At 41.2% G+C, this 71,599-nt stretch overlaps 5 protein-coding genes and 1 pseudogene across 10 annotated transcripts in view; 1 reads left to right on the forward strand and 5 right to left on the reverse strand.

The window, feature by feature from the left end:
• The window catches only part of LOC127150301 (uncharacterized), a 2,336-nt gene extending 2,234 nt beyond the window's left edge, over positions 1-102 (reverse strand). The window contains exon 1 of the mRNA XM_051087713.1: positions 28-102. Within this exon, the coding sequence (XP_050943670.1) occupies positions 28-102 (75 nt within the window). The remainder of the gene's footprint in view (positions 1-27) is intronic.
• Positions 103-16,020: 15,918 nt separating this feature from the next.
• LOC127150340 (cytochrome c oxidase subunit 2-like) lies at positions 16,021-16,686 on the reverse strand. The gene has a single exon (XM_051087983.1). It carries the CDS (start codon positions 16,684-16,686, stop codon positions 16,021-16,023), a length of 666 nt encoding a protein of 221 aa, XP_050943940.1.
• A 1,872-nt stretch (positions 16,687-18,558) lies between these two features.
• LOC127150302 (putative cytochrome c biosynthesis ccmC-like mitochondrial protein) lies at positions 18,559-20,725 on the reverse strand. The gene is made up of 2 exons (XM_051087715.1): positions 20,718-20,725; positions 18,559-19,369 (listed from the first exon to the last, which is right to left on the reverse strand). The coding sequence occupies exons 1-2, from the start codon at positions 20,723-20,725 to the stop codon at positions 18,559-18,561; spliced, it is 819 nt and encodes a 272-aa protein (XP_050943672.1).
• A 2,354-nt stretch (positions 20,726-23,079) lies between these two features.
• LOC103485349 (regulatory-associated protein of TOR 1-like) lies at positions 23,080-27,809 on the forward strand (annotated as a pseudogene).
• A 33,027-nt stretch (positions 27,810-60,836) lies between these two features.
• The window catches only part of LOC127150341 (uncharacterized), a 37,819-nt gene continuing 27,056 nt past the window's right edge, over positions 60,837-71,599 (reverse strand). The window contains exons 1-4 of one of the 6 annotated variants that reach the window (XR_007822652.1): positions 62,211-62,395; positions 62,025-62,124; positions 61,729-61,778; positions 60,837-60,924 (exon numbers count right to left, since the gene is read on the reverse strand). Coding sequence is in view for 1 of the 6 variants with exons in the window: in XM_051087986.1 (XP_050943943.1) it covers positions 60,886-60,924; positions 62,025-62,124; positions 62,211-62,308 (237 nt within the window). In the remaining 5 variants the exon portion in view is untranslated. The other 5 variants (XM_051087986.1, XR_007822650.1, XR_007822651.1 and 2 more) reach the window with 5 other exon arrangements.
• Positions 67,368-71,599, reverse strand: part of LOC127150339 (uncharacterized) — a 29,392-nt gene continuing 25,160 nt past the window's right edge. Inside the window, exon 2 of the mRNA XM_051087982.1 lies at positions 67,368-67,551. Coding sequence (XP_050943939.1) covers positions 67,527-67,551 — 25 coding nt within the window. The 3' untranslated portion in view covers positions 67,368-67,526. The remainder of the gene's footprint in view (positions 67,552-71,599) is intronic.

The following is a 71,599-nucleotide window of genomic DNA, read 5'->3' on the forward strand; positions in this document are numbered from 1 at the left end:
GCATTTCTCCAGCATATTTAACCAGACCTTGGTGTCAGCTGGATTCGTGGAACCCTCAAACACTGTGGCTCCTAATTTCTTCAACCGTTCAATCCCATACATCTTTTCCGGATCACTAGGCCTTGCTCTCTCTGGCCTACCGATCTCCTATGTAGATCTAGCAAATCGCTCACTCCCTACCTCATTCTGACCTCTCGGGGTACTAGATCCCCTTTCAGATTGACCTTGGGTAGGATACTGCATCCCGTCCTGATTTCGCCTGCGTCGTTTGCTGGTAGGTGGTGGCATGGTTCCTAAAACATACCAACACATTGGACATGCTATAGATACTTAACTCAGATATTTGATACTAAACTTGTAACCACATTCTAGTCCTGACTGGACTTCCTCTCAATAATACTCGGACCTTACTTTCTTAGTTCTACCTGAACTGACCCAACGTCTAACTATTTACTTCCTGTATTTTTCTTAGCACTAACTACCATGTCTCTTTTCCCATGGAGCTAACTGCTCTGATACCAAGTTTTCACACCCCCTCCGGGACCACCTGCTGTCTTAGCCCGAAAGACGGCGTGAAGCCAACAGACATCGTCTTCTCTAACGATCCCTGCTTACCCTACTGAACGTTAAGCCCGATAAACATACCAATCTTAGATATAGAATATTCAACGTGGAACACCACACAGAGGCAACCACGAAAACCTTCCCAACATACATAAGATGCAGCCCTGACATCACTTGGTTTGTAAAATAACCTGATATAAACATCACGACTAAAACCTATACAACTAGAGTTTTATGACCACGACCTCCAGGACAATATTATTTAAACCTTACAAAACATTTCAACATGAACAAACTCAACATACAACTCCAACCACGTACTAGAGTTTGATTCAGAACTTTCAGCAGACGTTGGCAGTGTATCAGGCACTGGGAGCTCAATCTCTACCTGAAAAGTGGGAAGCATTTTTAAAAGAATGAGCTACGAGGCCCAGTAAGTGACTAAATTTAAAACTCTAAATACGGATGTCGAAACATGTGATAAACATTTAGATGTATAAATATGTTCAAACAAAGCATTTAACATAAACGTGTAATAAATAAAGGTTTCTAAAATATCTTCCAAGTTCATCATAAAGAAAAAAAATCTGACAAAGCATAACAAGTACATCAAACATTTTAACTAACATGAACGATCTAAGTGGTGTAGGGCACGCCCAGTACAACCAACGTTTACTAGTCCTACGATGTAGTGGGGCCTGCCCAGCACTCCCATCGTCTTTGTCGTAGTAGGGGCCGCCCAGCACTCACGACAGCATCGTTGTCACGGAGTACACTCAACGTCGACAACGGAAATATAACTTGTGTGCACACAGTACCATATAGCCTCAGGCTCAATATCTCAGTCATGTAATCAATGGAAAGCTTCGTGAAGTCACATGAAAACATTTAAACATGCCTGTTTATCGTTATCTTTTGTGAAACTCAAGTTTATTTAGTTTGCTCATGAAAAACTTAAAATCATTATACAATATTTGCTAACACATGCTTTACTTTAAAAGATACCGTTTCAACTACTTTTCATTAAGCCATTAGCCACGTGCTCGAATATAACCCTCATTAGAAAATCTAAGCTCAAAACTCATTTTTGAAACCATTCACAAAAACATGTATCATTCATAGAAAAACATGTAAAACATGTAATTATGAACAACTGTTTAATAACATTTTAGAAATTATTTTGTCATTCATCGTCTTATCTAGATCCCCGGTTTTTAGACTCGGCCTATTTCCTTTTGGCCTGTCAACAACCAAAACTGAGCATTAGAATCATAGATAGGTTTTGTCCTTCCATGCTCATGAATTTCTAAACAATTAGATTAAGAATCACATTACAACCCACATTTTCAGTTTTTCCAGATTCGATATCCTAACTTCCAACACCCATAACTTCCTCAAAACGTAACCCAAATTAATGAAATATAAATAAAAATCTTTATTTGCGAACACTCTACGACTTACCTGAAGAAATGAAAACGAGATTCTCAACCAATTCGTCAAGAATTGTCCCGAACACAGACAATACAGAATTCGAGGTTCTCTACCACTCCTTATCTATCTCCTACAATTAACCCCACTTAAAGTCATTTTTGGCTCACAAAATCTTCATGCAAGTTGTAGGATATTGAATAAGCTTTCTAACCATACCAAATAGAGCTTCTGATTCGACTTGTGGACTTCCAGAATACTCAAAGAATCAGAGAACACCAGAAATCCTCCTGGTTTGCTCGAAAATCCGCTGCTCTGTGTTCCATTTCAAAAACCATTAACTTCTCATACTATTCAGCTCAAGCTTCCTTCATGAAATTTGTTGGAAAATGAACTAAATTTCAAGAAAATCAAACCTCACCTCTTAGTTCCTTCTAGATAGCTCAAATTGAATAAAACAACCAGAGGTTGACAGTTGCACCCAGATGCTGCAATGGCTGGCTTTGCATGAACTTTTTCCTATCTTCTTCAACCTCAAATCACGAAATTCTTCTTCTTATTCTTTCTTCACTCTCTCCTCAAAGTTATCTGAAAGGTTGGATGGAAAATGATGGAGGAAAGAAATGAATTTGGGCTGAAAAACAAATGGGCTCGCGGTGGTGGGCTTGCTGTCCAATTCCACTTCCTTTCTTTTCTCTCTCTTTTTTTTTTCTTCTTTTAGCTTAGTAATCCCAACTATGATGACAAGAGAAAATGATCCTAGGGAAATCTCGGGTTTACAGGAACAAATGCCCAAAGGCTCTACCGATCGATCATACGAGGGTCAACAAAAGGCATGAATAAAGGATAAGAGGCCATCTGTAGCTTAGGAGTTGAGTTAGGCTCTACCTTGACTTTACGATTTCAGTTCTTGTTGTTCGGTATGAAGAAAGATCATGCCTTATTGTACGTGGGGAAAGATCTTTTGGAGTGTGATCCCTCTCTTCCATTCTAATATCTTTCATTCAAGTTTGACGCTAAAAAATAGTCCATCACATGAAAGTAAGGACGCGGGGTTTCTCCATAGACTCTACGATAGGAGGTTAGATATCTTGCCGAATTCCCCAAATTCAAGCTTTTCTAGCTGTCTTCAGTTTCATATATATTCATATGGATTTCTGAGTCAAAAAGCTCAAATTCAAATAGAGGTTCAAAGAATTTTCAATTGATAAAGAGAGGTCTCGACTAAAAGGAGAGGAGGAGGTCTCGACTGAATCAATGAATAAAGGCTAAAAAACAGATTTTCCACTCATAATTAAACTACTGAGGCCTAATGAAATATGAGTTTGTTCGTTCTTTCGTTTAATCCACTAAAGAAAAGATGGAACTCAAACTTTTGTCCGACTATCCACTGAAGAGAGTCAAAGAAATTGAGTTCTTCTTTCATTCTCAATTCATTCACTCTTTGTCCTCTATTCATTGATTCCTTCTTCTAACCTTTCTTTTTCTCTGAAAAAGAGATCTGACCTTTTCTCAAATTCTTTGAGCCTCCCGCTACGTGTGAAGTTGATGTCAAAAGAAGCAGGAAAACCATGAAAGAGGGATGGGAGGATTTGAACCTCCTAGCTTTAGTGGCCTGACCATGCCCCTCCTCTCCTTCCTAACCTCACTCGAGTGGCTTTCGCACCTCTCCTTCGTTGGTTAGCATATTGTGTCGAGACTAATCACCTTTGGTGTGTCCTATTTCGGTTCCACTTATTTCATCTATTTCTTCTTACTTCTTCATAGAGGAAAGATCAGAATTTCCATAAAGCAACTTCCCCACCTCTACCGCTACGTGGGCGAGACTGAGGCTTTTGAAGAGAAAGCAGAATCTGTTTTTACAGTAGGGGAAGGATAGGAATGGGATCGACCAAGACGATATGGATCTCAGCGGCTTACATACAAATAAGACGATCCGTGTGAACCCTATCTTTGAACTGGTAACTGTATCGACCTACAACTGAAAGAGGAAGTCGATTGAATTAGAGAGAGTCGAGTGGCCCGCTCAAGAGTGACGGGTCTAGGATGTAGGATTACTCGTTATTCTGGTATTTTGACGAAGCCCACTACTAGGTATTATAGTATATCAGAAATAGGGTAGATTTCTTTCCCAAGACACAGAATAGGTTACCGCTCGACAATAAGAGTCAGAACCATCCGTACTTTTTTCTATTAGTCTTAGGACAGGGGAGAATAGGGCGACTTAGGTCCGTTGCTGGATAAGTTGTGGGCCTCATCTCTCACGTCTAATTGTAGGACTTAAAATCAAGAGAGAATTTAGTGGAACCTGGACCGCTCCGAAGGAGTCTGAAATCCATATGAACCTGTGGTCTCATTGATAAGGACATATTCATATTCCACTTCGGACCTGTGGAATTAACAAGTGAAAGTGAAAGTGGAACCGCCATAAAAGATAGGGGGGACCGGGAACATGAAAGTGAAAATGGAATTCAGAATAGGCTCAAATCTATGGTTTTGGTCTATAGGTTCAAAGAATTTGAGAACATCCATAAATCAAGCCTAGGAAAGAGAAAGTTCAGTCATAATTGAATTATTATGCCGATACTTTCAGTGGATAGGTCGGACAGAAGTTTGAATTCCATGAATGAGTCCAAGCGGATATAAAGGTTAGGACTCTGAAAGCGAAGGACTCATGAATTCCACTCAAACGAGTCTAGAGGACGTCCTTCGGAGTATATAGCGTAGGAGGCTCAAAGATCAAGGTTAATATGGATAGTCCTTCGGACATGTTCATATTCCATTGAATGACGACTGTAGGACGGAGGGAGGACTCCCATAAGGAAGAAGAAAGTACGGATCATGAATTCCACTAAATGGGGTCTTCTTCTTGTCTTTGAAGCTCTTGTACTACTTGACTGCTAATAAAAAGCTTACGTAAAAAGGGGAAGACTGAAGTATGTAAGGTAACCCTCTCTTACGCTACTGGGGGACTCTTGCACAGAAAGGCCGAGAGAAGCAAGGTTTCTTAGCGCGCTTTTCAAGTGCTTAGCTTCTGCTAGCTAAGGGCGGCCATCAATTTCAATTGAAAGTCTAAGCCAAGAAGGTACGAACGAAGGGCCCTTTGAGCTCTTTATGAAATGGGTAGGAGCTTGATTTTGATAGTAATTTCTTTCATCTCTCATTTTCTCTTAGCGTGTATATTACCGACTTTGTACTTGATCTCTATTGAGAAGTTTCACGCTGGCCTAAATTCTGATATCCGAAGACTATTTATGTTAGTGTATAACCAATTCTTTAGTGGACGGACCGAAAGGGCGGGATAAGACAAGAAGGCGGTGGAGGTTGGTTGAAGATGATCTTACGCGGCGTTCAGAACCAGCCTTGAAGTTCATTCATTTGAAAGAAGGAAGAAGTAAGGAAATGAGACGACTCTTTCTTTCACTATATCATAAACAAATCTTCCCCTCCACACCAATCACGAGTTTTTCTCCATTCCTCTCGTATATCGTCGTCACGCCCTTAATGCTAGGTTTTGAAAAAGACTTTTCATGTCATTCCCATTTAGGTCCGATTCGGATCCCTCCGTTGTTTCCTTTTCCTCCCGCACCTTTTCCTCGAAATGAGAAAGAAGATGGTACACTCGAATTGTATTATTTAAGTGCTTATTGCTTGCCAAAGATCCTACTTCTACAATTGGTAGGTCACTGGGTTATTCAAATAAGTTGTCTTTTTTGTGGTTTTCCCATGTTCAAACTTCTATACCAATTCGGTCGATCCAGAATGGATCGGGTAAACATTCTATTAGGGAGCCTGGTCTTGACTCTTCAGTGTGATATTCATTCTCATTTGGCTCTTGGAATCACATCCAGCCGGGGTTGGAACAGCTCGCAAAATCCAACCACTTCCTTACTTCATTGCCCTCAACCCTTTCTCGTACCTCTATTGAAAGAGAATGGTTTCATGTTCCTTCATCGATTGGTTATTCCTCCCCGTTCATATCTCTCTTTCCAATTTCGGTCTCTCTGAGTTTACAAGATTGAATGGCTAATTTTGAACCCTCGATTCGATTTTTTCCAAGGATGTTAAGCCAGGTATGTAAGCCGTGTATCTGGGAGGAAGTGAAAAGAAGGGCTTTCGCTTTAATAAAATCATTAGAATGATAAGACTTGGGGACGACTTCTCCTATTGAAAGGAGGACGAAAGAAAGAGAGTCAAAGGCATAATCCCATCACTCTCTCTTTGTCTAACTTCTTCAGAAGAAAAGAAAGAAAAGAAAGAAAAGAAGGATATACCATTTTTTAGAATAGAAGGACTACGAAGGAGCGGAGCCAAGTTCGGAACTAATGGAGTGGAGAAAAGGAAAACTTTCAGTCGCTTCTCTCTTTATTCAATGATCGTCTAGTTCCATCTTTGACTTAGTGGATAAATGAGCTAGCTAATTTCATGTGACTTCTTCCCTCTCCTTTCAGTCGAGCCTTTGTTTTTTAATAGCTGAGTCCTTCCTCTCCTTTCAGTTGAGACCTCTTATGAATATGTCCTTATCAATGAGACCACTAAAAGCTTAGAACTGATTTTTGAACATTCTTTGAGCTCGTAGTTAGGATCATAATTAAGCTACTGAGGCTCAAAGAATTTGCGAAGAGAAACGACTGAAAGTTCACCTTTTATCATCTGGAGCTTTATTTTAGCTTTCCACTAAAAGACTCCTTCGGACCGGTGCTCAGTCCTCATTCATTCCACTAAAAGGAGAGTCAGAAAGCAGACAGAAGGGCATTGGATTCCCACTCCACGGTCCCAGCTCTTCCAGTTGCAGTGGGTCCAGTTCTTGCTTATCTATGCTCGATCGCCGCATATTTCCTCTTTTCATTTTTTTGTCTCAATGCTTAGCCTGGGACTTGAATGAGATGATTGAATACGGGATGAATCAATCCCTCAGTCGTAGAGGACGAGGCATCGATCATGGCTTTCCACGAAGCCATTTCTTTTTATCCAAGAAGGCCAGGGAGATAAGGAAAACAATAAATGGGTGCCCTTTCTAATCAGTCTTGAATTGGAAGGTGAAGGCTCAAAATCCCTTTTCAAGGAAAGATCCTTGGACATCAACGGATGAAACTCCCAATGCCCGACCCATGGAACGGTAAATCCGGGAGAGAGCCTACTACCTCTTCCCTAGCTGACTCATGAAGCAGTTTATCTTGAATTAGATGTAGATGTTGAGTAAAGCGCTATCAAATGAAAGAGAATTGGGGTAAAGACATAGAGGCTAGGCCAGTTTATAGGCGCTAAAGGCGCCATCTTCTTTATTCCAAGGTCGGGATTGAATCCAGACATAGCTCAAAGATCTAAACCCCGAAAACCGGTGCAAGCACTTCCTTAAGAGAAAGAAAAGAGTGAGGTTACGAACGAGAGGAGGTCTTCGTGTCCAAGGTCAGGCTTTCCTCGTGTTGAGTTCTTTTAGTCTTCGATTGATCCTCGTTCATATAAAAAAAAAGAATCTTAGCTTTGGAAGAAGCGACTTCCTAAACTCTTTCCACTTCCATTTCCATATCTGCCTATTCCCGCTTCTTCATTAACGGAATAATAAGGGTTTGATCCATCTTCCATCATTATGGAGGATTCTCCCTGCAGCTCAGCTCGATCAGTTAGAAAGGAAGCCACCTAGAAGAGGCCTATTGGTTCGGATTGGGAAGATCCTCCCTCCACACCTTGTCAGTCTGATCATGGGACTTGAATGTTCTTGGACTTTAGGCTTTCCTTCCAAATCGACTAAAAAGAGAAAGCCTAAGAACTAAAACCAAAGGTCCAGATTAGCTTAATTAGTCGAGGATGCTCCCCATAAATCAGAGGTTAGGAGCCCCTGTTCATTGACTTTATTCCGCTCCTCCGAAAGAAAGGATAGGATAAATATCCAGTAGTTGACGGTTGTCCGCTACGCGTAGCTAGGCTTCAGCTCATGAGAAAGAAATGAGAAAAATACGGTAGATTAGGTATCAATCCAGAGAGTACTATCACAGAAATATGCAATCAAAAGCAGGACGATGAATGAATATGAAAAGAAAGAAGAAAAAGAACTAAAGAAAGCCACATCCTCAGGTCGAAAAACCTCCACGGGTACTGGGTCCCCTCCCCTCGTGCACTCGTGTGCCAATTGAAGTAATGAACTACCACATCCCAATGCCCCATTAAATTAAGAGTTTGCTGGAACCATCGTATAGATAGGGATCCCATCCAAACTTCTTGAATTACGAAAGAGAGATCGAACCTATCGATCCAATCCCATTGGAAGAGGAGTCTGAAGATTCTATCTAATGGCTAGTTCAAACCTATCCCTTGCACTGACCCTCTCTGGCTCGAGCTCTCTAACCTCGTTTTGGTTGATCTAAGCTCTCATCCTCCGACCCTCTTACAAAGACCGAGGTAGCGGTTCATTGAGGGAGGGGGAGAATGAAGTCGTCAAAAACCTATTGAATCTTCCCAGACAGTAGAGGTCCTTGCTATTCCTATATCGAGTCAACTCAGCACTTCGCTGCAATATAGGTACTTGCTTCTGATTCCTCTACACGCTCCTTTAGTCTCAGATTTCATCCTCTTGACTTGAGGCCTAGTCTCCCTCTGCCTTGGGTGCTCGAACCTTGCTATTCCGATGCACAGCCATAGTGATAGCGGGGGAGAAGGATCAGGATAGGGAATTGCATCATCATGATGCGCTACTCAATGAAACTGCCTCCCGACATAATACAAGAACCCGAATAAGAGAGGTCTTCCATGAGTGGGAGGGAAGAGAATGCGGTGTAACCTTTCATAAAGGGTGGAGTACCCTCTGCGACTATGTCATTAAAGAGAATAAAAAGCCTTGAGTATGGGGGAAATTCAGCCTGAGCGAGATTGGAAGGGGATGCTTGTAGAAAGCACAGAGGGTCGAGTACCATGATGATGGTCCTCAAGCTAGAGCGCACCAAAAGAATCTTCAGGAAGATCGATGCTCGTGATGATTTCCTTCATCTAAGAAAGGATCCGGAGATAGCGCAACTACTGCTAACCAGACATACTACGATAAAAAACCTATGGGAGGACTCACAGCGCATGAAGATGCGAGGAATATCAGCGATGAAGCTACTAGTGGACTTTCTAGAAAAGAGAGGAAGGCCAAAGGAGTACACTTTCGAGACCTAAAAACAAAGGCGCAAAGAATTTGCGAATTCACTTTTTCTCGATTGGCTGGAAACGAACTTTTTGGTCGGCCAATGAAAAGGAGTCTTCGTCTATGGTGAAGCGAGCATGCAGAAAACGTTGATGATCAGTATGTTGAAAAAGAGTGGTTTCAGAATTTCTTCGGTTGGACAAAGAAAAAACAACTATGCGGGAGCCCCTGATTTCTTCGATCTTTGGGTGATTGATGAGTTCATGGAAGATAATTTGCAAAGCTTATACGAGACAGAGCAGTGCAGCGCATACATGAAGGCGATACTCACTCTACTTGATGGCCAGGAATCTAGGTTGGATGGAAAGTACGAAAGAAGGTTTCTAAAGAAGGCAAATGTACCGATCATTTTGATGATTCCATCTGCCTTTACAAATCTTTCCACTCCCTGGTGGAGTAAGCGAATCATGCCCTTGAGGTTCTACTCCAAAGGAATTGGAAGGAGAAAGGGTTGCAGCTACTATGTATGGATGCATGTGTAGAAGAGCCGACTATGAGTGCATCCTGAGAAATCCCAACCTGAAAGACTCTTCTCTCAAAGGGGTAGAAATCAGGGTGAGCGACCCCGAGGGAAGCATTTATTCTCTCCTCGAGATTGAGGGTGGGAAGGAAAGCCTCTTGCTTGACTCGCGGGGAAGGATTTCCCACGGAGTTCAAAAAGAAAGAATTAAGGAAGAAAAAGAAGAAAAGACGAGAGAGGAGTGGGGAGTGCAGAGGCAAGGAAGAAAATCAAAGCCCGTTCTTCGTAGCCTCAGAGAGTTAAGAAAGAAAGGTCAGACTCCTTCTACGCGGCTGGGCTGGGTTCTTTGACTGATTTTTGTCTATCTCGCCTAGGCCCATCATCAAATTCTTTCTTTCCCCTAAGAAAGCGAAGATTCCAACTTTCACATAGGCCTCATTCTTCATTTTTCACATCCCACATTCAAAGAAGAATCGGGTTCAGAGTTCATACGATCGGATAGTATGAAATATCTTTAGCACAATCCATCTGCCAAGCCTAGTCACGAGACCGTGAGGAAGAGGAGGTAGGATCGATCTTGAATCAGAGTGAAGAGCTAGCGAAGGCTTTGGAACTCCTTCTACCACCCCTAGGTATTCTTTCTTTCATTATGAAGGTGCAAAGCTGCGAGAGCTAAAGGCAAGAGGTTAGACTCAGCTCTATCTCCGCAGAAAGAGTAGCTGCTCGACTTGAAAGGATGATTGGGCTTGATTCTTCTTATCGTATCTGAGTTAAGTATCTAAAATCGACTTGAAAGGAAGTCTATTCTGTATCGGACCGAGAATCGAGTGACTCATTATCTCTCTTATTCAGTAATGGAATTCAGAACTATTTAGTGGATAAGTCACCTGGACCTTTCTTTTTGCTTCGGACTAGAAATCCATTATTTTGAACTTCTTCCTATGGATTTTCCCTTTTTCTTAGACTCTTCTACTGATTTGACCAAGAAGATTCCCGATAAGTAAATCAGAATACCTCTTCTAGCTCTAATGTGAACTAAACTTCCCGTGGAACTCTCCTTCTTCGATCTTGTGGAAGGGAGATTGGAAACTCAATTCCCGAGGTGGAATTATAAAGTGAAAGTAATGCTCCATCATAGAAGAAGAGAAAAAGAAGATAACCTACTAAGAAGAGATAAATAAAGAGTTAAGGAGAAACCTATTGTAGGATTTAGATAGACTATTCAAGCGGACATGCCCTAGGAATGAAGCTGAACCTTCGCTTCGATAATTCTTTGAGCAAGGCATCCTTAATCTTGGTCAGACACCTTTGAATCCCACTCCGCGGTAAAGGTAGCTCTTTCCTTCCGTTCGAAGGAGGCTTTCCTTCCTATAAACAAGTCAAAAGGTCTCATTCAAAGTCTAATCTTTCTTTTTTGCACTCCCGTAGTTAGAGGCAAAGAATTTGCGAAGGACTCGTTTTCTCTTCTTAGATAAATGCGCTTCGCTTCAGGCCTTCGTAGCTTAATATGGTAGAGTGCACTTTGAAAGACTAATTAAACTACCACGGACCGGGAAGAACTGGATATTGTTTGCGTGAGTTGCGTGAGAAAGAATTTGAGAAAGAGGGAGAGAAGCAGATAAGCCAATCTTGCACAAATAAGCGGATGAGCTTCTTCCCCGATAAAAACTAGTACACTAGTACCAGGGTTCTTAGAAGAGCTTTTTCCTTGCTCCGGGTTCTCTCTAGATTGCGAGAAGGTTCTATAACCATTTAAAGAGAAGACACTGATTTTCTTTCCTATGCCTTCTATGGTGGCTTCGCCCTGAATATTTGCTGACTTCTTTTCCACAAATTCTTTGCGCCTCATACTGACTTGTTCTTTCTGACTTGCCTCTTCTGTAGGGCTTCGCCCCTTTATACTTCCTATTCCTTAGACTTTCTTACCTCTTCTCAAATTCTTTGCCCCTCAAACTTGTAGTTTCTTTCCTTCCTCTTCTGTAGGGCTTCGCCCCTCACACTTTTCCTTTCTTTCCTGACTGACCAGTACTCTGAACTCTGACCTGTACTGTAGGGCTTCGCCCCCTTATACCGACTGACTTCCTCTTCCTTATCTCTTCCTTAGACTTACGGACTTCCTTATGTTCTTAGTGTTGGGGTGTCGTCAAATTCTTTGCCCCCTTCCTTATACTGATTGACTTCCTTATACTGACTTAGACTGATCTCTTCCTTATACTTCCTTATACTGACCTCTGACCTCTTCCTTAGCTTACCTCTTCTTCTTCTTCTTGACCCTAGTTCTTCTTCTTCTTGACCACCATACTTATTCTTCTTGCTGTCGTGAAATTCTTTGCCCCTTATAAAGACTTCCTTCCTTATACAGACTGACCTCTTGTACTGACTGACTTTCTTATACTGATTGACCTCTTCTCAACTCCTACTCTGCCTCACCTCACACTTGTAGTTTCTTTCATTCCTCTCACCTAAGACAGACTTGTAGTTTCCCTAACACAGACCTGTTCTGTTCTTTCTTTCCTGCCTGTTCTGTAGGCCTTCGCCCCTCACACTTTTCCTTTCTTTCCTGTTCTTGCTCTTGGGCAGAGCCCATCATATTTTCTGAGCTGACTTCTTGCAATATTCTTTGCACCTGCCTCTTCTACTTCTTCTTTCTTTCCTTCCTCACACCTAAGACAGACTTGGACTTTCTTTCTTTCCTTCCTCTTCCACTTGGACTTTCTTTCCTGCCTCTTCTTCTTGTTGTTGTGGTGCCTTCTCGCCCTCGGATCGGAACATGTTCACGCTTTTTGTATGGTACCCACTCGCTCCCAAAATACGCTCGGGCTAGCTTCTACAAAGCGCAAGATTCTCTTCCTCAAAGATTCACCACATTCCTCAGTGAATTCATTAAGTGAGAAGTTCTGTCTATGTATTATCGCTCTTGCAACTTCCTTCCCTTGACTCGTGAAACCTATTCTTTCATTCTTGTAAAAAGAAAAAAGAAAGGCTCAAAGAATATTGAGGTACAGACGGATGTACCGAATCGCTAGATCTTAAGATAAAGAGAATGAGCCCACTAAACCCAGAGAATGAAAGAATCCACAGGTTAATATCTTTTCTTATCAATGATCTTTGCTCCGAAGGAGGAGCGTAGCGGACAGCCTGTAAGCACTTTCTCCTGTCTTTCTCAGAGCAATATTCTTTGCGCCTGTCTTTCTCACTCGGGAGCGGAAGCGTAGCTACGCGTAGCGGACAACCGTCAACTACTTTCGTTTTATCCTATCCTTTCTTTCTTTTACTGAATCCACTGGCATCACAAGACCTGAAACAAGGTCACCTTCCACACTTCAGCTTGAAATTCGCTAATCTAAGGAATCAAGATGGATGTCTATGCTTTCACCGTTTGGCTTGGGAAATCCTGTAAGCAAGTGGATGACTTGGGAATTTTATTTTCAGTGAAGCAAGACTTGCATTGTGCGCTACCACGGGACATTCTGGTAAGTCGGGTGTTGGTGGCCTTAGAATGTAAAGGAACATTCAGTAGCGGAGTCGTCTTATTCCAGTAGGTTTAGTAGGTTTGGACAAAGCCTACACTTTCGCTTTCTTTTCTTTCGTCCCCTCTTCCTATGGTCGAGCTACTTCTGTCTCTCCTTCGGAGTAGTTTGAAAACCTTTGTGGCTCTTAAGAGATTGAACTTTCAGTGGTTAGAAGGTCGGATATAGGTATAGCCATTTAGGTATGGGGGGATGCCTTATTTATATAGTAGGAAGCTCAAATAAAGTAGGCCATCTCTATCGAGCCCACTACGCGGAAGACGGAGCGGTGCTTGCCCTTGATTGGAAAGTTTTTCCTTATAGCGATGAGCCTTAACGCCCCGGGACGGGAGTGGGGGCCCAAATTCCTCAACCTGGACTGGCTCGCTAGCAAGATGAAGATGCTCATACTAGCTCCAAGAGCTCAAGCAACTCTATCAATGGACGGTGCCCTACATCTCCCTATCCTACTTATCTCGCTTCTCCTATTATCAAGAAAGTAGGTCTACGAAAGCAAGCGCAAGAGTAGATCGATCTATCCTCAACGCAAGGGGAATTGTTTCCTTTCCTTTTCCATCTCCATTCAGAAGGTGAATTCGGTGATCTCTCTATAGAACCTTTCTCACTTCGACTTAGGAAAAGAGGCCAGGTTCGGTATATGCCCTCCAAGTCTATTCGCTTGAAAGCCTGAGGAGCCTCAAAAGCCTTGACTAAAAAACGCTTGTGGCTGTGGTTGTCATAACTTCTGTCTGTCTGCTGTGAATTTCATCAGTCCTAAGGGTAGTCAAAAATTAAACTACCACGGACCAGGATTCACAAGTCGTATTAGTTTTTTTAGTTGTCCGAGGGAAAGGAGTCAGTATTGGCTGTTGGCATGTCCGAGCCTCGATCGGTTGAGGCGGGTAAAGACGGTTGCCTAGTGGTAAAGGACTCCTTTTGTTTCGCGGTCATGGATCGATTCTAGGTGGTTCACTTTTTTACCCCTATTCTTAGAGTGAACGTTTTGATCTAGAAAATCGACCTTTCAGATGAGTTCCATAGTTTTGGACAGGACAAGGTGGAGGTCAAGCTTTTCTTAAAGCAATTAGGCAAATGCGTGTATACTAGCTTACTAGCTTGTGTAGCTCGACAGCTAAGGAACCAAAACCTTGATTTTGGTTGCTAAGTCTATGTAGAAGCTATAGGAAAGGCTCAGGCTTTCGCGCCTTGCTGTTCAAAAAGGTGGAAGCTAGCTACTTGCTTGTGAAAGGTGCTTGCCCGCGGCTATTCGTGGATCTAAAGTTCTATAGCTGATTGTGCTACTTTCAATCCTTAGTAGCGGGTATTAGGTGAGAGGGTGCCTATCTCATAGCTGTGACTGTGCTTTCTGGATACCTTTCCATGCTTTCAGATAGGGGACGACGGCGGGGAACTGAAGTGAAACAAACTAGTCATCTAATCTTAGGCTTTGCTACCTGACTTATCAGCCTGCAAGTAAACTACCCTAACCCCACAAACAATATCAGTAAGGAGTTCAATTCAGGCTAGGACTTGAACCAAGGTCGATATTTCAGACTTAGATTTAGTAGTTCCCAAGTATGATATAGGAAGGTAGAGAGTCAAGGCCTTGTCTGACTCTAATAGAAGTAAGTAGCTAATGCAACTTTCATCCTCTTCAGTCTGTGAATTTGAGAAGCAAGAGTTTGGCCAGAGGAGCTAGTCCTATAACTGCGGGCAGTTCTAGTTCTTTACAAGATAGATGGGAACTGTAGCTAACAAGTGTGCAATGAGTGGAATCCTACAACTACTCTTTCTACTATATTGGCAGGACGGGTGCCAAGTTATTAGTAGCTAGGCAGCTAAGCCAGTAGTAGTTCAGTTCAGGCGCTGTTCTCAAATCTAGCTGACAAAGATTACTACCACGAACCGGTACGGGATAGGGAAAATGGTACACTTAGCACAAAGAAATTGGATAGACATATGTTGAGAGGATTGGTTCGACAACTATCACTGAATCTACTATCAGTAGTGATTTATAGAAGTTGACTCGCTTAAACGAAGAGAGTGAACAAAGCATGGCGGAGTGAAGAGAGAATGAATTAGATAGCTCTCTCGATGTCCTTGTTATCTTTCCTAGGTAGATTGTGACTTATTCATTCTTTCTCGTTGACTCTGCTTTCCCCGCCGTGGATCCTTTCTCGGTTAGGGCCTCCCCTATCCTCATTCATTGATCGCTCTCTTTGCTGCGAATCTCCCTCTCCTTTCAGTCGAGCCTTCGCCTCGCAAATTCTTTGGTCCTCCTTAGCTTAATTAGGGCTTGATTGGTACATCAAGCATATCGGCATCTTACTTCTTTGGTATGGTACACATATCTATCAATGAAAAGAAAGTAATAAAATTCATTCCCACTGTCCCAGTACGCGGTGAAGAATTGCCATTTGATGAGCTTGTCAGACCCAGAAGAAGTTCAGAAAAAAGCCTAGGGCAAAAAGAGGGTAGGCGGGCTATAAGTAGGCTGTTTGCTATTGCTATAAGGACTGCTCGCCTTTATACGGCTTGGCTTCACTATCGCTCATGACTTGTATTGTGGTCGGCCTAAAAAGTAGTATAGTCTTCTTTATTCCTACCATAAAAAAATGCCTATTATCTAGTTCGTTAAGCTTCACCAAAAGCAAGATGAGGGCGCTCTGCTTCGTAGACATAGCTCGTCTAGTACTTGACTTACGAGTTCGTGTAGGACTCCCCCCTCTCTCTAAAGAGGCTTATGCATGGAACTCCTTGTCTACTAAAGAAGCGTTAGAGCGAGCGAGCTCAGCCTGAAATTGAGTGGTCTCCCTCCTTTTCCCTCACTAAGATATTCTTTCTTTCATTTCCACTTAAACTTCCCCAGGGATTAATTAATTGGATACCCGAGAACCATAATCTTTCCTAGGAACTGCTTCTACGACAATAGGCGTAAAGGCATGATTAGTTTCACAAATCTCACTGCACTGACCATAGTAAACTCCTTCACGTTGTACCAAAATGGAGATCTGATTTAAACGACCAGGTATAACATCACATTTGACACCTGAGGAAGGTACAGCCCAACTATGATGTACATCAGCAGGTGTTACAATAATACGTAGATGAGTTTTGGCTAGTAGAACCACTCTATTGTCCACTTCTAATAAACGTGATTGACCCAATTCTAGATCATCTTCTAGAATCGTATAACTGTCAAAAGTGAGTGACTGTTCACCGGAACTGTTATAGTCAGAATACTCATAAGTCCGATACCATTGATGTCCAATAGCTTTGATTGTCATGGCTGGATCTACTACTACCTCGTTCATTGAGTATAAGAGAGCAAAGGATGGTATAGCAATGAACATCGGAATGATAATAGGAAAAATGGTCCAAAGAATCTCGATAGTAGTTCCATGAACAATCCTTTGCGGTATTTTCTTTTTTGAATAATGGAAATGCCATAAAGCGCGAACCAAGATTCGTGATACAAAAACAAAAATCAGAATGAGGAAGAAAAAGATATCGTGATGTAAGTCTATTATTCCTTGCATCATAGGTGTTGCTGCGTCTTGAGATCCTAATTGCCATGGTTCCGCTACATCACAAGGAGCAATTGTGAGGAATAGCCATTTGAGAACAATCGTTTTCTTTGCTTTCTTCTTTGACTGCTCTGCTCCCCCCCCCCCCCCCCCCCCAAAGAAAAGAGAGACTTGTTATTGCTCTCCCAATGAAGGAAGACGGAAATCGCCGGTTGGGTTGGTCCAACCAAGAAAGGCATGGGATGGGCATTGCTTGGGCCGAGTGAAGTATGGTGTGGCTACCTATTACTCCTCACTACACACTTGAAATCTCTCTTGAGACTCCCCCCTCTTTCTTACAACTAGTTGCTGCATGCTATGGGATCTCGAGAAATGGGAGGTTTCAATTGAGAATCCACACTCTCATTACATTACATTTTGATGGAGATGAAAAGGAAGAATCTCAAATAGAATAGACCAAGATCCAATTTCGGGTCATTTCTTGGTGAACATGATCTGCCATAATCTCTTCGAACCCTTCTTGTTCGGAAGAGCCAATAACATCGATCATGAATAGTCGCTTCTCTCTTCTCCCCTCTTTGTTCATTGATTCAGTCTCGTCTTCTAGTTCCATCTTTAACTTAGTGGATCAAATTGAATATGGAAACTCCTCCGGTTTCTGTACTTGCGCTCCTAAAAAGGAGCAAAGAATTTTGCAACTCCTCGCAACCCTTGTTCATTGACTTCTTCTTAGTCGAGCTGCTTCGTACCTTTCAATCGAGCTATTTGAGTTGGGAATTTCATGACTCCTTCGGAGCGGTCAAAGAATTTGAGAGACGTCTGAACGTCTTTCATTTCGAGCCCTCAGTCTCTAGGTCAATGTTTCAATTATCAAGCGCAAAGAATTTGCGTGAGATGAACCTCGAATTCACTAATTTTTGAATATGGATTTCGATCATTCTTTGATAAGGAGTTCGCAAATTCTTTGCTCCTCTTCTTACATTTTGAGTCAAGTTATTTCAAAAAAGAAAGGGCGATAAATAAGGGATAATTCCTTAACTTTCAGTCGCTTCGATCATTCTTTGAGCCTTATCATTTTGAGTCGAGTTATTTCAAAAAAGAAAGGGCGATAAATATAATGACTTTCACTCTCAAATTCTGAGATAATTCTTTGATCCTTCAATTTTGAGTCGAGTTATTGAAAAACCTCCGGACCGGTCGGATCACGAACGAGAAGGCTAGGCGTAATTGAGTGTGTTTACGAGTCAATGGAATTAGAGTTGAATTCGATCTTCATTCTCCCACGTAGCTCTCTCATTCTTGTCTTGTATTATCTTGTAGAAGGAGAGAGAGAGGGAGAGGGGTGAATAAGCGATAGGCACAAAGTAGCTCATCCGGTCGAAAAGAATGAATCACAGTAGGGGTTAAGGCTGAAGGGAAAGAGGAAGCGTCAGCGGTTTGTTCATCAAGGGACCGGTGTGAATAAGGAAAGAGAGTTTCTTCGTTCTTTCTGTTTGAGATCCCTATAATGGATCTCGAAGGAATAACCTCTACAAAAGAAAGGGGACATCCAGGTGAAAGAGATAAGTCTGAGGCTGTGTAAAAGATCTTGTGCTGCCATTATCATCATCAATCGACACAGAAAGACTACTAAAGAGAAAGCAGTATGGGAAGCAAGGTCAGAGATTCTTGCTTAGTAATTAGTTAGTAAGCAGCACAGGGGAATCGACATCAAAGGAGAGGATAAAAAGAACTAGCGAGGATGAGGTTGCCGAACGAGAGGGTTCACAGACACCCAAGAGTGGTTTTTTCCTAATAGGGTCTTGACTTAGGAGGTAACTGAGAGTAGGACATGTGCCCTAGCAGAACGATTTGAACTATTAGGTACGGGGAGTGGAAGGGGTGGCTTTACCGCTCCATGGGATTCTTTGAGTCTACTGATGTCATTTTAGCATAAAAAGCTGAGGTTTCTTCCGTGAAATGAGATTCGAGAAAAAATGGAATAGGAAGACGTGTTTCCAAAACGAAGAAGATACGGGTTGCTAAAGGAAAGTTAGCAAAGTTGGACAAGATTGGAATGGGCATAGGAACATGTATTGATGTACCAGATCCGCTAATGCTCCCAGGTTGATGCAATGTATTCCACCAGTTGACTGAAAACTTGATTATTGGTATATCGATCGATCCAAGACAGATTGAAATAATAGCCGGTTCGACAGGAAGCTTTTGAAAACGTAGTGCACCCAGGTAAATAAGGAACGAGATGAATACAGAGGTTAAACGAGCATCCCACACCCAAAAGGTGCCCCACATAGGTCTTCCCCGAAACCCCCCAGTCACTAAAGTCAACAAGGTAAAAAAAGCACCCATTTCTGTACCGGTTCTGGAAGAGCGAAGAAAAAGGGGATGTTTTGTTAATAGGAAGAAGAAAGTGTTGATAGTCGTAGCGATATAAAGAAGAATACTCATCCAAGCCGCAGGAACATGTACATATAGAATACGAGAATTTCCACCTTGTTGAAGATCTAGTGGTGCTACCCGAAGACTTAAATCAATAGCCATCGCTGTTAAGGCATGGGTATTTAGAGTCACGGGCCAAGGTTCTGAGAGGACCTGGAGGGCGAAGGAATCCTCCGAAGAAGAAGGATTATCAAAATAAGTCGAAGAAGAAGGATTATCAAAATAAGTGATAAGAAAGCCCCCACACAAAAGACTATAACTATAAAAAAGAGTAGAAAAATGGAGACGTAGCAGGTAGAGGAAGAGCGAGATGAAAGAAAGAATTAGGAAATAAAGACAAAGAAAAAGGGAAAAATATCTTTTTTTCAAATCTTTTACATAAAGATGAAAGATCCGAATAAAGAGAACAAGAAAAAAAAAACTCAGTCCGAGAATCCCCCACCCCCCTATACCAATGATGAAATCTTTGCCTTTAGGTCCCAAAAAGAAACGATAATTGTTGGAAAAATGGATAGAATCCTCTGCCTTAACTTTAACATCGAAATCTAAAAATATTATCTTGTCCAACTCCCCTCTGTCTTTTTCTTCTTCACTCACGCGATATTTTATTTCAAAGTCAGATTTTTTGAATGATTAGGCCTGGTAGAACCTAGTGAACCAGGCGTACTATTTCCCAACTCCTAACGGAGCCTTGCTTTTCGTATGATAAAAGCTCTTTTTTTCTTGTTAGGGGATTAATCTCTTTCCTTTATCGATTTGATCTTTCTTTCTTAAGAGAATTATCTTAATCGATTATCTTGATCGATCTGTCTTAATCGATTTGATCTATCTTTCTTACGAAAATCTATCTCTTTTCTCTTTCTTTCTTAAGAGAATTATCTTAATTGATTTTCTCTCTCTTTCTTACGAGAAAATCTATCTCTTTTCTTTAGCGATTTCTTTCTTTCATCCCTCTTCATCTCTTTTCTTTCTCGATTTCATCCCACATCTGGATCTCTTTTCTTGTTTATCTTTCGTAATCGATTTGATCTCTCTTTCTTACCAGAAAATCTAAATCTGTCTCTTTTCTTGTTTATATATGATAATCTCGATATCTTTGATATCTTGTATTAATCTATTTCCTTTAGAGATTTTCTCTTTCTTTCAAAAGAGATTTGATAGCTTAATCGATTTGATAGCTCTTAAGCGTAGCGACTGAATCTGCTCTTGAAACTGAATATGCTTTCCTTTCCCTATGCGTAGCTACTGAATCTGCCCGAAGCCAGAGGGAGCGGAGCGACTTCCTTCATCTGCTTGGATTGCCCTGGAGCGTAGCTACTGTATCTGCTTGGATCTTCTTAGAGCGAAAGCTACCCCGTAGCGGAGCGACTGAATCATATAGTTTGAGATGAGAGCCCGCAAATTCTTTGCGCCTTGTTACGCTGAAAATGTAAAGGGCGAAGCCACCGATCCGCTACGCTTTCGATGTCCGTTCCCCTCTGTTGGTGGGAATATATCCCCTCGTTGGTGGAAATAAGGTTCCGGTGTCCGCTCCCTCTGCTGGAAAGGGAAAGCTGGAAAGGGAAAGTTGCTCCATAAGGCGCAAAGCGAAGTGACTGAAAGTTTACCTTTTCATGATCATTGAATAAAGAGAAGAAGAATGAAAGGTAAAGGAAGACTACGAAGGAGCGGAGCATAAGTTTGTGTGGTCCTACGTCCCTCTTACTATGGTCGAGCTATTTCCATCCCTCCTTCAAACTTTTTTGAGTGGAAAATCAGGCTCCGTAGGAGGAGGCGACTGAATTGGGAGTCATGAAATTCCATATGAACCTGTGGAATGAATGAGTCCTTCGCTGCATTCTAATGGATTCCTTGTTCATTGAGGACCTTTGTTTTTGGAGCGGAGTATGAAGACCTCCTGAACTCATTCCATTCTGAGTTGACTTTATTCAATGACTTGTTCATTGATTCGTTTTGAGTCTCCCTTGTTCATTGACTCCTTCTTAGTCAAGCTGCTTCGCACCTTATTTAGTAGCTCAACTTGCACACCTTCTAATTGGAAGAATAAGGAATGAGCTTGAAAATTCTTCAATAATTCTTCTCACCTCTCCTTCTTAGTCGAGCTGCTTCACACCTTTCAGATGAATATGGATTTCTGACTCGTCCGGAGGTTCATATGGAATTGACTGAGTTCCACCCCTAATAAGGGAGAATGGTTGAAAGGTGTAGTGGATCATTGACTTCATCTTCTCATGAACCTCTTTTTGAACCAAAGAAAATCAAAGAATTTGCGAAGGACTCTCTCTACTAACAAGAAAAAAAGAGCGAATATCATACAAAAGCAATGCAGAGAAGGAGCAAAGAATTAGCGAAGGAGCTCGACTGTCAGAGAGTTTAAAGAATTTGAGAAGCATCTCTTTTCTTATTAGTTTTGGGATAGGCTTTCCTCTGACTTTCATCTTTAAGCCCACTACGCGATAAATCTGGGAGAGCTGCTCCTTCTTGGGCAAGCTTATATCGAACCTACGGATACATCTACCCTTATGGATGAGCTACTAATAACCTATTCTTGGCCTACCTTGGTCCCCCTTCCCTTCATCTTCTCGGTAAAGCAGAGAGTCTCCCACGGGGCATGAGTGGGGGATAACTTCTCCGAACCCTATTAAACTAAATACAGAAGCTTCTACTCTTGATCGATCCGACGAGAACTGTTCCGAGATGGATTCCTTTCAGTCGTTCTAGCTGATTCGAAAGACCCTAGGCTCCCTAGGACTATAGGCTTATCGTACTTATTCCTATGAAAGAGAATACTCGTATTCATACCGGTCTGTGGTAGTTTAATTGTGGGTTAAAGGCTCTTCCACTGGTTGGAAAATTAGTTATCTCTCTTTCTAGACTGGGATCTATATCTTTTGATACTGCCTCTGGCCTTGCGAATAACCCCGCCTTAGCCTCAATGTTGCCTAAGATTCACACCCGTAGCTTTCTTCTTGTTGTAATGCACTAGTCAAAGAGAGTCAAGGTAAGACCTAATTCAAATTACTTACTCAATTTTTTTCGTTCAATGAATGAATGTCTCTTCTCTTTTGGCTGCTCCCACAACAAGTTTGTTTCGGTATTTACATAATGAAACTTATCGTAGTGGCACTCTTCGGTCTTACCGGAGAGTCTGGTAATGCATAATCTAGCAAGTATCGTATACCAAGAAAGATCCTCCTCGTATTAGACTTGATAGAAGGCTAGCTTACTCGACTATACATAGTATTGTGTAGGCAACGTATGCGCTATCCTTACCTCACTAGAACAAATCTGGCCTTTAATGTCGGTTGGAAAAAATGAAAAAAGAGCTTTAATGTCGTTTTTGAAAATGCGGATGTTTAATGTCGGTTTTAAGCCGACATTAAAGCTGGAGCTTTAATGTCGGTTTAAAACCGACATTAAACATCCTTGTTTTGAAAAGCGACATTAAAGCTCCTTTTTAATTTTAATTTTAATTTTTTATTTTATAAAAAATGACTTTCTCTCTCTTACTTTACTCTTTCTCAATCACCCACACGATTTCATCCTTCCAATTTCTTCTTCACTCCTCATTCTCATCTAACAATCTTCCCTTTCTTCTCCGAAGAGTCACTGGCACCACCACCACCATCGTCCCTCGTGCCCAGCTCGTGCCCGCCACCACCGCCGTCACTCCTCACTTTCTTCAAACACTGATGTTGCTTTGGGGTTTTTTGCTTTGGGGTTGTCGACGAAAAGAATGGTAAGTTTGAATTGGGAATTTTGCTGTTGGTGGCTGATAGAATAAATTCATTTGTTAGGCCTTGTCCGTTGGAATATTCCCGTATGTTCTAAAGCTTCTGCAGACGACAACGCCGGAGCTGCGACAAATTCTGGTTTTTATATGGACAAAGATTCTGGCCTTAGATAAGGTATATAATATAATTAGGTTATTCTTTTGCAACTGTGGCTTTGAACAATGACTGGTTTTTGATGGGAGAACTTGCTTTGTTTTCCAAGTTAGTTTTATTGATTTGTCTTGGAGCTCCTTGGTCAAGGAGTTTTGAGCTTATTTTCGTTTTTGGGTGCCATACTGCAAGCATATTTGCAATTGCGGTTGTTTTTTTTTTTAGGGTACTCTAATCGTAGCTTCCATCTGTGATTTTGTATGTAGTTTTTCGACTCTTTCCTTTGAATGTGTCATGAAGAGAGTTTTGTTTCCTGTGAATGGTCTCTATTTTCTTTTTTATTTTATTGGTTCTCATATCTAATGCTTATGTTTCTGGATAGAATTACTAATATTTAATTATTCGATCTGTATATTTTTTCTTGTTCTTACTGTGATCAATCTTACGTGTCTTGGTTTATGTTTAAAGTTGAACACTACCCGAAGTTTCCATTGTCCATCATAATCATATTTATAGACAAAACTCCTAAACAGTTAAAACCTTAAGTTGAAGGATTAATGGTAGGAGTTCCAAAACATTTATGATCAAAGTTACTTACGGAATATTCATAGTGGTTTCGAAAACCAGTCAACAGGAGCACTTTTGAAACAACAATGTAGTGTCTGATTCTTTTGAAAATCAAGTAATTTTAGAGGGCATAGACGATAATTATAATATAAGTAATTGTTCTTCAGGTTGTCGATTTTCTGTTCCTTAGTACTCTTAGTGTTGATCTTTCTCTGAAGAATGTGGAAGATTTTTTTTTTCTCCGACATCCCTGTTTCATATTGAGAACTTGGTCTACTGGGGACTTTTTTAGCTGTTATTTCATTCAGAAAGTTCTTTCATGTCGCCAACCACATGAACTCTCTCTAGATGCATTTTATTTTTCTTCACCATTCTTGTGGGCAAATGATTTACAAACCTTTGTGTGGTGACCATGATTCTTCTGGAATGACAGTCTTGCCAGGTTGATTTAGTAAAGGATGTTGGGCATACATATTTCATCCGCTTTCTTGATAGCCTGGAAGCTTTCCCAGAACAGCGGGCAATGGCTGCATTTGTTTTAGCGGTAATTGTTGATGGGCACAGGCGAGGCCAGGAAGCATGCATCGAAGCTAATTTAATCCACGTCTGTTTAAAGCATCTCCAGAGTTCAACACCAAATGATGGACAAACTGAGCCGCTATTTCTTCAATGGCTTTGTCTTTGTCTTGGAAAACTGTGGGAAGACTACATAGATGCTCAAATCATAGGATTGCAGGCTGATGCCCCTGCTGTGTTTAGTTCTTTATTGGCTGAGCCTCAACCAGAGGTTCATAATTTACTTCCTTCATTCTATATTTTACATGGATGTGCAAGTCTGTCTACACTTAAGCCTCAAGTGTATGTCTCAAACGTAGATTTCTGTTTCAGGTTAGGGCGTCAGCAATTTTTGCACTGGGTACTCTACTTGATGTAGGGAGTGACTCGTCTAGAGATGGTGTTGTCGATGATGATTGTGATGATGATGAAAAAATTAGGGCTGAAACCAGTATTGTTGGAAGTCTCTTAAGTGTTGTTTCGGATGGAAGTCCACTTGTTAGGGCTGAGGTTGCTGTTGGTATGATTCTCTATTCCCCTTGTTTTCTGCTTATACTTGCTGTCTTCGCGTGGTTAGTTATAACTTTATTACTAGTATTGGCCAGTTTTCTTTCCCTCTGATTTGTAAATGTATCTTGAAAAAATCTTGTTTATTGGAATAAAGAAAAGTGGGTTGAACTAATTGAAAGAATCTGCCACTATTCATTGTTGTATACACCTTTTGAAGTTTGGACTTGTTGAGTGATTGGTGTTTGTTTTTGTTTTGTTTTTTAGTGCGAGTAAGATATGATTGGAGGGTTAATTTGTGGTACTATAGATTTTAATACAATCTGATTTTGATGGTTTTATCTTTCCAGTATGTATTCAGTGGGATTTAACCTATGGGTTTCTGGTCTGAACTTTCATTGAGCATGTTTACTGTACTATCTAAAACTCCTGAATCTCAGCATTCAGATTCAGGAGTTTTACATGAAGATGCAGTGAGCAATGGGACCGTAAATCATTCGAGGCCCAAACCTCTAAATAATGCGTTGTATTCACAATGTGTTTTGACCATGTGCACTTTAGCCAATGACCCATCTCCTCGCATTGCAAGCCTCGGTAGGCGGGTGATTTGCCTTTAACTTTTTTTTTGTGGTACTATAGTAGCGGTCTCAAACCTACTGATGGGACAGCAGCATCTCAGCCTCCTACTTTTGCTGGACTTGCTCGTTCTTCTTCATGGTTTGATATGAATGGAGGTATGGCTATTCTTTTGGCTGTGCATTATTTACCATTGCTGTGCAATTTTGAGAAAAGTCATCAGTGGTTTGATTACTTTGAATGATCGTTATTTCTTGTGTTGCGGCTTCCCCTCTACTGAAAAAATAAATATAGCACAGGGTGCTTATATAATCTTAACTTTTTCTCTAATTTCTTCCTGATTATGAAAATTCGTTTCTGTATCAGGTCATTTGCCTTTAACTTTTCGAACACCTCCTGTCAGCCCTTTCAGACCAAGTTACTTGACAGGAATGCGAAGAGTTTGCTCATTAGAGTTCCGGCCTCAGCTAATGAATTCTCCAGACTCTGGGTTAGCTGATCCCTTATGGGGTTCCGGTGGAACTTCAGGAACATCTGAACGCAGTTTTCTTCCACAATCAACCATCTATAACTGGAGCTGTGGGCATTTTTCAAAGCCTCTCCTCACTGCTGCTGATGATGGTGAAGAAATATTTACTAGAAGAGAGGAGAGGGAGAAATTTGCTCTGAAACGGATAGCCAAATGCCAACATTCTCGTAAGCCTCTTGTTCAATTTTATTTGTATTCATGATTTTCTGGCTTCCCATCATTGAACTTGTTCTACTCTCTTCCTTATTTTCATTAGCTGTTAGTAAGCTGAACAACAACCCAATTGCTAGCTGGGATACAAAATTTGAAATGGGTACAAAAACATTATTGCTACAACCATTCTCTCCCATCGTTGTTGCTGCTGATGAGAATGAACGGATTAGGTATGGCGGATTTCTTTTATTTATTTGTTCAATTAAGTCTATTAAATCGTGCTGCGAATCAATGTAGGATTAGATGACAGTAGTTACATTTGGGAACTTAAGTCTCATGTAATGAAACCTGTAGTGTCTTCCTCTAGCATGTTTTTTTTTTTTTTTTTTTTTTTACTACCATTTGGTTTTTGGAGACTACTGCTTATTGGAAGTCAGTATTTGGTCAGTGTCATACCACCGTGCCCATATTGAAATGAGTATGATTCATTTGTTGTTCATTTCCCTAATCATTTTTCACCAGTTATTACCCTCTGAACTTTTTCGCCTTGTGTCTTCAAGGTCTGGAATTATGAAGAACCTGCCCTTCTCAACAGTTTTGATAACCATGATTTTCCTGAAAAAGGAATTTCGAAACTGTGTCTTGTGAACGAGCTTGATGACAGCTTGCTTTTGGCTGCTTCATGTAACTCTTACATCATTTTCGATTAATTTTCATGGTGGTGATGTTTGTAACACTAATAGTGTACCTGACTTCAAATTTTCCTGTATTTTTCAGGCGATGGAAATATCCGTATTTGGAAGGATTACACTCTAAAAGGAAAGCAGAAGCTTGTAACTGCTTTCTCGGCAATCCAGGGGCACAAACCTGGTGTTCGTAGTATAAATGCTGTTGTGGACTGGCAACAACAGTCTGGATATCTGGTATGTATTTAGTTTAGATGCTATCTCCTCATTTTCCTCAAAAACAAAAACACAGAAGAGAGAAGAAAAGGAAAGAAAACATTTATAGTTTCTTGCTGGTATATTACTGAAGCTTTTTTTGTCATGTGATATGCAGTATGCTTCTGGTGAGATATCGTCTATTATGCTATGGGACCTAGACAAGGAGCAGCTCGTTAAATCTATTCCTTCATCATCAGATTGCAGCATCTCAGCATTGGTGAGTACCTCTTCACAATAATTTAGGAAGTGGCAGGTTTCTCCTATTTTGGGTCAGCTGGAGCTGCTTAAAATTTAAAAATATGGTTCATCATCCTTTTTCTTATGCATTGCTTTGTGAATAACTGGGCCAACTTGAGTGTAGCTCACATGTGCAAAAATATGGTTCATCACCCTTCTCTGAACTTGTAGGCTTGTCTGCACAATGCGCCCACATGTGCAAAAAGTAGAAAAGGTTGTGGGGATTGGCTTTCAATCCGGACTTGATTCGTCGAAGGTGATAAAACTTCTTGGCTGTGATCAATGTATTTTCAGTATCCTATTAAAATGTATTTGTTAATTCTGCTTATCGTTTTCTTCTTCAGATTGTCAGTGCCTCTCAGGCTGGTGATATTCAATTTCTGGATATCAGAAATCAGAGGGATCGGTATCTAACCATCGATGCTCACAGAGGTTCACTTACAGCATTAGCCGTTCATAGACATGCTCCTATCTTAGCTAGCGGTTCAGCCAAACAGTTAATTAAGGTCTTCAGCCTAGATGGCGATCAACTAGGCACCATTAGATACCATCAACAAGCGTGTTTTCATTGTTGGTGGAATCAGACTTGAATAATATGGGATTTATGTGCTTTAAGATATGAATGGGATTTATTGTTGCTTTAAGATATGAATGGGATTTATGTGCAAGTGCTAATAGCATTTTCATTGTTGGTGGAATCAGACTTGAATAATATGGTTTCCTACGTAATGTGACTTGTAGTTTCAAGTTTGTAGTTAATTTCACTTGTTGGATTCAATGTTGGTTTATAAAAAATGGACAATAATACAAGAATTAAATAAATATAAATTTCTAAAAATGAACAAAAACAAGCCTTTGATGTCGGTTTTAAACTGACATTATTGGCCTCTTTAATGTCGGTTTTAAACCGACATTAAAGCCAAACCGACATTAAAGGGCTTCAATAACACTATCAAAGATGTCGGTTGAAAACCGACATTAAAGGCCTTTAATGTCGTTTTTAAACCGACATTAAAGAGGCCTTTAATGTCGTTTTTAAACCGACATTAAAGCCCAACCGACATTAAAGGCCTTTAATAACGCTCGCAAAGATGTCGGTTGCCAAGTGACATTAAAGGCCTTTAATGTCGGTTTTAAACCGACATTAAAGGCCAAAATTCTTGTAGTGCCTATCGGCTAGTCCATTGGCATGCACAGCTATAGTCAACTCTGTCTGTCTTGCAAGACGTAGCCAAGAGTGTGAAGCAAGCACATGAACGCTCTATCCCAAAAGGAGCTCAGGCATCCCTAGATCCAAGGCTTAGGACAGAGGAACATCGATCAGACGATCCGGCATCAGCCCTCCCACTCAGACGAGTAAGAGGCTTCCCTTAACGCTCAGAATCCCACACTCTGGCATAGGTACATTGCCATAAGGACTCACTAATCAAACAGACGCATCTCTACGCTCAGCTCTTTCAAGGTCTCAGTCATTTAAAAAATCTTTTCACAACCATAACAGCCATAGATCAAATTAGACTTCCTATATGCTCTATAGCCGTACTCTGGCTTGCCATCATCAGGCAATAGATGACTTATGGCAAGTCTCACCTCTGGTATGAGATCAAGATGTGAGGGTACCCTCTTGCTATGCTCGAGACTGATCCTCTCCCGTAGCCTAGTTCTTTCCCTATAGCTTAGTTGTGTTGTTAGGAGTCCCTCATGTCAAATGGAATGTTTTCGTGAAAGATTTGAGTCTGGCAAGCCGTGGGATGAAGATATAGCGGTTAGAAGTCTAGTAAGCTCTATCGGTTAGGCAACATATGCGCAATCCTTGCTTTGTCAGATAATCTGAATTTATGATACGATCTAATATCAGATAATCCATATGCACGACTCCTGATTAAGCTAAGGAGGACCAGCTCTTTCTTCAGTAGCTCTCGTTGTGGCAAAGTTTATATTCAAGAAGACTCTCTCATCTCATTTATGAAAATCCCGAACCTTTCTAACTCGACAAAGAGGGCGCGACCCAGTAATTGTGTCTTCCTTATTGCTTTCAAAATAGAAAGAAGTTGAAAACAAAGATAAGAGGTGTGAATATGCGAGACTGTAAAGGAGAGGTTTCATACGACCCCTAAAATAAAGAGAAAGGATCGGCCGAGTGGCTTCTTCTTGCTTGATGTTACTTACCCCACCAACAACTACTGCTTCGCTTCCTATTGAGGAGGTTACCTGTCTTTCTTAGAATTCCATCAATCTTCCGCTGATCTTTACAAATGATAATAGTGGTTTTTTGACTGCTCCGTTAGGAGATTCTTTGCCGTAGGTAGAGCTGCCAGCTATAGCCAAAAGTGACTAAACTGGCATCGCACATAGCGGTACTAAACTATATGAAATAAAGAAGATTGAAGAAAGCTAATATTTAAATAAGGGTCCGTCCGAAGGTTATGAAATAACGAGACTCCTACGGGGCGGTGAGAAGAATGATCAAAGAATTTGAGGCGAAAGGACTGAATTATCATAAAAGAAGGAGCGAAGGAGCGAAAGCAGCTCGACTTATAGGAGAGGAGCGAGATTTTGTTTGGAGGTTCGAAGAAACTCGACTGATAAAGAGAGGAGAGGAGCCCTTTCCCTTTATGAAATCCATATGAAAAAATTAGTCATTGATGAAGCTTGAATCTTAGACTCCTTTCACAAATTCTTTGCTCTAGATAAAAGGCGAACTTTCAGTCGCTTTTCACACTCTTTGAGCTATAGACCAAAACCATATATTTGAGCCTTGTTCATTGATGGACCGATGAGAATTACACTAAATCTTATGGCTCGCGTAGAAGGCGCGAAGCGACTGGAAGGTGCGAAGGACTATCCATTAGGGAATTTGAGTGCAAGTCATTCATTCTATTAAATAGGCGAGGAGAGGTGCAAAGAATGAGAATTTTCCACATTCCTTTTCCCTTAAGGACCTGTCAATCAATCAAGAAGATCCTTGCCTTTCTTTTCTTGCCCGGACCAGAAACTCAAACTATAATCAAAATATGTTAATTTCTTTTATAGGCCTTCTTCTTTCATTGCCTTTTCCCGTCTTTTTTCAAGCAAAATAGGATTTTTTTGAATCTTTCTATTTAACGAAAATAGAGAAAATATTCAAGATTTTGAATGATTTCTTGCTGCCAGCCATACCTAAAACCTAGCATTTTCTTGGATTTGACTCCGTCTTCAATCTAGCACAAAGATGCACATTTTGAATTCCCATTTTCTTTTCTTGACTTTATTTATTATCGTTAATGAGCTTCTTTTCTTTGATTGACTTTTCACAGGTGCCATAAGACAGGATAGAAGGCCTCACAGGTTAATATGGATAGTCCGAAGGACGGGGCGTAGGTGCAAAGAATATTGCGTTCTTGGATTTCAGATGCTTCATCTGTCGTCGCCATTCTGATTTAAGTTGTGGAAAGGACCAAACTCGACCCGGAAGATCTTTTGGCAGTCTAGTCATTCCAGAAAAAATGGGGATTCACCCTTTACTAGGGATAGGAATACGAGATAGACCCGTCCTCAGTCGCAAAGTTCATTGATTTTCGGACTCAAGATTCCATATTAACCTCTTCCTCCCTTGCCCGGTAAGGCTTCCCCCTAAGAAAGAGGAAAGACTCAACCAGAGAAAGGGTCTACCGACCAAAAGCTGTTGAGCATCAAGAATGCGGATCGATATGCGGAGAGATATGGTCATTCAAGGCTTCCTATTCTTATGCTCGTCTCTATGTTTTTGACCGTTTCATGAGCCAAGGCATCCTTATTTTTCACTTTTCATTCACATTCAAAGAAAACTCGGGTCTTATCGACTCGCTTACCTTACCGGGGGGAAATCTTAAAGAGACTTGGAAGGATCGGGATGAGTGGGACGCGTGCCTCAAGCTATTATGATTCGGATCATTTGCTAGACCCATCAGAGCAAGAAGAATTCGTCTCAGTTTAGGACGAGTCCGAGGTTGAAGAAGAAGAAGTTTCAGTTGAAGCAGTAGCTTAAGTTGCAGGATCTCTTGAGGAAGCACAGAAGTTTGAGTTTATATATATCAGTTTATCAGAGCTAAGCTCGACCCAAGGTGTGAAGCAACTTTTATGTTAAGGAGAAAGAAGTTTCAGTAGCCTTCGTTCGATGGTGAGATAGATTGTCAGATCGTAAGTCCTCATTCAAGGCGGATTTCCGTCTTTCTTGACTTTCTTATATCCCAACTAGTAATCTTCTCTATAAAGAACTCTTATTTGACGTTCAAAGGATTCCACGCTCGAACTTCTATTCTCATTCAAAGAGGTACGATCGCACTAAATGTCCTAGGGAGCACGAGACCAGAAAGAGTCCTTGGGCCGGGCGGGGCAGCTGAAGGAAGAGGATAAGAATAAGGCGCATCCCTCTGCCATCTTTCAAAAGCGATAACCCCGGTCCTTCTCATAATGGTTCCGACTGATTTCACAGAATAAGGAAAGGCCTTCTTTTTAAGACGTTTAAGACGGACAGAGAGAATGAAACCTATTCCTCGCTACTTTATCTTGATGGAGGCCAGATAAGAGCTTCCAAAATGGATGTTGAGACTGAAACTGCTCCTTTCCCCTATGGTCAAGCCGCTTTGCTCCTGATTCCGAGACAGATTCCCTGGCTTAGTCTAATGGCACAACGAGCCCCGCTGGCTCTTCCTTTACTTAAGTGACTCCTTCGACTGGAAGTCTCGGGCATTTCTCCTTTCCCTGTAGGTCAAGCGGCTTTATATAGCTCCTTTTCCGGTCCATGGTAGTTTAATTAAGCTGCTATGGAAAGGGTCATCTAGCCCTTGATTTTTGAGGTAGAGGTGGGGACTTTCTTAAGTCGCTCGTGAACTCGACCCCCCCTTGTCTCCTTAACTATTGAGTTCTATGGGGGCTGCTTCGCTGCTTCACTCTTCGATCATTCTTTGAGCCTCACTCAATCTATGAAAAAAGATATGAGGTCAATTAAAGGACAATGAAAAGAGGGTTCAAACTCGAATCACCCCAATAAGAATTTTCTCCGATCCTCTTCTTTCTGCTTAGGAACCGTAGCGCCAAGTGGATAAGGCATAAGTCTGCAAAGATATAAGGGAATCCTCGATCCGGAACTCTGACTGGAAGAACTTAGTGACCCCTCCCTCTTCTTCTGAGAATTACTAATAAGATGAAATAGCTGTAGGCACGTCCTCAGTCTCACATATGATACCGAATGGCCTACTTCCCGGATAGTCGAACTGATTTATGGATCTCTTGAAAGAAAGGTCCAGGTGACTCACGTACCAATGTAGAAAAGATTCCACTATCCCTATGACTATATCCCGATCGGTCTATTACAATATTATTGATAAGTGAATATACAAGACTCTATTTAGAATAAGATATATGTCTGCAAGAAGAACTTCTTCTTCAACCAGAACTGCTGAAAATGGACTCAAAGTTGAATGTCAAAACCCCCTATCTTTTATGGCGCTTTCGCCTGGAAGTTTGAACCGCTACGTGGGATCAGCCATTTTCGAAAAGAAAGAAAAGAACCAATGAACAAGGGTTGAGAAGCGACTGGAAAGGAGTGCAAGTCAGAACCCTTATAGATAGACAAATGTTCAAATAAACAAGGGTGAGGACTAGCTTAATTTTTCATTTCATTTTTTCGAGTGCTTCTTGAAAGGCGTAGTGGATCACTGACAGAATCTTCTCATGAACGCCAAATTCAACCAAAGAAAAGAATGATCAAAGCGACTGAAAGTTAAGGAATTCTCCCTTCTTATTCGATGAAGGAGTGCATTATGTTTATATGGATTTCTTAATTTGAAGGGCTCCTTCAAATATGATAATTCAGTCGTTTCGCCTCAAATTCTTTGACCCTCTCCTTACCATTTGGAGAGTTATTTCATAATGCACTCCTTTGATAATTAAGTCATTTTGCTTCTCCCCTCTCCTTACAGTCGAGTTATTTCATAACCTCCGGACGACTGGAAACAATAGGGTGCGAAGCAGAATAAAGCTACGAAGGACAAGCGGAAAGAATTTACGAGGAAAGGCACAAAGAATTTGTGGAATGAAAGCGAAAGGGCTGATCCCTTATTAGGAGTGGAACTCAATCAATGGAATGTTCTGAGCTTTGAACCTTGTGAAAAGAGGAGGTTCAGGTTGCTTTTGCCGAGTGCTTGGATCACTGAAAGAATCTTCTCATGAACCTCAATTTCAAAGAATGAAAACCAAAGAAAAGAAAAGAATGATCGAAGCCCTCAATCAAAAATAAGGACATATCCCTTATTAGGATCAAAGAATTTGAGAAATCCATATTCACTATCGACTTTGTCTTTTTTCCTTCTTTATTTATTTCATAAAGTAACTTATCGTCTTTCGAATCATATTAATCTTTGTTCTTTCTTTGAAAATCATCAAAACCAAAGGAGGGGGAGTGCAGGTTTGAATGGAATCAAAAATACAGGTAAAGAGGTCAATCAGGCTATTTAGAATGGAAGTTGGAACGTCTAATCTCTCTCCCTCTTGGTCTCGCTCCTTCGTACCTTTCTTTAGTGGAATCATAGAACCTGATCAACAGAGTTTGAAAATCAATGTCCTAACTACAGGATCCAGGATGAGGAGAAAGACCTGATCGATCTTTAAAGAAAAGAAACTACAATTGAAGAAAGAGCAAGGGATGCAAGGTGGTCACTAAGCGGAACTACACACCCGTATTGGAGGTACGGGATAGCTCAGGAGGAGGGACGTGCCCAGCGCCTTTCCTTTGATTTACCTCTTCTAATAATGAATATAGTGACGAAAGAAAACCACCCATAGAGACTCCTTCAAACCCGATTGATGAGTTTAGCATGCAATTCAAGAATACCGCTCGTTAACGAAGTAAGCTCGCCTCGTGGTGGCATGAATAAGAGGAAGTGAAAGCAGAGAGTCAATAAATAGTTCAATCAGGCTTTACAAAAAAGGATGAGGAGAAAGGATCGATGGAATTGAGGAGAGCCGTGGTAGCCCTTGTCCCTGCAAGTAGCCCACTCTTCGGTTTTGGAGTTGAAGAAGTGGGATAATGCATCATCCCTGATTCTTTATAAGCTATTATTCTCAATATGGTATGAACAAGTAAGAAGAAATGGATGAAATACGAGATTCTGTACAATCAGAGTGAGGGGACAAACTCCAAAAAGAGGCAAAATAAAGAGGATGGTCGTACAAGAGGGTACACCCACCAGCGCATCGGATGAAGTTAACGCCTACCCAAATCACTTTTTTTCTATTAAGTCGAAGGGAAGCCCCTTCTCGAGCCACGGGCAGTCGTAGTTTCTGCTTGTTCAGCTATCTCTATTGCCCAAGGCAAATGGATGAATGAAAGAATATTCTCAAAGAGTCCCGAACTCACTGCACAAGTTGAGAAGACGGACGCGCTATTCCCCCATCCATCCCACTCCACGGGGAAGTAGTTAGATTCCATTATCAGAGAGGGAACCTGGAATCAGTCTATGCATAAGTCCGCTGCTGTCCCGCTACGTAGGAGTCTACAGCTTGCTTCTTTCCCTCTTGATCTAGGGTACGGAGTGAACTAGCAGGAAGCTATCCTTCCATTGGGTATGAATAGCGAGAGTAGGGAGACAAATAAGGTTATAGAGGATGCCCGACAGCAAATTTTCATCTGTCACTGGGGAAGAAAGGCTATGATAGAAGAAATTGAGGTTCTAAAGTGGAATAGTAGGCGTAGTTCAGACTTCTCCTTTCTCGTCTTACCAAAAACACCTTTTTCCACTTTCGTAGTGAGTATAGTGGAAAACTGCGGAGAATCGTCTTCTCGTCTGATTCTCTGATTTTGACATATTCAATTTCTTCTTTTTCTTAGCTAAAATCCTAAATTTGCTAGGTTTTGACATAGGGAAGAAGCAACTTTTCATGAAAAATCTTTCATTTTTTCTCTATTTTCGTTAAATAGAAAGATGAGAAAAACTAAGAAAATGCAAGAAAAAAGCCGAGAAAAGGCAATGAATGAAAGGAAAAAAGGATCTTAGATCATTTGCTTAAGACATGAATTCAGAGATTGATCAAGATCAGAAGAAGAAAGATAGAAAAAGCTAGAACTACCGAGAAAGAATATCATCCCAATTCTTAGACAAAGAAAAGAAGGCACCCAATACTGAAAGAGGGTAGATGCCCAACTACAGCTAAGCGGAGAAAAACTTCTCTACTTTTGGGAGAGAATAGACCAGAGAGGAAGCATCACTTATCTCGAAAGAGAAAGGGACCATACGGACTACGGCAAGGGCTTCGACCTTTCCCTATAGGTGGTTTATCAATCTTCATTCTCATCAGTGAAGGAGAGTTAACGGCTAGAACAACTGATCTTAGTCGGAATCCACTAAGAAAAATTTGAAACCTAAATACAACAACAAAGGAGGAGGCATGGGTATGATTCTGGCATTCTGTGAAGATAGTGAAGTTAAACAAGAAATGGGAGAGAAAGAGCGAAATAGATCGACGGGCTGGACCCAAGCAGAGTGAGTTGCGGCTGGAGAGTCATCAGTTGGCCTTGAATTAGGCAGGAGGTTCAAAGAATATTGACCAAGAGAATCAAAACTCCCCACCATAATGCACCAGATCTAGAACGACGAAGCCAACCCCACTGTTGGAAGCGAATAAGCTGCTTGCTCGCTTTAATTAATAGAAGTACGAAAGCAGAATCAGAAGTGAACCCTACCTCTTTTCGGTCCCGTTGATGAATCGCATATGAAGTAAATTGTGTTTCAGTATCCTACCCTATGGTGCTCTTGAATCTGGAGTTCGAACCTTATATCATTAATAAGAAAGGATTCCCCGTACCAAACTCAAGAAAAAGAGTTTAAGACGTACTCACTCGCCCAAGGACTCAGTTTCTCGCCTTAATATAGGAAATAGGAGGAAGACGGTGTTAATAGAGTAGAAGAAAGCTAGGATCCCACGTAGCGGTTTTTTCATCGACAACTCGTACAAGACACCCAATCATAAATAAGAGGACTTAGGTGAGATGAGGCATCATCTGATCTATAACGAGAAAGGCTCACCGGTCCGTGGTAGTTTCATTTCCGGCTCACTATTAAGACTATCATTCAGAGATTGATTCGGGCGAGAATTCCTATCGCTCTTCCTTTTCGGATTGGGAAGGGGCACCGATGATCCGCTTGAACCTCGAGTCTTCTCTTCCTTTGGAAGTCGCTCCAAATCATGCCCGGAAAGAGAAATATTGTCTAAAATGGGACAATCAATCCCTTCTTGTTCCCGAGCCGAGTGGCTTACCTGTCTGCGTCCTCAACTCTAGCTTGTTTTTTCATGCCCAAATGTGGTTTAGTTTGCACGTAAAATAAAGGTCAAATAACAGCTCTTTCTACTAAGAAAGGAGTATTGACCTAAGCAAAGTCAAAGAAATTCAGATAAAAGAGGTGATTTTTCTTTTATACGTTTATACGATGGAACAAGTTAATATGGATTTCAGTTTTTTAGTGGTCCGGAGTCTGGAGGACTATTCATTGTCGTAAGTGAACGCCCCCCTCCGAAGGAGATTCCATTAATAGTCTGTAAATCATCAAAACCATAGGCTCATTTGGAGTTGCCTTGCCTTCTTTTTCTTTTCTTTATCGTCTTCTTTTCTTTGTCGTTTGGCTTCCATGCAAATCTTTTTCATGATCTTTACAACCATCAAGACAATTAGTGGAGTCCTGTCTTCTTTTTCTCTAACTTGTACTATTCCTTATAATCATCACAACCTTGCCTCTGCTCCGGTCCTTTTGACTCAAGGATTCCATATTACTAGAACCCAGAAGAGGATTCGTCTGCTCCTTTGGAGTTGTCTTTTCCTTGTCTTCTTCTTGTCAGGTTTTTAATGGTCCTCCGTCCTCCGTACATTCCTTACCCTAGGAAGCTCCTGACTTTTTTCTTCTTCCCTTATATAAGCTGGCTTCGCTCCGCGCCTTACCTCCTCCGGTCCTCCTACAGCTTCGCTTCGCACCTTCGGACAGGTCTCAAAGGGGAAAGCTAGCAGCTTCCTTCGTTGGTTTACGAGGGGGATTACTAAGCTTCTCGCTCGGCTCCTAATTTATGAAGAGAAGATAGGAGATGCAAAGAGAGTTGTCTGAGGTTAAGCTGCTTCAATTGGGTCCCGCCCCTTAAAGAATTTTTCGAGTTCATGCTTTCTTCCGATGATCCCGATTGGGAAACTTCTACCAGAAGGTAGAACCTGAATTCAACAACGGATTTTCAGCCGAAAGAAAGAGGGAAAGCGCTAATAGGTCGTCAACTCCTTCTCCGCCTCTCCCGACGGTCAAGTTACTTCGTCCCTCAACCTCCAGCTACTTTGTCCCTCTTGATATCGGGAGAGATATGATAACCTCTTGAAGAAAGTTTGAAAGTCAATGAACAAGGGAAAGATAGAGAAAAAGCAACCACTATCTAAAACTCAAATTGAGTGATGAAATTCTGAGATTTCTCAATATCGAATCAAAGAGAATGAGTTAATGAGTTGATTGAGTTCATTCTTTCTTCTTTGTATCATGATTCATGCTTTGTGAGTTAATTCATTGATTCCATTCTTCATCCTTGCTTTCTTCTGTTACAAGAGTTCCAAGATAGTGAATGTGCGAGTTCATGGGTTGGGAGTTCATTCATTTCATTAATTCATTGAGAATGAAAAGTCTTCTTTCTCTCTTTCTTCCATATTCACTTTCAGGATAGGACCGAAAGAAAAGAAAGTAGAATCCCGTGCTTTTGGGTGATTGCTCCACGCATGAAAATGCTACCTACGTGAATGCTAGTCGAATCCGTATGCCCAAAGCACATAAGATAAGCTAAGCAGCCTCATCGATTCCTAGTAGCGGATGAAGGAAAAACGAAAAGAGATGAATCTTCTATGAAGACATCCGCAGCGGATTCCCTGGCCTCGATTGACACATTCTTTACTTGAACAAGAAGACTTAGATAAATGGGCTTTCTCGGCAGCACTAATTAAGCTAGCACGGACCGGGACGAGGCCTCAAGTCAAGGGTCGAGGTTGCAGGTCTGGGGACGGTGGATATAGGGCAGGGTCGTGGCTTCTTTCATCTGCTTTCTTTCTGAAACTCCCATAGTGGATCGAGAATGAAAAGACTAGCCTGAAGAGGTAAATAGGGTTCGAAGAAGGGAAGTCATCCCCCCTTTCTGTTGAGTTGGCAGCTCTTCTTCTTCCTTCATTAGTCTGATTCTCCAATGAGTTTGGTATTGGTTTTGGAGATCGACGACTAGGACCTGGGATGAGAAGGGCCGAATCTCATTCACTTTCAAGGGCTCTTAATAGAGGTTTGCATTTGCTTGAGACATTCGTACCACTACTCTCAAAGAACCCATCTTTGAGGACTCCATTATGTATCGCGGAGTGGGGGCAGGAGATCTTCAATCCTTTCTTTCATCAGTGAAGGAAAAGGCTCGAGATCATGAGAGTAGAAGGCAAAAGGCATCCGTCCCAGAGGTCAACAAAGTCACGCGTGAGAGCAAGACGAGAGAATCCCAGTCGAGTGCTCGTGGCCTCAACTCTTCCAATTTCAGATGAGAATGGCACACTGAACCTCCTCCCTGAGAATGAATGCCGATTGAGGCTTGTCCTACTCTTTTTTCATATGGGTGAGGATTGATGTTCCCGATGGAGGTGGAGCATATTACTACCTATAGTCAGGGAATGACTCCGAATGAGGCTTCTTTCCTTCCCGTCTACTCATTGACCTTGAATCTCAATCCCGAATTGGACTCCTTTATATGTCATTCTTTCATTGATGAACCCTTCGCTATGTGCTGACTGGATGCGTACTCGCGTGATCGATGGACAGGGGAATTGCGTGAGAGAAAGAACTTTTCCCGATTAGTATGATGATAATAATCCGTGGGTTCGTAGTACAGTAGGACATGAGGACAAATTTCAGATAGTGATTGACTATTCATATGGCGAATCTTGATTGACTGAGACTAGGCGGGAAAGAGGATAGGAATCTATCTCGTCACCCAGTAGGCTGCTGAGGCAGTTGGCTCTTGTTTCACTAATGAAACTACAACGGACCATTTTCTCTTTTTCTTGCTTTAGCGGTGAAGCTCTTTGGACGTTGAGTATGCGTCAGGTCTGTAGAATCATGAAAGAGTCAAATCTCTCTTTTTCAGTATCTTTGTTTTGGAAAGTCTTGATAAAGCATTAATACGGATGGGATCCCAGTAATCAGCCAGTCAGAACCAAGATATTCTCATTCATAGCTGACGAAAGCCGATCAAGTGATCTAGTCTCTTGAAACCACTAAAGCCAGAGCAACAAGGATGGCTAAAACTCCTTCCTATCAATGGATGGCGCATCCTATCAAAAGCAAGAAGGAGGTAAGCAAGAAGGCTTGACTTTCTTTGTCTACTTTCTTAATTGAGTGTAACGGAGAAGATCAAGAGGAAGATGACTTCCTGCCAGTATGAGTGAAGCTAGAACTCCGAAGAAAAATGAAACTATCATGGACCGGGGGTTAGGCCTCACGACCCACCAGATTGATTGACTGACGAGGCATTTTAACTGATCCACGCACGCACGCAGATCTTTCTTTCTTAAGAGATTTGATAGCTTAAAAAGACGTCTTTCTCTCTTTCCTTTATCTGTTTCTCTTTCTTTCTTTCTTAATCTCTTTTCTTGTTTATATATGATAATCTTGATATCTTTACTCTCTTGTATTAATCTCTTTCCTTTATCTCTTTTCTCATTCTTTCTTTCTTAATCTCTTTTCTTGTTTATATATGATAATCTCTCTTTCCTTTATCTCTTTTCTCTTTCTTTCTTTCTTCATCTCTTTTCTTTCTCGATTTCATCCCACATCTGGATCTCTTTTCTTTATCGATCTTTCTTTCTTGATAGATCTGATAGCTCTTAAGCATAGCGACTGAATCTGCTTGGAAAGATAGCTACTACCCCGAGAGGGGACAGCCTGAAACTCTTTCAGCCGGTAGGTTTCAATATTCTTTGAACCGCAGAGTGGCTTTTCTGTTTTGAAGCACGCGTAGCGGAGCGGTGGCTCGCTCTTTTGACTTTGTAACGGTGGATTTCAAAAATCTTGTGAATTGACTTGGGTTACAGGTGTGGTTCTGGCTGTATTGACCGCATCGTTTGGTCTAACTGCTTATTCCTTACCTCGGGACTGGTTATTGGGCAGTCAAAATTGTCACAGGTGTATCGGAAGTTATTCCAGGAATAGGGTCGCCTTTGGTAGAGTTATTACACGGAAGTGCTAGTGTGGGACAATCTACCTTGACTCCTTTTTATAGTTTACACACTTTTGTATTACCTCTTCTGACTGTCGTATTTATGTTAATGCACTTCCCAATGATACGTAAGCAAGGCATTTTTGGTCCTTTATAGAGAATAGAAAGAATAGATTTTTCATTAGTTATTTATAATTACGAGGGTCCGGAGGCTCGACTGAAAGGAGAGCGAGACTGAATCAATGAATAAAGAGAAAGGATGAAAGCAATTAAACTACCACGGACCTCCGCACAATCAATGAACAAGGCTCTCAAAAGAATGGATTTCTAGTCCTTCGGACAGGTCCGAAACCTTCAGAATTATTAGTAAGCAAAAGCCCACTCCGCGGTGTGTGAACCAGCAAGACGAATTCACTTGCCAGCTAGCGAAAGTCAAATAAAAAGGGGATTGATGCCTTCGAGCTCCCCTCAGACGAGGATATGGTGTGAAGGTCCTTGGTCTCGTGTCAAATGAAGAAAAAGAAGGTTCATGGCTTCAACCAACCCCTTGAACCATCTGAAAATGGAAGAAGTTTGAGCCTTACCTATCGAAAAAACTCCCTTTCAAGAAATCCATAAATAAGAGGAAGAAGGGTATGAATGTTAGGGAATGAAGACATAAATTAGCGATTCAAGAACGATAGGCTTTCTTCCTTCAAGTAGGTTTCAGTAGGCTAGCTAATTTCATAAGTCGTTTCCAAAGAGAAAAGAGAAAGATTACCAAAGGCAAGGAAGAAAGTGAAAATGGAAGAAATCCGTCGAGTGAGCTTGAAAGTGAAGACCGATCGAGGCCTATTCCATCCACTGATGAGACTACTGCTTCGTGCTTTTCGTACTTCTTCCTATCCGGATCATAACCCTCCCACTCAGCGGCAAGGGGGCGGGCCCTCTTTTGTTCAATCTCGTGCTTTGACCTTCTTGTGGTGTGATATCTTCTCCCCTTTCCTACCCTAGGCTTCCTTCTTCTTCTTCTTCTCTTTCATGCCTTATTCCTAACGCGCGATTCTCTATTGATTACGTAAATCGTTAGATTACTGAGACAGATACATTCTTTATCTATTCAAGAGCGTGATGGATCCTATCCTTAAGGAGAAGTAGTCGCTCTTGGAGGAAAGCTTAGATTCTCATAATCTCATTAATGTTTTCCATATAGATTTGTGAAATGCAAAGATTGAACCTCACTCAGGATTTAAGGTCCGACCTTCCCCTTCTTGGATTCAAACTTGGGAAAAGAGTGCACGAGTCAAACCCCTCCTTTCTTAGTGGTCCTAAAATCAAGATCCAAATGAGGGGTCTGATCATGGAATAGATTCTTCTCGTCTTTTATTGGGTTCTCAGATCCACCTCTTGTGATGGGAATGGAGTAGCAGAGGGGCCTGCTCTCGCTAGACATTGAGACTGATTTCATTTACCACCGCATTCAAAGAAGAAATTGACGCTTGAAATTCAATTCCCACGATCAGCTTGACCCTTGCTTCTAGTAGAGATGATAGAGTTTCTGACTTGTACTGACCTTCTTTGCGAGATTAGCTAGACGCCACTTGGCCGACAAGCCTTTAGGATTGATAGCTTATGAAAAGGATTGATAGCCTATGAAAGGAGATCCGAGGCTAGCCCCATGCATGGACGAGGGAAAGGCCGGTCAGAGAAAACTCAGAGGTTTCTCGACTCGACCGTATCCCTTTCTGCTGCAGGAATCAGAGAGAGGGCAGAAGTAGAGGATGCACCATAAGCCGATGTTTACGCTGACTTAGGAGAAAGGAAAGGCCAAGAATAGGCTGACTTAGGTGGTAGAAGTTCGTCTTCTTCGCTTTCATGTTCGCACAAATAGCCTTCTTTCTTTGAATTTACATAACATTTAGTGGAATTCTCATCAGTCCAAGGAGCAAAGAAGGTTCATATTCCATTTCATGACTCCTAACGGAGCGGTCCGAAGGACTTCTTTATATTCATATTAGCTTTCTTTGAACAATGTAGATGTAGAAAAGATGGAACTCGGTCAAAGATGGAACTAATAAATAGGAGGGCTTCGTTCCTCCGGAGGTCCATTGACCTTTTGTTCCTTTCTATGAAAACTGCCTGAAATGAGAAATTCATGGATAGGGCTCTGAGGCCTCAATGAACAAGGGCTCCTTTTCTTTTGACCTCAATATTCCACCTAGGCCTTTCTTCCTTTCTTGCCTTTTCATGGTCTCGTTTACGATCCTTCGCCCCTCCATCTGTGGAAACTGGCGATGAGTCTAATCCTAGGGCATTAACCTTTTCGGGAAGCCGGCCCCTTTACATAGCCATATATAGGCTCTTTTTCGAAGTAGCTGCAATTTCATCGGCTGGTCTAGACTGCACATCCCTTTTTTCTATCAATTTCATTTCTTTTTTATGTCAACATGTCTGCTTTAAGAAGTCGGGGAATGAGCTTATAGCCGTGAAAGAATGGCTTTTGTTCAACCGCTGCTAGTACTATCGAATGAGTTGCTGCTTTGAATGGTCTTGGAGAAAGAGAAGTGGACAACCCACGGAGCGGGAAGCTCTCTCTCTTTGGCTGATCTATCTATCGTCACTCTAGATTAGAATAGAGAATCTAGGTTGGAGCCTCATACTAAGAAAGAGAGAGGACTGACCTTTTGTAAACCCGAGATTTCCATAGGATCATTTTCTCTTGTCATCATAGTTGGGATTACTAAGCTAAAAGAAGAAAAAAAAAGAGAGAAAAGAAACGAAGTGGAATTAGACAGCAAGCCCACCACCGCAAGCCCATTTGTTTTTCAGCCCAATTTCATTTCTTTTCTCCATCATTTTCCATCCAAACTTTCAGAGCACTTTGAAGAGAGAGCGAAGGAAGAAGAAGAAGAAGAATTTCGTGGTTTGAGGTTGAAGAAGATAGGAAAAAGTTCATGCAAAGCCAGCCATTGCAGAATCTGGGTGCAACTGTTAACCTCTGGTTGTTTTGTTCGGTTTGAGCTATCTAGAAGGAACTAAGAGGTGAGATTTGATTTTCTTGAAATTTAGCTCATTTTCCAACAAATTTCATGAAGGAAGCTTGAGCTGAATAGTATGAGAAGTTAATGGTTTTTGAAATGGAAAACAGAGCACAGGATTATCGAGCAAACCAGGAGGATTTCTGGTGTTCTCTAATGCTTTGAGTATTCTGGAAGTGCACAAGTCGAATCAGAAGCTCTATTTGGTATGGTTAGAAAGCTTATTCAATATCCTACAACTTTCATGAAGATTTTGTGAGCCAAAAATGACTTTAAGTGGGGTTAATTGCAGGAGATAGATAAGGAGTGGTAGAGAACCTCAAATTCTGTATTGTCTGTTTTCGGGGCAATTCTGGACGAATTGGTTGAGAATCTCGTTTTCATTTCTTCAGGTACGTTATAGAGTGTTCGAAAATGAATTTTTTTATGTGTATTTCATTAATTTCGGTTAAGTTTTGAGGAAGTTATGGGTGTTGGAAGTTAGGATATCGGATCTGGAAAATCTGGAAATGTGGGTTGTAATGTGATTCCTAATCTAATTGTTTAGAAATTCATGAGCATGGAAGGACAAAACCTATCTATGATTCTAATGCTCCGTTTTGGTTGTTGACAAGCCAAGAGGAAATAGGCCGAGTCTACAAACCGGGAAACTAGATAAGACAATGAGTGACAAAACAATTTCTAAAATGTTATTAAACAGTTGTTCATAATTACATGTTTTACATGTTTGTCTATGAATGATACATGTTTTTGTGAACGGTTTCAAACATGAGTTTTGAGCTTAGATTTTCTAATGAGGGTTATATTCGAGCACGTGGCTAATGGCTTAATGAAAAGTAGTTGAAACGACATCTTTTAAAGTAAAACATGTGTTAGCAAATATTGTATAATGATTTTAAGTTTTTCACGAGCAAACTGAATAAACTTGAGTTTTACAAAAGATAACGATAAACAAGCATGTTTAAATGTTTTCATGTGACTTCGTGGAGCTTTCCATTGATTACATGACTGAGATATTGAGCCTGAGGCTATATGGTATCGTGTGCACATAGGTTATATTTTCGTTGTCGACGTTGAGTGTACTACGTGACAACGATGCTGTCGTGAGTGTTGGACGGTCCCCACTACGACAAAGACGATGGGAGTTCCGGGTGGGCCCCACTATATCGTAGGACTAGTAAACGTTGGTTGTACTGGGCGTGCCCTACACCACGTAGATCGGTCATGTTAGTTAAAACGTTTGATGTACTTGTTATGCTTTGTTAGATTTTTTTTTTATGATGAACTTGGAGGATATTTTAGAAAGCCTTATTTATTACACATTTATGTTAAATGCTTTGTTTGAAAATATTTATACGTCTAAAGGTTTATCACATGTTTCGACGATCGTATTTAGAGTTTTAAATTTAGTCACTCACTGGGCCTCGTAGCTCATTCTTTTCAAAATGTTTCCCACTTTTCAGGTAGAGATTGAGCTCCCGGTGCCTGATACACTGCCAACGTCTGCTGAATGTTCCGAATCAAACTCCAATACGTGGTTGGAGTTGTATTTTAAGTCTGTTCATGTTGAAATGTTTTGTAAGGTTTAAATAATATCGTCCTTGAGGTCGTGGTCATAAAACTTTAGTTGTATAGGTTTTGGTCGTGATGTTTATATCAGGTTATTTTACAAACCAAGTGATGTCAGAGCTGCATCTTATGTATGTTGGGAAGGTTTTCGTGGTTTCCTCTGTGTGGTGTTCCATGTTGAATATTTTATATCTAAGATTGGTATGTTTATCGGGCTTAACGTTCAGTAGGGTCAGCAGGGATTGTTAGAGGAGACGATGTCTGTTGGCTTCACGCCGTCTTTCGGGCTAAGACAGCAGGTGGTTCGGGAGGGGGTGTGACACCTTTCGTCTACCCTGCGCTACTATCTTTGTTCTCCTACACGAATCCAAGTTCTCTTAGCAAAGAGGTAACCACCTTTTTTTCTAGAGGCACGATTCGTGGTCGGCCTCGTATAAGGCTAAAGGAGCTCTTGTTCTCGTCCCCTTTGCCTAAGATTAATTCAAAAGCCTGGGCTCACTTCCCCCGTGAAAGAAAACTGAAAGGACTCAGATCAGTCTATTACTACTGACTTTGATTTGATAAAGAGTTACTGGCTTTCTTCCCCTTCGAACTTCACTATCTGGCATGACAGCCTATATCTGACATGGTGCAAAGCTCTAAAGGAATGGCATTTTTCTATCCTTTTGGCTTCCCCTTCTACTGAATAAGGAAGTTGAGTCCCTTTGGACTTCCGTCACTCTCTAATTCTAATTTTGATTTTTGACCCGTCCTACAGTCCTTATGAAATTCCATATGAACCTATGCAGTAGGAGACTAGTATAGATAACTAGGAAAGAACTCGATCGGGGCTATCCTGTCTCTACCCTGGTCCAATGTCTACATCCATTTAGTGACTCCTGGACCCCAGAAGGGCATAATAGTTGGAGGATCAAAGCCTTTCCGGCAGAAAGAGTGGGAAGTTTCTCCTTCTTGCATGAGGAAAAGCAAAGCTCCTCTTATCCGGCTAGCTCATAAGTGAAGGCAGAATACTACACCCTACAGACTATCATTCGATTGTTTGGACGCACTTTCCTTGGTCGGGCGGGGATGACTGAAACTGATATGATATCTAGATATTCTATCTATCAAACCAATTTCCATGCCTAAAGACAACTTGCTAACCAAGAGTCTTGTCTCATATAACTCTGAAAGTTCTAATAACCCGACTTAGAAAGAGATGCACATTTTCTTTGGTTTAGGAATGGAAATAGAAGGAGTTCGACTCACAAGTCTAGGATCTATGATTTTTAGATCTTTGCTGGCATCAAAATAGATCAATGAATGAGGCTCCGTAGGAGTTGAGAGGAGTTGAATAGGCTTTCCTTCCATAGTTTGATAGAGGAAGAAAAGAAATGAAGAAGAATTAAACTACCACGTACCGGGGAAGAGGAATAATCGGAAGTTATAAGCACATAATATCTTTTAAAGAAGCGTAAAGGAAGACCTCAATGAACAAGGTTTTCTTCCTTAAGGACTTTGTATCATAAGAGGAAGTCTTCAAGAACATCAATCATTACTAGTCGCTTCTCAAAATTCTTTGTTTTAGCTTGAATCTTGGACTCCTTTCAATCGAGCCCTCAGTTGTCTGAAATCCATATGAACCTGTGTCCTTATTCAATGAGCTTCGATCATTCTTTGACTTTATTCATTGATTCAGTCGAGACGTCCGAACGTCTTTCATTTCAAGCCCTCACACATTTCTCATCTCCTCAGTCCCAAGCGGATTCAGTCGCTACGCTCCTAATAAGGGAGAAAGGTTGAAAGGTGTAGTGGATCACTGACTTCATCTTCTCATGAACCTCAAATGCAAATCATGCAAAGAAAAGAAAAGAATTTGCGAAGGACTCTCTCCACTAACAATAACAAGAAAAAAAGAGCTTTTATCTTGAATAAGAAAAGCAAGGCGGAGTAGGTTATTTCATAACCTCCGAACGACTCTAAATGATAAATAGAGGTTCGAAGAAAGTCGACTGATAAGGAGAGGAGATGGTCAAAGATGAATAAAGAAAGCGAAAGGATTGAATTATCATAAAAGAAGGAGCCCTTTATTTTCAGAAAAAACTCTCCAAATAATAAGGTTCGAAGAAAGTCGACTGATAAGGAGTCAATGAACAAGGAATTGAATAAAGAAAGCGAAAGGACCGAATTATCATAAAAGAAGAAGCGAAGTAGAATAAAGCGTAGAAGGACAGGAGCCCTTTCTTTTTTGAAATAACTCGACTAATTAAACTACCACAGATCGGTGAGAAGAATGATCTTTGAATTTGAGGCAAAACTCCTTCTTCTGTTTTGGAGTGCATTATGAAATAACTCGACTAATTAAGCTACCACGGACCGGTGAGAAGAATGATCTTTGAATTTGAGGCGAAAGGACTGTGAAGGAGCCCTTTTAATTACAAGACGCTCAAAGAATGATCTCAGGACTCAGCTAAAAAAAAACAAAGGCGCAAAGAATTTGCGGGGGCATCTGGACCCCTCTGTTAGGAGCAAAGAATTTGCGAAAGTCTTATTCCACTAAAAAACTGATTTTCCACACTAAAAGGTTTCAGAGGCGAAATAGACTGATTGTAGAGCCGCTTTGCTCCGTAACCGCTACGTAGGTTCTTCGCCCCTCTCGGATCGGACCCCTATGAAAGTCGAGCTTACGAGAAAATGAGGGATTGAATGGTAATGAAATAGGGCATCCTTTCGTAAAGCACAGCACTGAGTCGCATCGCGGAGTGGGAGTGGAGATCCTTCAACCTCTGAGCCTTACGCATGAAAAGGTCACTTAATAGAAAGAAAAAATCTAAGAATCCCTGTCGATTGGAGTTGGCTGAGCTTGCTTGACCATATAAGGAGCGAAGTCTGCCCTCAGAGGGTTCAGGTCTTCCTTCAGTCAGGTGTGCGCATAGGTTGGCTTTGACGGCGCTATAGGGCTAATAGCCTATCTATTTCCTTTTCTTTACGTGTCAATGCTTCCTCATCTCAGTACCCTTTCTTTCTATTTGCCTTAGAACTCGGATCCTCATATTCAAGATCAAAAGCCTATCTCCTCCTGGGACCTCCGCCTATGGAACTGATCTTGATTAATGAGGTGGTGGGGTTGAATAATGTATTCTCTCATTGGGATGCTTTCATCTAAATCCCAGGAAAGGGAGGGAGCTCGCTCCTCCTCTACACGGGGAAGAAGTCAAAGTACTACTAAGAAGACAGAGAAAGAATCAAAAAGGTCACAGGGACGGACCAAGTCCTCCTCGGACGGGGAAGTTGGAAACGAAAAATCCCCACTTTCCCACTATCTTTAGCAACTCTTATTGACTGGAGAATTGGAAATGAATTCAGCCTCTGCACATGAAATAATCAGATATCAGTCTATTTAAGTCCTTTATCAACTTGCCTTCTCTTCCCTCTCCAACTGGCACCTTTCTTATCTTATTATAACTCTTTAGTCTCATTCTTTCATTCTCAGTCATAAATTTCTCTCTTTCATTCTTTTGATAAGGGATTCTTTCCCTAGTCCTATCTAGTCTCGATCGAATCTACTGCCTAATTGCTTTACTTGATCGAAGCCTTAAGTTCGGCTTGTTTAGCATTTTCTAGGAGTGGATAAGAGCGGGAAAAGGATATGAAGTATTAGCGTGAGAGAGCAAAGAATGAGACTAAAGAAAAGGGAAACTGAAAGGCATCACGAGTATTTCTTATTATACTCACCCCAAGCATCACTAAGTAATATCTTTGCTCGAATAAGAGAAGTATTCCACAGGGGACCCATGTAAAAGCGGCAACCAGATATTACCAAAGGCAGGTCTGCACCAGTATGGGTGCACGGTATTTAGGCTCCTCGTACGCCACTGCTTAGGTAAGAAAGAAAGCTATTATTATCAAGGTTGAGACTAGAAGAACCGGCTAAGATTTAGCTGGATTCGCCCTACACTCGAGTCACGAGATTCCATTGCGGTTTCTGAGGCCCAGAAGGTAGGAAGTATATGGAATGATCATATCTGTCACCTGGACCCCGTAGCTAGGAGCAAAGAATTTGCGAAAAAGCACACAAAGACTAGTCCTTCGGACGGTCCTCCAGATTTGAGAGTCCTTTGGACTAATTAAGCTAGGTATAAGCAAAAACAAAGGTCCAGATCTTCAAAGTAGAGAGAGAAACTGAAAGTCTCTTCTTTTTTCATTTGGGTATGGAGCCACCCTCGCTTTTGTCAACGTGCCATTAGAACCAGGTCTCCACCCAGTTAATGGCGGTAGGCTGAGACACAGTTTTCCGACAGCCACCCAGGACCTCGATCTCTGGGCTGACGAAACAACCTACCGATTGATGCCCGTTTACAATGATGTCCCTAGTCGCGATCTTTCCGTTTCGGGCATACACCGTTTTCATCATTCAATATATGATAAAAGCAAACCTTCCTTCATTGGCCGGAGCGTAGCGACTAAATCTACTGCTTTAAAATTTAGAAAGATAGAGCTACCAATTTTCCCCTTGGAGCGTAACGACTGAATTCGCTGCTTGGAAAGAGATAGCTACCCCGGAAAGATCCCCTTTGAGCGTAGCGACTTCAGGAGCGTAGCTACTTCAGTAGCAGTTCCCCTTCCTTCTTGCTTGTGTTTCTGGTGGAGGCGCAAAGAATTAGTGGGGGGACCCTCTTTCGAAGATGGAAACATACCATGGAGCGAAGCGGAAAAAGTCTTTAAATGTTCACGATAGCGACCCCAGAGCGTAACTACTGAATCTGCTTTCCCAGATCTTTCTTCTTCTTTCTTTTATTAGAACTTGGATACTGCTTTGGAGGCGCCCGCTTTTCTCAAGTATGAATTCATATTGAATAAATACACAATCAAAGTAGAAGAAGAGATACGGTCTTCGCTGCAACGGGTAGGTAGAGTTTCTTTCTTTCCCGTGCACCCTTGGAAACCTAGACTCTCTGACTCTAGGCTTTCTTGTGGCCCTAGAGAGACTGATTTTGACCGGTCAGTATGGTATAAACTATCCCAAGCCTATTCCTCACTGAAACTGGCCTTCCTTCGTCTGAGACGGATGGATATGAGTCTTCAGCCTCTACTAAACTAAATGAGTTCGCGCGGACTCTGATGAACCAGAGACTGGATCCCTATTATTAGGAAAGCTTCTTGCCAAAAGAGTTCAGGAAAGAAACCCACTACGTGGGCTCAGTAGTGGAATTCCCGTTATTATCTACTTTTTTGCTTCACTGAATATATCATATTAGATTATCAAGAGATAATGAAAGAGAGAGAGTGAGAAGGTTCCTGGGCATCCCACTCAATCCGGGCGAGCCTCAACTCCTACGGAGCCTTAGACTCCTTCTGACGATTGGTCTTGCGGGCAATAAAAGGATGAAGAGAAGAAGGCAAGCCTCTTGGGTCATAGCCTGAGAATGAATAAGGAATGAAATGCCCTACCCATTTCACCTCTCTATTCCATTGAATTCTTATGGGACTTGTTTATGGAAGGGATCGAAGAATGAATTTCTTAAGCAAAAAAAGATGAAAATTCATCTAAAAAAAGAAGCAAGAGAAGACAAGACTCCGTAGCTACTTTCATCCGGCTATATTCCCACGGGGCGGTCGGAGAATTCCACTAAAAAGTCATCCTTCAGTTTCTTCCTTTACCTTTCATTCCTTGGACTAATTTGAGATTTCTCTGATCTTATATTCGAATACTATTGATCTTAGATTCAAGCCTATCATGTTCCCAGTCCCACTCCTATTTAGTCGCTTCACTTCGTCAATATTCTTTGAACCTTCGGTTCCACATAGAAAGGACCTCTTTACTTCACCGCCATAAGAAATGGTTTTCTTCTTCCTTTCTTTTTAATAATTCTTTTTCAATAAATAAGACAAGTTAGGCTCCATAAGGAGTTGACCACTACAGCGAGAATCAAAGAAAGAACGACTGAAGAAAGAGAAAGACCAAGAACTTAGAGAGCTACAGCCCTTTCCGCGGATGCCCCCCTGTACGAGCCTTTCACTCCTCTGACCCAGAATTGAGCCTCACATCCTCTCCTTCGTAAACTCACTAACTCACTCTCTCCAATTCTTTGAACCTCTCATTCTCTTTCTTCCAAACAATTATGCGCGCAAAAAGACATCTTTTCTAACTGGTACTTATGGGGAAGAGTTACGTAAAGAGCCACGATTTGACATCTTTGCCCAGGGTGAATAGACAATGAATAAGGCTTTGGCACTTATAGTAGAAGTTTTGTGGTCAAATCTCTCTCCTGATGAGCTCCTTCTATCCTTGTCTTTAGTGGAATCACAAAATAGTCCTTGTCCCGGATCCAAGATGAAAAGAAAGAAGCAAGCCTCTGGTCATAGCCTTATCATTCATAAGTAAAGTAAGCAAGATCCGAGATGATAGAATGAAATACCTATGAACAAAAGGGAGGATTATCTTGGTTCCGATCCAACTCTTGATAGCGGCTTCCTAAGCGGATAATGCTACCGCCCCGTGGGTAGGTTCTTCTGGAATCAGAGTTCAGATATTCTACCTTCCCCCTACTGTGATTGCTTGAGCTGTCTTTGACCTCTGTCGACTAAAAAAGAGACAGATATTCCATTGTAGAAGCTTGCCTTAGTACATAGGTGTAATCAAGAACATCGATCAGTCGCTTCTCAAAATTCTTTGTCAACTCCTTACGGAGCCTCTCTTCTTCTTCTCAATATTCTTTGATTGCACTCCTATTATTGTTTGTTCTCAAATTCCTAGGCAATTATAAGGGGTCCAGATGCGTAGAAGGAGTCAGAAATCCATATTCACCTGTACTCCGGCTCGAAGCGAAAGGACTGTGAAGGAGTGCATTATGAAATAACTCGACTCCAAATGATAAATAGAGGTTCGAAGAAAGTCGACTGATAAGAAGAGGAGAGGGTCAAAGATGAATAAAGAAAGCAAAAGGACTAAATTATCATAAAAGAAGGAGCAAAGCAGCTCGACTAAGAAGGAGAGGAGCCCTTCCTTATATTATGAAATGAAACAACTCAACTCAAAATAGAGGTTTCGTAGGAGTTGAGAAGAATTTGAAAGCTCATTCCTTATTCTGCCAATGTTAAGGAATGCAAGTTGAGCTACTAAATAAGGAGTTGAGAAGGACTTGAATTGCTCTCTCCTTTCTGATGATATGAACAAGATATAATCAGATAAGAAAGCTAATCCTCTCTTCTTTTCTTTCTGCCTCTTTCTCGCTTCGTACCTATTCTTTTTTATCTTTTTATTGAATAACCTTTCCGGTCTCGCTGCTTTGCTCCTGTCCTTTCTAATGGGAACTCTCATTCATGATTCATGCATGATGGATCTAGCTAAGACGCCCTCTTATAGACATCTCTCACTCATTCGGATTGAGATTCATCCAAGTCTAAGGTAAGGGCTGCCAATCCCTCCCTATATCACTCTTTGAAGGGTGGGAGAGTAGTGAAAGGAAAGTGTATTGCACTAAGATCTATCCTTCGCTTTATTCATTCCCGAACCCCAACTATCCTCTCTTATATCGAGTGTATTAGTCATAACCTCTCCCTCTTGCTTCCCTAACGAGGAGAATTTCATAGTGAGTTTCATGTTCTTAAGCGAATGCGGTTGAAGCGAGGAAGCAGTTGAAAGCATTCCCTTCAATCAAAGGAGCTATTTGGGTCTTTGTCCTAGGCTTCCTCCTTCTAGTTCTATTCTAGTGGCAATCCCATCTACTTGATGTACTAAGCCCATGGTAGCAGCTAGTTTTTCCTATCTAATAGAAGGAGGGCTATATATATCCATTTCCCTTCTCCTTCGATTCCACACCGGATTCACTATCCTTCTTCATCATGTCCTTTCTGATCCTGGGACTCCTCAGAAGACAAAGCAGCGGAAGCTAAGAAAGAAGAAGCCCTATTGCGCGGATACCACCCTTTGGTAAGGGCCTGCCATAAGCAAACAGGAAAGAAAAGAAGGCAACCAGGATCAGGAGCTCAGCTTTGTAGGCAAGGCGGCTCGCTCAGTGCTTACGAACGAAAAAGTCTTTGTCGATTAGGTACGGGATACCGGTCTGTGGTAGTTTAATCAAGGGCCACAGACATAGTTTTTGACTTTCTCACTAACCTCGGCATTGCCCTTTCTTGTTCTGTTATTGACGTATTTTGCTGCGCTGGACCATGGACTCTTGCTTGGCCTAATTAGGTCCTTCTTCAATAAATCACCCACTTATTCCTGATTCAACCTTCTTTGATCTTCGAGCATGGGATCTAAACTCATCATTTAGTGCAGATGCTTTTTTTCGTCAAAACCCTTGGGATAAGGTAGCCGAAGTCTTTCCCACGTTCCAAAAAGCCAAAGGGAAGAGACCGTTTTTTCAAAACTCTCGCTATTCTATTTTTTCCTTAAGACGAGGAACCGCGTAGTGGGTAGAAGTGTGGTCCTCGGTAATTCTTAGCCTTGGGATTTGGCCTTGATGCTGGATATCATAGCATCGATGGTCTCCTTTTCTTGTCCGAGTTGCCAGATCCTCCGGTGGTGGGGAAAGGAATTCGATGAAGACTCTCCGGCCTTTCATTCTTCCCTCCTTTTCTTTAGACTAAGAGTAAAGATGAACAAGTTTACTCTACTTGCACGTGAGCTTGAAGCCTTTTTTCATCCTAAAGTAGCATGAAAAAATCCACAAAGATAGAAGAAAGCCCAAGGGAATTCCCAATCAATGGGAGAGCATGCGCCCAGAGAAGATAAGGGCTTAAGTTAAGCAAAGAAGGTTGACTTGGAAGTTTCTCAGTTAGAGAGAGGACGCCCCAAGCCTTTTCCGAAAGAGACCTTCGGTCCCTCGTCTTGTAGTTACATGGTATGGCTAAGGCTCTTTAGAGGACAGATAAGCTTCCCTAGGCGAGAGCACCCGGGCTCTATGAATAGCTCCGGATCTTGGTCGTAAAGGGAGTGAGTGCAAGCCCCGTGGTTCTTAGTCCCATAGGTCTAGAGCACGATCACGACAAGAAGAAGATAGCTCCGATTGATTCACTTGTCTGATTCGGTATGTAGGCATAGAGAAAGTGTTCCTACTTGAGCCGAGAGAGGCCCACCCTCTATGTACATCCACAACTTCTTAGCTCTTTCACTGCAACTCACCACCCAAGAACAGCCACCCTCACTAGGTGTCAGATAATAGGGCTTGACTGATGGATCAGAGTTCTTTCAATAAAAAGCCCTCGTCGATCGAGAAAGTATATAGATCTGCAACCCCAACCGCGTAGTGGGGTCAAAACCGTCCGAAGGCTCCGTAGGAGTTACAAAAAGAAAAGAAAATGAGCTCAGGTTAATATGGATATAAACAAGTCCTGAGGATGTCCGAAGGACTAAATAGTCCGAAAACTCCTCCCAACTCCTCGCCTTTCAGTCGAGCCTAAGTCCTCTTCAATCTACCATATTCACGAGCCTCTTCTTGGAAAGAAATCCCTTGATTCCGCCCAAGCCCAAGCTAAGTCGAGCCTGCCTCCTTGACCGAAAGGGATCTCTGTCAGCTTAGTCTGTACGCGCGCGTCCGAGTTCGAGATGATAGAAGTCTCCTCTCGTCTGAGTATTTTTATCTTGAAGGATGCGAAAGATCAATAGAAAGAAGCTTGGGACAGATAGTAATCTCCTCGGATCGATCAGAATTTGACCAACCACAGAGATTTGGTTACTGACTCTGTAACCTTTATTAGCGGAACCTAGCCGAATTTCACTCTTTCCCCCGCTTATCATCTTGGGAGATCCAGAAGAGGAATCAGAAAGTTGTCAGCATTTGCGCATTCAACAACCACAACCTCTGAAAGAAGAAGAACTGGGACAAGGGATCCCCCGACGTGGGCTTCTGAAACTGGTGGGGCATATTACTAAAAAGGGAATTCCCCCACTCATAGTCAATGCCCAGTTTGCGGAAAAGCCTAAGTGTCAAAAGAGCTTGGAGCTCATCTTTGGAGTGCCCAACTTCCCTACTTTTCAGTCATTTACCTGAGAACGATGTCAAAAAGTCTTTTTTTTCCATGTCTGGATGAGTCAAATCCGTTGATGGTGGAGAGACCTCATCCCCATCTCTCTCGTTCTCCTTCTTAGTCTCCTCTTCTTAGTCAACTCTCCTTTACAACTTCTCTCGCGAAACTGCTCATTTTCTATTTGATTCTGAATCAAACGAATAAGTAGTAAAGAAAGCTAAGAAGAGAATGGCGAAAGTGCTCAAGTATGTTTTTCAAGTGCAAAAGAAAAGCAAGCTGAAGCTAGCATCTTGTGCCTACGCTTGCCCGGTGAGTATCCTTCTATTCTCATGTCTTTGACCGATGGGATGGTACAAGCACCGAGTTAAGAAAATGAGAAAATCAGGCGCAAAGAATATTGCCCTGACCAGAGCTCATTCGTAGTAGGTACTTCACCAAGGCGAAGAAAGAATTAAGATCTGGTAGCGTCGAGATGACTCCTGGCGCCTCTTTACCGCTACGTGGGCGGGGAAAAAGGAGAAAGGGAGAACTTTCTTATGAGATGTCGCCTTAATGAACAAGGGCGACTCAAAATGATGAGAGGGGAGAAGCCACCGCTACGCATAGGATAGGATCAAGTGCTTGTTGAAAGGTGTAGTGGATCACTAACTTCATCTTCTCATGAACCTCAAATGCAAATCATGAAAACCAAAGAAAAGAATGATCAAAAAAATAAAGTCACTAGACGAGCGAAGGACTCTCTCCACTAACAAGAAAAAAAGAGCTTTTATCATCAGAAAAGCAAGGTGAAACTCCATCTTCTTTTGTTTAACATTTAGAATATCAGGGAAAAAGCCGAGAAATTGCCAAGTTTGAAAGGAAAAAAGGATAAAAGATCATTTGCTTAACACATTCATTCCTTGCCTCCCTCCTTTTGAGCCTCAATCATTGATTGTAGTAGTCTTAGAAATCATCAAAACCTTCTCGTAGGTTCGTCTTCTGTCTCATTCTCTTCTTCTTCTTCCTTTTCTCATATTTCATTGAACCTTTATTGTCTTCTTATTTATTGCATTATCAAGCCTTTCTTCCTTCATCGTTCTTTCCAACTTCCTCTTTTCCTTTGGGCGAGCTATTGCTGACTTTGGTCGAGCGAGTCAACTCCTTCTCCGCCTCTCATCCTATCCTTTCTGGTCTTGGTCTCTTTTTCTCTTGCTTCTTCGAGAATTTCCTTTTTTAGTTCTTCCCTGGTTGGGTTTGGGAAAGCTTCCTCTGATGTATGACTCCAGATCTTCCTATTATTGCGCCCGATCAAAGGATTGAGTTCTCATTCTTCTTTCTTCTATGAATATAGAGTGAATTGTGATTATTGAGTTGCTCGCTTCGCCACTCTCCCTCTTGGCTGCTTCGAGCCTGTCCTGAGAATGAAAAAGGAAGTCTGACTTCTGACTCCCGAGCCAACTCTACTACTTAAACTGGGAATAAATACTCCTCTCCAACTCTTTCTCTAGCTTAGCTTCCTAAACTGCCACTTCTTTGATCCTATTTTATCCTATGCTACCTGCCCCTTTAAAGGTCTAGTTTCAGCAACAGATAATTACCTTTCAGCCGAAAGAGGGACGACTGGGACTAGGGATTCCTTTGATTATGGAACCAAGGAGGCTCCTATCCGGTATCGCTTTCAGTTACTCATGCGAAGTGAAAGTCTGAGAGTTCCCTTGAACATAGTGATGATCGCTCTGATTCTATAATAAGAAAGAAACTCCCTCTTCGAGTCGTATTCTACCTTCTTTGGCTTCTTCTCCGTTTGTTTTGAGTACTTCCTGTTTGCTGCTTTCCCGCCGATGAAGATGAATTGAGATTAATTTCAATAGTGCAAATTGAGTTCTTTATCAATAGCCCTATTCAGACCGCTCCGTGAGACCTATTGGTATAGCAGTTCAACTTTTTCTCGGTTAGCAGCTTTCTTTGGACCCTACTCTTTTGAGACTGATTCCGATAATCCCATAGTAGCTCGAGCAGCGTCTTTGCCCTTGCCCTTTCTTTTGAGTGATTTATTCCATACCTAGGAAAGTCTTCCGCTTATTATGGTACCTCGCCAACTCAATTTAGACGTTCCACTCCTTGCTACTTTGCTCCACTTCTAACCCGGGTAGGACAAATGTTGGAGAATCAGTACCTTTGGAGCTTTTCTGGAAGATTTTACTCTATCAAATGCTCAAAACCAACAGATTTGGGACCGATCTTGTGCAAAAACCACGTCGGAACATCAGTACCTTGTCGAAACATCAGTACCTCTCAAAAATTCTATTGGTCCTTTTCTCCTTTTTTTTACCTCCTTCTTTCTACTTTTTCTTATGGCTCTGTCTGGCTCTTGCCTGCTATAGTATCTGCTCTCTCGAGAAGTTTCCCCAAACATAGGGTTCCTTGTCTTCCTTAGTAACATAGGTACAGATTGTATTCCACGCCTTGTGAAAGGAGACGTTGCATTGTCTCCCTTGCCATTCTGGAAAGCTTTCCCTTATCCTTTTGGTGGCGTTCTTTTTGTGAGCATTATCGTTCAATACACCTACGTGGTGGTGTCTCTCCTCCCCATCTTGGTGCTTCTCCTGTGTTATTACTATAGCGTTACATCGGAAAAATGCTTGTATTCGTGCACTGATCTCCTGTGGCTGTATGTTCTTTCTTTCCCCCTTTCCTGATTGGGCGAGTGTTATAAGAATAAATCATCTAAAGTTGTCCATATTTTTCCTTTTCCCTGCGAAACTCTGAGCACAACGTTCTGCTTGCCCTTCTCCCTGTCCAAGTATCTAAATAAACTTCTACAGTTTTTTCTCTAGCAAGGCTACTTTCTAAGGAATGCTTCTATATTAGTGCTTATCTTTTTTAGTATAGGAGGTCTAGCACATTGAAATGCCTTAAATATAAAACAAAAACAACTACTAAAAGCCCTACTAAGGAAGATCCGACAGCCGGTCCAACCAAGAATTACCTTGAAGAATGATTGAGCGACACAAGGGCTAGACCAAAAAGAGAATGAAGATTCTTTTAGAAGAGAGGTAGGTTCCACTTGCTCTGCTTCCGAACTGAATTTTCTTACCCCCTTCTTTCGTATTCTAAGAAATTGTAGGGAGAGCGCATATGATAAGCGGTCGAGCTGGAGACCCACGGAGTGGTTAGACAGCCTGGTTAGACAGCTCCCACTTAATTCGACTCTGATTCTTCATCTCATATTCAGGTTCCGCATCCTCTCATGAAAGAGACCTGGACGATCTTCAACAAGGCTAACCTTCGTGAACTCTCTAAATAGTGATATAGAGCGACTAAGGCTAGTCATACTTTTTTCCTTCGAGTACTTCTTGAGGAGCTAATACTTGATCCTCTGACTTTGATTTTTCTATCTCGTTCGTCATCTATTACTCAATTTCATCCAGCCTACGTCTGAAAGAAGAAAGCCTACTGACTTTAGAAAATGTGAAAATTTTTCACTAATTCATTAAAAAATAAATTCCCACGAGTCAACGGGTTCGCTCGATTCTTTTCTTATTCCATTTCTGATTGCATGAGAGATCGAAAAAGGACTTCCCAAACCAAACTAAGTCGACCTCATAAAAAAGACGCCTTCCTCTCGAGCCGAAGAGGATGAGGCGATGGTAGTTCTACCGATCCACGTATCTTACAAAAAAGGTTTGAGATCCCCTTCGAGATCTTTGAAGATGAGGAATAATCCACCCTAGCGCACGAAGCTCAGCCAGCACAGCCCGCCCTCACTTAATGAAAGAGAATTCCTAGTCCTTCCCGAACATATTAATGGATAAAAGAGGCTCAAAGGATTTGAGTCGCCTCGATCATTCTTTCTCAACTCCTACGGAGCCTCTCTCCTTTCAGTCGAGCTTAATAGACCAAAACCATAGATTTGAGCCTTTGCCTAAATTTTTCTTTGATTCCATTTATCTTATGATAATGGATTTTCTCGAGAATTTCGTCTGGGAAAACTAAGGAAAGATCTACCCACGGACTTCGACCCCTATCAGACAGATGCTTTTCCTTCGAGATGGAAGAAAGGAAGACCGGTCCTTTCCACAAATTCTTTGTACCTCGCCTTTCAGCCTCAACTAGGACCAGATCCTCTTGCTTTTGCCTCTAAATCGAGGACTCCTCTTTATCTTATTAAGGAAATGACTGAGAAAGATGATCAGGCGGTCGAAAATCAACTCTTTTTCTCTATTGGAATGAATTCCAACTTCTTCTTCTTCAACAGCGGGAGGTCTTTCAACTCCTTCTCAACTCCTACGGAGCCTTGTTCATTGACTTCTTTATCCGCCTCTGAGATCTGGCCTGGAAGAATGAAGAGAGAAGATCAGGAACCCTCTTTTCTCTATTCCCATTAGTATTCATTCAATACCGCGTAGTCGGGCTCTTTATCGGATAACTTTCTTTTTCTTCCTTTTCAGATGAAGGCCTTTCAGACTGAAGATCTCTAAGACGATCCTTTGCTGACTTCTAACCTTTATCCGAAACTGATGAGCTAGTCCTCAAAAAAGAGATGAGAGATGAAATGCCTATGAGGAATGACTGAAACTAATGAAAGAGGAGAAAGCTATTCAACCGTGGGCTTCACCCGAAGACTTTCTTTTCTCATTCTTCGAAGAGTTGCTTTGCTCCTGGTCGAGGACTAGGCTCTGAGCAGCTTTCCTTAAGAAGGAAAGAGAAAGGGGTCTTAGACTTCTATTCTAGTAAGGAAGTTTACTCAGCTTGCACACTCACTTGCTCCTTTGGTGGATTCGCAATCCACTCCCTTGATCCACTTGAAGTTTACTCAGGTTTCACTTTTTGAACCTAGTGGCTCAGAGGTTAGAAGTCGAGACCGTTGAGAATAGGTTAACCAGCCAGCCCAGGTACGAAGGAACTCGACTCTTAAGGAGAGAGAAGAGGAGTGGGACAAAGTAAGCAGAGCAAAAGAGACTAAGCCTTCGTATGAGAAGCAAGGTGATCCCTGTTGACATCTCAGTTTCCACCTTTGAATCGGCCCAGAGAGGAAGCCCGAAGAGAAAGGGCTCAAGTTTGAGATAAGGGGGAAGACTTATCCCTTCCAGCAACAGTTCTTCGCCTTGCAACTTGTCTTCGATCATTTCTCTAGTCGAAACAAGGGAAGACATCTTCATCCCTAAGAGTAAACCTCTGAGCGACGAGGTGTGGTTGGGCACCGACCGCTTAGCGGCGTAATCAGTCATATTAGTATCTCGGAGACTGATTTCTCTTCTTCTCACTCTAGAAACCGACTCAAAGGGCAAAGCCTATTCCAACCTTTCCGCCGACTGGTCAATCCATCATCACTCCTCTCAGTCAACTCGTGGCCCCTCGTAGTGAGTGATCCTATTATTTCGAATTAATTCATTAATGAAATTCATGCAATGCATTCATTTGTTAAGACTTGCGCAAACCCCTTCTATGTGCCCCATGTGCCCTTTCCCACCTCACTCTAGTCTACGGTAAAATGCACTAAAAATGCATGGTTTTGGCCGGCTCGAGCATTCGGGAAGAGGAAGGCGCAAAGAATATTGCAAGTTTTCTATTAGGGAAGGCCCACGCTATGAAATTCTTATAAAATTTAATATGAGAATGACCCGACCGATAAGGAAGCATCTTAGGTCTTGATTGTCACACACCCTCCCGGACTACCTGCTACCTTAGACCGAAAGATGGCGTGAAGCCGACGAACAACGTTATTCTGTACCTGTATCTGTCGACTCTGCTTAAAACTTTCATGTGATGAACTTGCCAATCTAGTATATAAACTATTGTACATGCCACAAAACACAGCGGATCCTAGGCTAGTTAAACACAGCTAGTCAAACACATACATGAAATGTACCTCAAAATTTACCGATTTCATGAGTAAACCTAAAGATACCTTAATCAAAATATAACCAACAAAATTTACACAACTACAACTCCTAATGCTTATACAAACTGTGGAGTATCTATAACATATAAGGGTGTGAACACATCACAACACAACAGACTTTATGCCCAACTCAAAAACACGTACTGGCAATCGATAATGAAGCTTCCGCAGACTAAGGCAGTCTATCAGGCACCGGGAAGTTGATCTCTACCTGGAAAATGGGTAAAACATTTTGGAAAGGGTGAGCTATGGAGCTCAGTGAGTGACTCAGTTTAAAACTATGAATTTAAAGATAAGAGCACGTGAAAACTTTACACATATAAATCTGTTTATACAAGTCGTAAATGTAAATGTGTAATAGTAAGAATAGCTTCCTTAAATACTAAGCATGTTCATCATTGAAATCTAGCAAGGCATATCAAGTATATCGAAGCATTTTAACTAACATGACGAATCTACGTTGTGTAGGGTACACCTAGTACAACAACGTTTACAAGCACTACGATGTAGTGGGGCCCACCCAGCACTCCCATCATCTTTGTCGTAGTGGGGCCCGCCCAGCACTCACGGCAGCATCGTTGTTACGGAGTACACTCAACGTCAACAACGAAATCTAACCAGTGTGCACACGGTAATCTCTAGCCTCAGGCTCAAGATCTCAGTCATGTAGTTAATGAAAATTTCATAAATCATCATAAAATATTAAAACATGCCTGCTTATAAATTTTACACAAAGCTCGAACTTTACTCAGCTCTTTCGTGGAAAATTGTAGTTCTTAAAACAAAACTTCATACTAATTCATGCTTTGCTTAAAATATTGTGGTTTAAATACTTTCCAAACATTTAATATCTACGTGCTAGCATAAATTTCTTTAAGAAGTCTAGTCTCCAAATGTATACTTGAAAATAGTCATGAAATTCAAATACCTTTCATGGCTTCGTAAATAAACATTTATCGCATTCAATCATAATAACAGTTATGGAAAATATTTCAAAGTTGGTTTTGTCACTCACAGTCTTGGGCTAGATCCTTGGTCTATAAGCTCGGTTTAATTCTTCTCGACCTGCCAACAACCCAACCGAGTATTAAAACCTTAAACATTCTGGTTTCCTAAAGATATACATAACATGTCGCACCAAAGATGACGCTCACGAAAACAAAGCTTAAGAAATAAAATCCTATTTCAACAATTCTCTAAAATTTCCAGATTTCTAACATAAACTTCAAAGAACTATAACTTTCTCAATACTTAACCAAAATGAGTGTTCTTTATATCAAACTCTTCATTTTGAGATCCTCTAAAACTTACCTGAAGACATATAAATCTGATTCCCCGTGCATAAACACATATAACCCTCAAAACAGAACCACTTCCAGAATCGCGCGCACACGACCTCTTTAACTTGTTCCTACAATTTAACCAATTTGTAGTCGTTTTTGGTTTACAATTTCTTCATGAAAGTTGTATTAAATTGAATAAGCTTTCCAACCATACCAAATAGAAATTCTAACTTCACCGATACACTCTGAAATACAAGAAAAACCAGAGACCTCCTGATTTCGAGTGAAAACCAACTGCCCTGTTTTCTTCATCAAAAAGCACCAAATGAAAATCCGAATTTGCTCCAACGTTCTTCATAAAGTTTGTTTAAAAATGAGTTAACTTTCAGTAAATGTAAATCTCACCTCTTAATTCCTTTTGAAGAGTTCAAATCGAATTAAAAACCAGTGATGTGCAGAATGAACTAAAATTCAGCCATTGATACACTTTGCTTGAGTTCTCCCCCTCTTCTTCAACTTAAAAATTCTAGTAAAATTTCTCTTCTTCTTCCAAACTCTCTCTTTGAAGTTCTCTGCAAATTGAAGAAGGAAAAAGAAAAAAATAAATAAAGGGAACTTGGATGTCTTCAAACTTGGCGGTGAAGGGAAGAGAAGAAGAAGAAGAAAAGAGAAAATGAAATTTTCTTCTCCTTTTCTTCTTTTTGTCCTTTCTTTTCTTTCTTTTCTTTAATTAATTTAATAAAACTATTTAATATATAAATATATATATATTTATATTTACACTTAATTTCCATTCTTTTTTCTTTTTTTTTTCCCACATTTAAAGAAATTAAACCAAGAAAATATCGGGTTTACAACTTACCTTCCCTTTAGAAAATTTCGTCCTCGAAATTTAGAATGTCCTTAACTGAAAAGTATCGGATAGCTCTTCTTCATCTGATATTCTGGTTCCCAAGTTGCCTCCTCCGCTCCATGATGTCTCCACAAAACTTTTATGAGTGGAATCGTTTTGTTTCTCAAAACTTGTTCCTTTCTGTCGAGAATTTTAACTGGTTCTTCAACATAACTCAAATCTTCTTTTAATTCAACAGGTTGATCTTGCAACACATGCGATGGATCTGGTATATATTTTCTTAACATGGATACATGGAAAACATCATGTATTCGTGCAAGTTCTATTGGCAACTCAAGTCTATACGCTGCTGGTCCCACTCGTTCCGTTATCTGATATGGCCCAATATATCTAGGACTTAACTTACCTTTTCTTCCGAAACGAATAACACCTCGCCATGGAGATAATTTCAAGAAAACTTGATCTCCAACTTGGAATTCTAGGTTTCTTCGTCGCTTATCCGCATAACTTTTCTGTCGATCTTGGGCTTTCCTCAGATTTTCTCTCATCAACTTAATATTGTTTGTCGTAATCTGAACCAACTCAGGACCTACTAACTTCCGCTCTCCCACTTCATTCCAGCACACAGGAGTTCTGCATGGTCTCCCGTATAAGGCTTCATATGGTACCATACCGATACTAGACTGATAGTTATTATTATAAGCAAACTCCATAAGTGGCAAGTGGGTATCCCAACTTCCTTTAAGTTGTAGGACACATGCTCTCAACATGTCCTCTAAAGTTTGGATGGTCCTCTCGGACTGACCATGTGTTTGGGGATGAAATGATGTACTAAACTTTAGCCATGTTCCCATTGCTTTCTGTAAACTAGGCCAAAATTTAGAAGTAAACCTCGGATCCCTATCTGAAACTATGGACACTGGTACTCCATACTGACTCACAATCTTATCAACATATAATCTCGCTAGCTGGTCTAACGTAGATGTCATTTTAATCGGTATAAATCGTGTCGTCTTGGTGAGTCTGTCTACTATTACCCATATACCATCATGTCCACTGGATGTACGAGGTAATCCAAATAGAAAATCCATAGTAATATGCTCCCATTTCCACTCTGGCACTGGCAAAGGATTAAGAAATCCTCCTGGCCTCTGTCTTACTGGTTTAACCTGTTGACAAATCAAACATCTATCAACATATTCAGCTATCTCTTGCTTCATTCCAGACCACCAATAAGTCTTCTTTAAAGTTCTGTACATCTTGGTGCTACCTGGATGCATAGCGTAAGCTGAACTGTGAGCTTCTTCTAGAATAGCATTCTTAAGCTCACTGATATTCGGAACACATAATCTTCCTTGTTTAACAATGGCTCCATCTGTTCTCAGCTCAAACTCCACCTCTAAGCCTTTCTTGGATTTCTCAAACTTCTTCTGTAAATTACTGTCTTCTGACTGTCTTCTTACAATCTCAGTTACTAGAGAAGACCGAACCTGAAATTGAGCTAAGAGACTTCCTGAATCCTCTGTAGTTACTACTGCCTTGGAACCTCTTAACTCATTCAACAAAGCTACTCGAATACCACACAAGGCACTCTTCGGAAGTCTTGACTTCCTACTTAATGCATCTGCTACTACGTTGGCCTTACCTGGATGATACTCTATAGTACAATCATAATTTTTAATCAGTTCTAGCCATCGCCTTTGTCTCAGATTTAGCTCTTTTTGATCAAAAATATACTTCAGACTTTTATGATCTGTGAAAATATGGCACTTTTCCCCGAACAAATAGTGTCTCCAGATTTTTAGTGCTAAAACAACTGCGGCTAGCTCAAGATCATGGGTAGGGTAATTACACTCATGCTCCTTCAACTGCCTTGAAGCATAAGTTATTACATTCCCATCTTGCATAAGCACACAACCTAATCCTAGCCTTGAAGCATCACAATAAATCACATAGTCCTTCCCTGTTACAGGAAGTGCCAAAATAGGTGCTGTAACTAGTCTTTTCTTCAATTCCTGAAAACTTTGCTCGCATTTATCTGACCACTCAAACTTAACATTCTTCCTTGTCAAAGCGGTCAAAGGCAATGCCAATCGAGAGAAATCCTCAATAAAACGCCTATAGTATCCTGCCAAACCCAGGAAACTACGTACTTCTGTTGCACTAATTGGTCTTTCGCAATTGACAACCGCTTCTACTTTTTGTGGATCGACACTAACTCCTTTTGCTGAAACTACATGCCCCAAAAATACTACTTGTTCCAACCAGAACTCACATTTGCTGAACTTAGCGTATAACTGTTTTTCACGTAGAGTCTGTAGAACAATCCTCAGATGTTCCTCATGAGATTCTCTGTCAACTGAGTAAACTAATATATCATCAATGAACACAATCACAAACTGTTCTAAATACCGATGGAAGATCCTGTTCATGAGATCCATGAAAACCGCTGGCGCATTCGTTAAACCGAATGGCATAACTCGAAACTCATAATGCCCATACCTCGTTTTAAATGCTGTTTTAGCAATATCTGATTCTCTAACCTTCAACTGGTGGTATCCTGACCTTAAGTCAATCTTAGAGAACAACGTTGCTCCCCTTAGTTGATCAAATAAGTCATCGATGCGTGGTAAAGGATACTTGTTACGTATTGTAACCTTGTTTAACTGTCTATAGTCAATACATAATCTGAGGGTACCATCTTTCTTTTTCACAAAAAGCACTGGTGCTCCCCACGGCGAAACACTAGGCCTGATGTATCCCTTATCAACTAGTTCTTGTAACTGCATCTTCAATTCTTTTAGCTCGCTTGGAGCCATTCTATACGGGCCTGTGAAATAGGTGCTGTTCCTGGTAATAATTCAATGGTGAACTCAATCTCTCTATCAGGTGGCAAACCTGACAGATCATCTGGAAATACATCAAGAAACTCTTTCACCACAGGAACATCTTCTGGCTTTAGTTTTTCTCTCTGCACTACTATGATGTGTGCAAGAAACGCTGTGCAACCCTTCCTCAGTAATTTCTCAGCTTTCAAAACTGAGATTAAACTTCTAGAAACGGCCTTCCTCATACCTCTAAAAACCACTTCAGCAAAGCCTGGTTTTCTGAAAACCACTTCCTTCCTATGGCAATCCATAGATGCATAATGAGCAAATAAGAAATCCATTCCCAAAATTACATCTAACCTCTGCAACTCTAGTGGTAGCAAGTCCACTAGCAAACTGATACCTTCTACTAAAACTTCACAATTACGTAACACCTCATTAACAAGTAAAACGTCACCAACTGGAGTGTATATAGCTAACCCCTCAGATAAAGGCTCTAGCATCCTATTCAACTTAGTCAGAAATATACTAGAAACAAAGGAATGCGTAGCACCTGGATCAAATAAAACATCTGCAGGTACATTACAAATAAGAATCGTACCAGTAATAACGTCTGGTGCATCCTCTACTTCTTGTTAAGTCATAGCATAGACTTTTCCCTGTTGCCTCGGTCTTCCAACAACTCCCTTTTGCCTTGCACCACTGGTGACCTCTGTTGGAACCACTGAAACTCTCGATTGCTCAACTGTCTGGGACCCAACTCCCTGATCTCTCTGAACTGTCATGTTCAATTGCGGACAATCTTTCTTGAAATGTCCTGGCTGTCCGCACTGGTAACATACACCGGCACCTACCAAACACTGACCCCGATGGTTCCTGCCACAACTCGTGCATGGTATTCGCCTGACGGTACTAGTAATGGACTCCTGACCTTGTTGCGATCTTACTGTTGATCTAATGGGTTGACTAGGTATTCTCTGGCTCTGTCTCTGAAAAACACTACCATAACTCACGTTCCTCGATGCTTGGCCTCTAGAGCGATTCTTAAAATCTTGACGGCTTGAAATATTTATCCCAGGCGTGAACCTCCGCTGCTCACGGCCTCTAAATCCACTAGCTGTTGAAGTCCCACGACTAAGCTCCACTGCCGATTTCTCTTCTGTTATACTCTGCTCCACACGAAGGGCAGTCTCCACTAACTGAGAGAAATTCGTCCACTTAGCAATGGCTGTAACTGGGGTACGTATTTCAAAACGCAACCCTCTTTCAAACCTTTGGCACCTGTCACTCTCAGAAGCTATAATAACGTCAGCATACCGTGAAAGCTCGGTATACTTCCTCTCATACTCAGCCACTGAAAGTGATCCTTGTTTCAACCCCAGAAATTCATCCCTATTGGCTTCGCAGTATGTGCTGGGATAATACTTATCTTCGAATATGCCTCTAAAAGTCTGCCAGTCTAAAGCACGTGCATCACTGCGTCTTGCTAATATAGATTTCCACCATCCTTCAGCCTCTTTTTGCAACAAAAATGTGGCCAATCTAACCTTTCGCTCCTCAGGACAATTCATCACATCAAAACACTTTTCAAGCATATTCAACCAGTTCTCTGCATCAGCTGGATCTGTGGAACCTTCAAACACTGTAGCCCCTAACTTCTTCAGCTGTTCAATTCCGTATGCCTTTTTCTGGATCACTAGGCTCTGCTCTATCTGTCCTTCCTATTTCCTGTGTTGTTCTCGCAAACTGCTCGTTTCCTGCACCACCTCGAACTCCTAGGGTACTAGATTCCCCTACAGATGGACCTTGGGTAGGACCTTGCATCCCGTCCTGATTCTGCCGGCGTCGTCTACCAGTACGTGGTGGCATGACTCCTATAATATGTCAACACATTAGACATACTCTAAATACTTAAACTCAAATGCATGATACTAAATGTCTACTCACGTATTAATAATAATTGGACTCACTTCTACCCTTACCTAGACCATACTCCACTAGTTCCCTTTAAGCTAACTTGACCTTCAATTATTTACTTTCCAGTTTCTTCTTAGAGCTAACCGCTCTACCTTAATTCCCATGGAGCAAACTGCTCTGATACCAAGTTGTCACACCCCCTCCCGGACTACCTGCTACCTTAGACCGAAAGATGGCGTGAAGCCGACGAACAACGTTATTCTGTACATGTATCTGTCGACTCTGCTTAAAACTTTCATGTGATGAACTTGCCAATCTAGTATATAAACTATTGTACATGCCACAAAACACAGCGGATCCTAGGCTAGTTAAACACAGCTAGTCAAACACATACATGAAATGAACCTTAAAATTTACCGATTTCACGAGTAAACCTAAAGACACCTTAATCAAAATATAACCAACAAAATTTACACAACTACAACTCCTAAAGCTTATACAAACTGTGGAGTATCTATAACATACAAGGGTGTGAACACATCACAACACAACAGACTTTATGCCCAACTCAAAAACACGTACTGGCAATCGATAATGAAGCTTCCGCAGACTAAGGCAGTCTATCAGGCACCGGAAAGTCGATCTCTACCTGGAAAATGGGTAAAACATTTTGGAAAGGGTGAGCTATGGAGCTCAGTGAGTGACTCAGTTTAAAACTATGAATTAGTGAAAACTTTACATATATAAATCTGTTTATACAAGTCGTAAATGTAAATGTGTAATAGTAAGAATCGCTTCCTTAAATACTCAGCATGTTCATCATTGAAATCTAGCAAGGCATATCAAGTATATCGAAGCATTTTAACTAACATGACGAATCTACGTTGTGTAGGGTACACCTAGTACAACAACGTTTACAAGCACTACGATGTAGTGGGGCCCGCCCAGCACTCCCATCGTCTTTGTCGTAGTGGGGCCCGCCCAGCACTCACGACAGCATCGTTGTTACGGAGTACACTCAACGTCAACAACGAAATCTAACCAGTGTGCACACGGTAATCTCTAGCCTCAGGCTCAAGATCTCAGTCATGTAGTTAATGAAAATTTCATAAATCATCATAAAATATTAAAACATGTCTGCTTATAAATTTTACACAAAGCTCGAACTTTACTCAGCTCTTTCGTGGAAAATTGTAGTTCTTAAAACAAAACTTCATACTAATTCATGCTTTGCTTAAAATATTGTGGTTTAAATACTTTCCAAACATTTAATATCTACGTGCTAGCATAAATTTCTTTAAGAAATCTAGTCTCCAAATGTATACTTGAAAATAGTCATGAAATTCAAATACCTTTCATGGCTTCGTAAATAAACATTTATCGCATTCAATCATAATAACAGTTATGGAAAATATTTCAAAGTTGGTTTTGTCACTCACAGTCTTGGGCTAGATCCTTGGTCTATAAGCTCGGTTTAATTCTTCTCGGCCTGCCAACAACCCAACCGAGTATTAAAACCTTAAACATTCTGGTTTCCTAAAGATATACATAACATGTCGCGCCAAAGATGACGCTCACGAAAACAAAGCTTAAGAAATAAAATCCTATTTCAACAATTCTCTAAAATTTCCAGATTTCTAACATAAACTTCAAAGAACTATAACTTTCTCAATACTTAACCAAAATGAGTGTTCTTTATATCAAACTCTTCCTTTTGAGATCCTCTAAAACTTATCTGAAGACATATAAATCTGATTCCCCGTGCATAAACACATATAACCCTCAAAACAGAACCACTTCCAGAATCGCGCGCACACGACCTCTTTAACTTGTTCCTACAATTTAACCAATTTTTAGTCGTTTTTGGTTTACAATTTCTTCATAAAAGTTGTATTAAATTGAATAAGCTTTCCAACCATACCAAATAGAAATTCTAACTTCACCGATACACTCTGAAATACAAGAAAAACCAGAGACCTCCTGATTTCGAGTGAAAACCAACTGCCCTGTTTTCTTCATCAAAAAGCACCAAATGAAAATCCGAATTTGCTCCAACGTTCTTCATAAAGTTTGTTTAAAAATGAGTTAACTTTCAGTAAATGTAAATCTCATCTCTTAATTCCTTTTGAAGAGTTCAAACCGAATTAAAAACCAGTGATGTGCAGAATGAACTAAAATTCAGCCATTGATACACTTTGCTTGAGTTCTCCCCCTCTTCTTCAACCTAAAAATTCTAGTAAAATTTCTCTTCTTCTTCCAAACTCTCTCTTAGAAGTTCTCTGAAAATTGAAGAAGGAAAAAGAAAAAAAAAATAAAGGGAACTTGGATGTCTTCAAACTTGGCGGTGAAGGGAAGAGAAGAAGAAGAAGAAAAGAGAAAATGAAATTTTCTTCTCCTTTTCTTCTTTTTGTCCTTTCTTTTCTTTCTTTTCTTTAATTAATTTAATAAAACTATTTAATATATAAATATATATATTTATATTTACACTTAATTTCCATTTTTTTTTCTTTTTTTTTTCCACATTTAAAGAAATTAAACCAAGAAAATATCGGGTTTACATTGATGCTTATGGTATTCTTTTCATAAGAGTTGCGGGACGCTGACAGGTAATTCTCAGTTGAACCTGGAAGGGACTTCCCTCCGATTCTAGGCCTAGCCAAAGATCTTGAATTACCGCCTCAATAAATAAGGGCTTATTGAAAGCTTCTCCCGATCTTGATACTTCTCCTCCTTCAACTGGGACAAGAACATCGACTGCTTTTCCTTATCTCTCTCACATTTCTGGAACAAGAGAGAGGGATGACTGTGAACCCTCTGATCTTGGAAGAGTTGCATGGATCCCTCCTTCTAAACCTACTAAAAAAATACCTATTCAGAAAATCTTTCATCTTTTCAGAAAGGGTATGAATACGTTCAACTGAGAATCAAAAGTCAGCCTACCTGCTCATGTCCCTCTTTCGAAACGTCGAGCTACTCTCAAAGAAGAAAGCCTTTAGTCCTCAATATTCTTTGAACCTCGTACGATTCTTTTAAGTAGGTAAAACGAACCTTCGGTAACGAATATGAATTAAGCCTACTACGGGGGAGTGCAAATCGATAAAGGAGGGGTTTTGCACCTTGAAAGGATAGCTACTTTCTGTCTCTGCCTCAACTGCTGGGACCTCGGACACCGTCTATCGAGCGGCTAAATTTTCTTATTCCGGCTGGATCGCAGCAGGAGAACAGTATTCCTATTTGGTAAGAAAGCGGCTTAAGACCCGATACATTTGTTTTGGATAATCTTTCGTCATCGTTAAGACCTCTTGACTATCTTTATTCCCTTTTCTGAGTTTTTTTTATCTTTCTTTTTCAAGATATTAAATAAGGTCCCTTTCTATTAATTCAGATGAGTTCACCGAGACGGTCTCAAGTTCGAGATCTGATCGACCCTGTAGTAGGCTCAATGCAATATGAGTTGCCGCTCCTTTCTGTATATATTGAATTCATGTGCTCCGTGCCTTGCCATAGGTTCCTTTCCGTAGGTAACTTTCCATTCCACTAGATTCTCCGAGAATCAGACGAGAAGACGGAATCGTCTGTAGAATCGTCTTGTTGTAGGTAAGTTGTCGTAGGTATCCTTTTCATTCATTTCCACTTTGAGGCTGACCGATCAAGTGGCTCTTCGCAGCGGGCCTCCCCCCGACCAGTGATTGAGGCCTTCCTTTCCCTTCTCGTTCGCGATCCGTGATTCCTCTTTTGGGTGTCCCTATTGTACCTTAATAAGGCGCTTTCTTGCTTGTCTAGTTCATCCAGTTCTGAATAGAACATATTTCTAATAATAGCTTAAAAAGAAGAAAAGTGACTTCAAGACGGGGACGCCACGAACTGCCACTGATGAAAGTGAATTCCCCTCAACGGGTGTCTTCCTTATGCGCCTCTTAGGATAGAAGAGGTTATGCCTTTAAGCATTCCAAGGCTGGGATCACTAAACTTCTCATCCTTTCTCACTTGGCTAATTCCTGGTCT

The sequence above is a fragment of the Cucumis melo genome, chromosome 7 (assembly GCF_025177605.1).
Source record: "Cucumis melo cultivar AY chromosome 7, USDA_Cmelo_AY_1.0, whole genome shotgun sequence".
In the NCBI taxonomy this organism is placed as follows: Eukaryota; Viridiplantae; Streptophyta; class Magnoliopsida; order Cucurbitales; family Cucurbitaceae; genus Cucumis; species Cucumis melo.

Coding starts and splice junctions, on each gene's coding strand:
- LOC127150340 (XM_051087983.1), bottom strand. CDS start 16,686: ATGATGCAAGGAATAATAGACTTACATCACGATATCTTTTTCTTCCTC.